Source organism: Grampus griseus (genome assembly GCF_964374135.1).
Source record: "Grampus griseus genome assembly, chromosome: 11".
Lineage (NCBI taxonomy): Eukaryota > Metazoa > Chordata > Mammalia > Artiodactyla > Delphinidae > Grampus > Grampus griseus.
Window position 1 is genome coordinate 38594847 of NC_139005.1, and position 69226 is coordinate 38664072.

Sequence of the window (69226 nt, forward strand, 5' to 3'; positions counted from 1 at the left end):
AATGGCTCAGCTCATTAGAGAGATGCTACTGAGGTGCCGTTGAGGAGAGAAAGGAAGATATGGGGACGGCAGAGAGAGATGGAGCCTGCCCCAGGCAGGGAAGGGGCTTCCCTCGGGGGAGCCCACTGGGGGGGCCAGGAGGCTCTGAGACCCCTGCCCTGGCTGGGCCTGGCCTGTGCACTGGGCATGCAGGACCCTGGGCACCAGCTCTGCCAGCCTGAGCAAAGATTCCCAGGCCCCAAGAAAGCAGTACCATCGCCCAGATCAGAGGTCCATGGGGTGTTGAACGAGGAGAGAGCGCGACACGGTGGGCTGAGTGCGAGAGGCCCTTCCACCCCCGCTTCCTGGGTTCCTGAGACATCCTGGGGAAGGGAAGGCAGCCTCAGGGACCAAGACCAAATCCCCTGCCAGCCAGTCAGGATGGGGCTCTGAGCTGGATTTAGGTTGGTTTCCATTATTTTTCTACTAGGACATCTTTTGTCCACCTGGGTTTGTGGAAGAAGGTTCATGCCTTCCATGCAGCCAGCACTCAGAACACTTTATTGCCTCTTCCAGCGTGCACCCCTGAGCCGGGTGAGCATGAGCCCCACAATCACCCTCCTCTACGCCCCTTGGGAAAGGAGCTGAGGAAGACCTTGGCCCGGAGGACCACCATGGTTCATTGCAGCTTCGGTAAAAGGCTAAGACCTTCAGTGGCTGGAGGTGGATTGTCAGTTCCTTGCACACACAAGCCCCTGCATCCCAAGGGGTCTCTCTATCAAGGTGACCTCTCTGGGCAGAGCTCCTGCCTTCAGCTGCTATGAGCCCAGGACACAGCTATGGGCCCAGGACACAGTGCAAACCCCCAACCTAGACCGCTACTGTGTATAAGCACCCTCTGTGCCACTTCTCTTCCTAGAACAGGCCTGTAAACGTTCTTTCTTAGCCAATCTTCCTAGGAAATAGCACAGTAAAGTAAAAAGAGACAGCACTTGGGAGCAGAAAATCCGTGATCCAGTTCTGACCTTACCACTATAGCTGGGGCAATCAGCTTCCCCGATTGTGTCTCAGTATAAAATGGAAATAACAGCTGCTTCACACAGATGGAAGCACAAGTGGCAAAATGCTCCATTGCTGGAAGAGGTTCTTAAACGCAAGGGACCATCTTCTTCCCCTTCTCCCTCTAGACCTTCCTTTAGAGAACTGGACCTGGAACTTTGGAGGGTGGGATCGATTTCTCTCTTTATCTGAGCAACACATGCACCAGAGCTTTGAACGGTGAGATCTCTGATGTGAGTTCGGATAAACACAGAATCCCTTAAATAAAAAGGGTCGTGTGCCCCTGAAATCTGCCCATGGCCACGGTGGCTGCAGCAATGGGCTACGACCTGGCTCTGCCCCTCACTGCCCACACTCTAACTGGTCCCCTGATCTCTTTGGAAAGTATACTGAACAAGGAAATAGAGGATTTGGTTCTGGTCTGGATTTTTTCACTAACTGGGTGTCATTTAACCTCAAGCAAGTTTTCTCCACTGTGGACTTAGTAAAGGGGGCAGAATGAAGACCATGCAGAACACCTCCAACTCTAAGCCCTCGGTTTTCCCACGTGCAGGGCCTTTCAGGACCACAGGCCTCTCAATACCTTGACTGCCCTCAGCCTGTGGGGCCGGGAGTACATAACACACCTGGAGAAATCGAGGAGGCTGGGAGGGCAGGGATCCCCAGTTTGTCCCACTCCACCCTGCCCCCCCCCACAGAGAGCCCCCCGTGAGCTCACGTCTGCAGTAACCTCACTGCTCATAACTGGGGTGCTGAGACAGCCTTGGAAGCCAGGCACAAGAGAGAAGGGATGTGTGTCTCCTTGGAATGTGCTGCCCAATTAAGACGGCCTCCTGGACGGCCGTGGGGGATGCTGGGACTACTCCCCCAGGCGGTGCGGGCCAGCTTCCAGGTGGAGTCGATCTGCAAGTGTTTACTGAGGGCCTGCTATGCCTCAGGCTTCAAGCTGGGTGCTGGGGGAACAGGGAAGAGCCACACTGGAGGGTACAGTCTATTTGTCCCAGACAGTGGACAGAAAGCCTCAAGGGTTCTGCTGGTTACGCCCCCAGACCCCCTTTACAGTCCCCAGCAACATGGGCCCCGCTTTTCCTCACCACAGGCCCAAGCCCTTAGCCTGTTTCTCTTCCTTTATGAAGCATCCACAGCCCTCAATCTTCCCCTGGCCTTCTCTTCCTCTTAAGCTGGTATGAATCAGGCTGCTGCCTCCTCACCTTCCCTGTGCCTGGGACAGCCTGGACCACCCTCTGCAGTGTCCATCCACAGTGTGGACATTAGGCTCACTGCCTCTTGCCCTTGGCAGGGTTCCAGCAGAGGCCACAAAGTGAGGCAATCCCCATGTGACTAAAGGATGGGCTCATTCCCCAGATTCCCCAGGTGAATTCCCTGTGAGAAGTGGGTCTTCAGACAAGAAAGCTGAACTTGGAAGACAGGCCTCAGACAGGCAAGAGGCCTCCCTCTCTCTAAAGGCATGTGCCCTAAAGGCGGATGTTAGAAGAGGATAGAAACCTAAGTGTGGCCTACATGGTGTTTGGGTAAAGCAGTCAGACTGCCTGTGTTAAAATCCAGGCTTCCCCCTTAACTAGCTCTGCGTCTGTATCTTTTAGGATTGCATCCCACTATGAGAAAGGCACACACACACACACACACACAACACAATTTGTCGGGGTGGGGTTGGTTATTTTTCTCATGTGATGAGAAGTCAGAAGAAAGGTAGTCCAGAGCCTGAGTGTGGCTCCAAAGGTCATCAGGCACCCAGGCTCTTTTAATCCCTCTACCCAGCCTTCCTTAACATGCACTTCTTGCCTCATGGGCACAAGATAGCTGCCCCATCTCCAACATCAAGTCTAAATTCCAAACAGGAAGAGGAAGATCAAATCACAGGTTGAGTCTCCATCACGTTTAAGAGCTTTCCTGGAAGTCCCACACACCTCATTGGCTCAAACTGTGTCATATGGTAAGTAGGCAGGGAAATGTATTTTTCATTGAGCAAATCGTTGCCTCCAACAAAATCAGATTTGTGTAAACGAGGAATATAAACTGGTATAGAGCTTGCAAGGAGAGAGGTGAAGGTCGATTTCAGGAAGGGGAAGGTACGGGCCGTAGATGGAAAAAGAGGAGCAGTGGTTTCTTGTTGCTTCTGCCAAATATTCTTTTCTTGACCAAACTTTAGTCAGGTTCCTGAACCTTCTCCTAGGCCCATCTGTGCACTTATTGTATAATCCAGTTTTTGCACAAACCCTGCTAAGTCAGCTTAGCAAGAACCCCTCTCAAAATCTGATCACCTTCCATATCTGATTGGATTCCTCATCCTCCATCATCCCCCAGGTAATGTCTGACCACCATGGTGTGTCTTCAGCAATAATCCCGTTAGGTCAGTTTAGCCAGAATTCCCCTCACCGCTGATGTTTTCTCTTAGTAATTTTCCACCCACTGACCGGCACCCTGTTCCTTGACTCTAAATTCCCAGTTACCCTGCTGATTCAGACTTGAACCCAATCTCTCTCCCCCACTGGAAGACCCCATTGGTGCAGCTGTCCCTCCACACCTATCACCATTGCCCACCTTGAACAAAGTCTGCCTTACCGTCTCCAACCAGTGTCATTCAATAATTTTTTCTTTACCATTTCTTACTCTAAAGACTCAGTGGGCTGACTGGGACCAGCAGTTGCACAGGTGCCTAGACAGCAGCAGTGGCATCAGCCTTCTTCACAGGAGAAGGAGGAGAGAGAAGTGGAGATGGCAGAGACCTCGAAGGTCGCCAGCCTCCCACCACGTTGCAGGGCATGCCCCCCATTCACCCAGTTCAGAATCTCTCCTCTCCCCAGCATCGTCTTTATAACTTCACCTGCTTAAAGTCTGCCCTCGCTTGCTTCCTTCTGCTGCAGGCGAAGCGCAACCAGGCAGTCCCTACAAAGAAACCCGCCCTTTAAAAAGTGTCCTCTAACTCCTTATGTGCATGCCTTGTGTGTGTGTGTGTGTCTAGGGCTGGGGAAGGGGACGCCCTAAAGCAGGATGAGGGCAGGTTCTGTGTCTGATGCACTTTTCACCCTCGGCGTCTCCACACAACCCCTATGCTCAGAGAATAGCTGAGAATGGCTTTGGCTGCCGGCTCTTTCCGCCTTCCTCTTCCTCTGGAAACTTGAGCCTTTCCCAGCATTTCTGGGGGACTCAATCATCTCCACTGCACCAGCCTCAAGCCCCGAGAAGCGCTCCTCCAACCCGAACCCCACCCCCCAGCTCTCTGCCGCCCTCTCCCGGCGCCGTCAGCAGGGCCGCGAAGAGCGCACGCGCGCGCTCTCGCCGGCGTCCCCGGGCCAGCTTGCCATTCTGCGCGTGCGCATCGAGTGCGGGCAGTTCCGAAGACCCAAGAGGAAGGTAAACCTGCTGAAGCGGTCAGGTGGCTGGCGGTCCGGCTCGTGAAGGAGCTGCCGGGAGCTCGTGCCCTGCAGGTCTGGAGCCTTCGGCATTTGCTCCCTCCTGGGCGACTCCGGTGGGCTCGGAGCGCGCTTTTTGCCAAGGGGCGTGACCTGAGCCCGCCTCCTGGGTTTGGGAGTGGAGGGGGGTGGGGAATCTTTGAGGCCTGTTATTAATTTGGTGCCTGTTGATTGCTGGGGAGGTTTTCTCGAGGAGGGCACAGAGTTTGCAAATAGCGGACAGGAAGGGGTGAAGCTGGACCACGTGGGAGCTGGGGTGACCTGAGCCGTGGGGCTGTGAGGAGCTGGCGCCCCGTTTCTCCGGCTGTGTGTGTCAGGAGTCGGAGGGAGGTTAGGGAGCACTGCTACAAAAAGAGCCTGCTAGAAATTGTGCAGGTGTTTGGGATCACATTCAGGACGGCAATTCGGTCATTTTTGTGTTCTCACTTTTCTCACAGAAAGATGCACGGCCACCAACACGCGCTCACTTGCCTCTTTGCATCCTAGGACATGACACAAGTGGCACATCCTGGCCATGGGGTCCCAGCAGTCCGCTTATGCTCACCCCCCTTCTTGCAAGCGGAAGAAGGCAGATGACAGGGAGGATTTGCTGGCTGAACGGGAGCAGGAAGAAGCCATTGCTCAGTTCCCATATGTGGAGTTCACAGGGCGAGATAGCATCACCTGTCTCACGTGCCAGGGGACAGGCTACATTCCAACAGGTGAGAGTCTTTGGTGATCATGGGAAGGATGATTCCCCAAGGAGAATTCCAGGATGCCCAGAGGGCTTCTCCGGTCTCCCAGCCAGAACTTTTCTCCTGGGCGGCAGTACCACGGTCATAGGCCATGCCCTGTGGAGCCAGCTGAGCTGCCTTGATAAACTTGCGCAGGTTCCACAACTTCTCTAGGTTTCCCAGTATTTGAAAGCCTTGCTTTTCTTCACTTGCACTCTTTTGTTCGTTGTTTCCTTGGTTTGGAACGTTTGGCTTGCTCTAGACTGTGGGGTTTGTTGACAGGCGCACTTCTTTATTGCTGTCGCTCATAAGGCCTGGCGTGGCTTTGTGGGGGAGGAGCAGACACCATCTTGGAAGCTTCTGTTCAAGGAAGCAGGTAGTGAATCATTAACGACCTAAGATCTGAAAAATAAGTCAAGGGGAGGGAGAAAAACACGCACAGGCGTGGAGCCTGGATTGGGTACAGAATCATCTATCACTGAGTTGGCTCTCAAGAAGTCTTAACAGGGTAGATGGAGGGTCACAGAGGTTTAGAGCTGGTAAGAACCTTAGAAACCATTTACTCCAAAGCTTTCATATTACAGATGAGGACACAGTGGCCTAGAGAGGTAATGACTTCCCCAAGGCTATGCCATAGCTGAAAGCCATGCAGCAGCTCAAGGCCATGCAGTAAAGCCAGAACGAGATCCTAGATTTCTCAATTTCCACGTCACTGCCGTGGGAGCACCGATAGATATTTTGTAATTTGTAGCACTCTCTACATACTGTTTCTTGTTCATTAGACCCCAAATATAAAACTGGTATCTTAGAAACGTCTAATTCCAGACAATATATTTGTGACAGGCTACTGTGTATGTGATAGAAAGTACTACAACACGTGGGGTTTATTTTACCGAAAGTGTTGTTTGTTTCTTTTCTAGAGCAAGTAAATGAATTGGTGGCTTTGATCCCACACAGTGATCAGAGATTGCGTCCTCAGAGAACGTGAGTCACCTGCGTCTCTCCTGTTAATGCCTACGGTGGTCCCTAGTCCCTTTTTCTGTGTATGAATGCCAGTTAACTTCTTGAAAACGTTATCTGTTCCTGTAAATTCCCCACTTGCTTTAATACTGTTGCTCAAGCAAGATGTCTCTGCCCCCATCACAGTCTGGGGAAGGGAACTTGAAGCTAGAAATGTTTTGAGAACAGAGGGCCAAATGAAGGAACTTGAATCAGTAGGAATTGGAGAAGAGGGTGTCCTGGCAGGTGAAGAGATGTTTCTGTCCACACAGTTCCTCTCTTCAGCTTCTCTTCCCAGACGGCAGACAGCATTCAGATGGGTTTGTGAACCCACTCCACGTACTCTTTCCTGGTTTGTGATTCCTTGCTCTTTTCACTTTCTTGTCCCTCCCCGCCTCATTCCTGCTTTTGCATTTAATCTTGACTGATTGGACCTTGATCTCTGACTGCCTGGGTTGGTCATGTGCTTTGTCGTTTGCAGGAAGCAGTATGTCCTCCTGTCTGTTCTGCTCTGTCTCCTGGCATCTGGTTTGGTGGTTTTCTTCCTGTTTCCACATTCGGTCCTCGTGGATGATGACGGCATCAAAGTGGTGAAAGTCACGTTTAATGAGCAGGACTCCCTTGTAATCCTCGCCATCACGGTAAGATTAGGGCCTCCCTTCCTGGGTGTGCACCTGTGAGTCTTGTAGCCAGGACACTTACACGTGTTTCCTCTCTTGCTCTGATGCAGGCCACCCTGAAAATCAGGAACTCCAACTTCTACTCTGTGGCGGTGACCAGCCTGTCCAGCCAGGTTCAGTACATGAACACCGTGGTTGGGTCATATGTGACAACTAACATCTCCCTCATTCCACCTCGGAGCGAGCATCTGGTATGCCATCCTTTTAGGATCCTGGCCCCGTGGGCCTGAGAAAAGAGTAGGCACTGTGGAATGCTATCACCTCATTACTTTCCTCTTCCTCTCCTCATTTCCACTTGTAGCAACTGGTTGATGAGGAAGACGTGATGAGCTCTGTAATTATGAAAAATTAAGGGAAAAAATCAGCTAGCATTTAAGTGTTACAGGAACAAAAGAATTTGTCGGAGAAAGCGATTTGCCAGCAATCGAGGAGAGGCCGTGTGGTCCATTGGCCTCTCAACAGAGAAGAGGTTGGAAGATCTGTTAGAGGCTCATCGTCTGGATCAGGGACAGTCTTGGGGAAATATTTTGTATGTGATAGAAGAATGCTCTCAGGTCCTTGTGTTGCAGATTGTAGTACTGTTCTTTGTCAAGCCTCCTTAGCCACAGACTGACTCTGGTGTCTTATTTTCAGGTGAATTTTACCGTGAAGGCTGAGATGGGAGGACCATTTTCCTATGTGTAGTAAGGACAGTGTTCTCTACATGTGTGCTTTTTACTGGATGAAAGGGATTCAGAGTTGAGCTCAATTGTTGGGGGCCGGTCCTGCCTTAAGTTCCAGCCTTGGACCTGTGGGTTCCCTAGTTTTGGGCATCTTGAAATTTATTTGGAGGATGTGGTATTTTTTTTTTTTTTTTTTTTTTTTTTTTTGTGGTACGCGGGCCTCTCACTGCTGTGGCCTCTCCTGTTGCGGAGCACAAGCTCCGGACGTGCAGGCTCAGTGGCCATGGCTCACGGGCCAAGCCGCTCCGCGGCATGTGGGATCTTCCCAGACCGGGGCACGAACCCGTGTCCCCTGCATCGGCAGGCAGACTCTCAACCACTGTGCCACCAGTGAAGCCCAGGATGTGGTATTTGATATGTGACTGAAGTGCTCAAATTTCTTAAAGAGAACATTAGGCCACTAGAAACATTTCCAAGCTGCAGCATTTTGTGATGGGTATGAACAAACAAAAAGATGGTGATGTGGGAGGATGGAAGGACACTTGTGGGGACTCGGAACTAGTGAGCCAGGACAGCACTTAAGCCAGAAGGGCGGGTGTGGGGCAGGGGAGGTGCCCAAACGGGGCTGACTGCTCCTCAGTTTGACAGTGTAACTCAGCACTCCTGCTGATTCGCCTTTTTTTAAAAAAGCAAAAACAAAAACAACCATTTCTCCGTTTGCTGTTTTGCAGCTTCTTCTGCAGGTTACCCGATATCCTGGTGCACAGCACAGTGGTCTTCATGCGGTACGTTGCTCATTTCCCTGTGTCCAGGGCCTTTGTGTTTGAGCCTGGACCGTCAGGCCACGTGAGCTGGCCACCTTTGCTCAGGAGAGCCCGTGGGACCCACAGACCAAAGAGGGGATGCCCAGTACCTTACAGGCACAGACACGGCAGAGCCTTGCTGTCGTTTAGATACAGTGTCCAAATCCCTGTCACAAATCACCAGGGTCACAGTGAACGGTTAGTTGTAGAATTTTCTCCATGAAATGGGGTCGAGTTTTGTGATCCCTTTAGAATCCTGATGGAACTAGTAAAGGAAAGAAAAGCTTTCTCAAGGCATAAGCCCTGGGCATCTGGCCAGACTTACTCTGTAGCCACACAAATTACCACATTGTCATGGACCGGTAGCGTAATCTCTAGAACCGTGACTGTTAAATTCGCAAGTGACAAGGTTCTGCTGCAGACATTTGAAATAGCAGGGTTTCTTAGCCTTGGCACTATTGACATTTTGGGCCAGACAGTTGTTTGTTGCGAGGGGCTGTTCTGTGCCTTGTAGGACGTTTTACAGCCTGGCCTCTACCCACTAGATGCCAGTAACACCACCTCCTCCCCCACTCAGTTGTAACAACCCCAAATGTTCAGACGTTGCCAGAAGTCCCCTGTGGGTTAAAATCGTCCTCGGTTCAGAACCACATATTTAGAGGGTCAGCTCAGGGCACAGTGTCTCTGGGGATGTGGAAAGATCCTCTGACCTCCTGGTTGTGTAACCATGAAGATACATATCTAGGACCTGTGGATATTACTGCCTGAGCTTGCAAGAAATTACTCGGGCGATGTTTCTTACTTATTTCGTCTCAGAAACAATTAATTCTCGTTGGTTTTCCTTTCCCTAGGACTTCAGTGAAGATTTCCTACATTGGCCACATGACCCAGAGCTCCCTGGAGACACACCACTATGTGGATTGTGGAGCAAATTCCACAGCTGTTTAGAAACTGCTCGTGGTCCTTCCATGGCAGCACCTGTCAGAAGAGACACAGCATCTGTTTCCGGGGCCTGAGCCCTGTACCTACCCCAGGGGGTAGAACCAGAGGAGAAATTGGTTCTCTCAGTCCCCAGCAGACGTTCCTCCTGCCACTAGGGAGGAAAACTCCTCTCTGTAGCGCCATTTACTTTTCTCAGAACCAGCAGGATCACCGCCTAGTGCCTAGCCTATGCCCAGCAAATAGTAGGCACTCAAAGAAGGTTTGAAGAGTTTAACTGAGATCTTTTCAACTGTTCTTGGGCCATTATCAGTTAAAATCATACCATGGTTCTAGGGTATCAGACGATAGAGTGATCCAGAAATAAGACGGTCGGTGCAGTTGCAGAACTGTTTTCGGGGCCTCATCACAGAAGAGGCAGCAGGGAGGGAGCATTTGGATACATTAAAGAAGAAAGCACAGACCATTCAATATGTGAAATTTATTCATCTGCTTCCAAATGCCTAGGAACTTTATTAAAGAAAAAAAAATAACTTTTTTTTTCCTGTAGAAAGTTAAAACTGTTCTTACCAAGAGTCTGTGGGGTCTGATTTACCCTTCATCCATTGGCTGGAACATGGATTGGAGAATTTGGTAGAAAAGTAAACCCTGCTTTTGATTCATCTGTGTCTCCTCTGATTGTCTGGATGTCTCAGTAGGCACCTCTGGGGGACCGTAGAATAGTTGCTTGTGAAGTGTTATCAGCACACGATGGGAAGGGAAGAGAAGAAGCCCTGCTTGTACTGTCCCCGTGAGCTCCTATCGCAGTCCGTCTACCTCTGATGGTGACAGGTTGGCCTATCGCTGTTGTAGAACAGAACACTTAATGCCCCCTGGAGGTTGGACGAGGTAGAGCAGTGATGCCTGAGGATTGAGAAGCTGCTTCCCTGAGGAGGAATAACTTGCTAATTAAGAGGACCTGGTTTGAAGTTGAAAGTTTCTTGAACTGTCTCCACCCTCTCCACCACCCAAAGCGCAGGCTCCAGCCCCACGGTGGCAGGGCATCTAGGGGGAAGCTTGAGTAGTCAGTTTCAGAACTCGGCTGAGGTGGGCTCCAGCTCCTTCTCCAGCACTCGTGCCTCGGGAAACCCTAACAGCAACAGGTGGTGGCACAGGGTCTATTTTCTTTTTTGTCCTCATTCACGTAGCTTGATTTTCAACATCAATGATCTTTGCACTCTGAATCTTCAGGCTAAGGCTAAATTTCATGGTGTTTGGTCGATGCTGACCATGCTTGAGTAACCCAAGAGCTGAGGGTTGAAAGCCGAGTTTCCCTGTTAACCTGGATCCTTTAACGGCCTGTAGTACACGATGGTGATGACTGTTCTGTGTGTAAATGATGGAACACGACTTGTATGGAAGCAGATGTGCACCATTTTTGAGGACATGCCCTGAACACATGAAGATGTACACATTGCTACATTTTTTTGTTTTCCAGTTTTCCAAACATCCTCTAGCGTATTTTTCATGTGATTTTGACAAGGTTACTCCTATTGGTACTTCAGTTTTGAATAATTTTTTGTGACCATGTGCCTCAGTAGCATTTCTTGCTTCTCAACGTTATCTTTATTTTTTTATTTTAGAACTTTCAAGTTGATTACTCATTTTTTTTTTAATTGGGGTATCGTTGTTTTACAGTGTTGTATTAGTTTCTGCTGTACAGCGAAGTGGAGTTCCCTGTGCTATACAGCAGGTTCTTATTATCTATTTTATACATATTAGTGTATGTATGTCAATCCCAATCTCCCAGTTCATCCCCCCACCCCACCCCCCTGCTTTTCCCCCCTGGTATCCATACATTTGTTCTCTACATCTGTGTTTCTGTTTCTGCCTTGCAAACTGGTTCATCTGTACCATTTTTCTAGATTCCACATATATGCGTTAGTATATGGTATTTGTTTTTCTCTTTCTGACTTACTTCAGTCTCTATGACAGTCTCTAGGTCCATCCACATCTCTTCAAATGACCCAATTTCGTTCCTTTTTATGGCTGAGTAATATTCCATTGTATATATGTACCACATCTTTATCCATTCATCTGCCGATGGTAATTTAGGTTGCTTCCATGACTTGACTATTCTAAATAGTGCTGCAGTGAACTTAGGGTGCATGTGGCATGTGTCCTTTTGAATTATGGTTTTCTCTGGGTATATGCCCAGTACTGGGATTGCTGAGTTGTATGGTAGTTATATTTTTAGTTTTCTAAGGAACCTTCATACTGTTCTCCATAGTGGCTGTATCAATTTACCTTCCCACCAACAGTGCAAGAGGGTTCCCTTTTCTCCACACCCTCTCCAGCATTTATTGTTTGTAGATTTTCTGATGATGCCCATTCTAACCGGTGTGAGGTGACACCTCGTTGTAGTTTTGATGTGCGTTTCTCTAATAATTAGTGATGTTGAGCAGCTTTTCATGTGCCTTTTCTTTGGAGAAACGTCTATTTAGGTCTTCTGCCCATTTTTTGATTGGGTGGTTTTTTTGATATTGAGCTGCATGAGCTGTTTATATATTTTGGAGATTAATCCTTTGTTGATTTGTTTGAAAATATTTTCTCCCATTCTGAGGGTTGTCTTTTTGTTTATAGTTTCCTTTGCTGTGCAAAAGCTTTTAAGTTTCATTAGGTCCCATTAGTTTATTTTTGTTTTTATTTCCATTACTCTAGGAGGTGTGTCAAAAAAGATCTTGCTGTGATTTATGTCAAAGAGTGTTCTTCCTATGTTTTCCTCTAAGAGTTTTATAGTGTCTGGTCTTACATTTAGGTCTTTAATCCATTTTGAGTTTATTTTTGTGTATGCTGTTAGGGGGTGTTCTAATTTCATTCTTTTACATGTAGCTGTCCAGTTTTTCCAGTACCACTTATTGAAGAGGCTGTCTTTTCTCCATTGTATATCCTTGCCTCCTTTGTCATACATTAGTTGACCATAGGTGTGTGGGTTTATCTCTGGGCTTTCTATTCTGTTCCATTGATCTATATTTCAGTTTTTGTGCCCATACCATACTGTCTTGATTACTGTAGCTTTGTAGTATAGTCTGAAGTCAGGGAGTCTGATTCCTCCAGCTCCGTTTTTTTTCCTCAAGATTGCTTTGGCTATTCGGGGTCTTTTGTGTCTCCAGACATATTTTAAGATTTTTTTTGTTCTAGTTCTGTAAAAGAAAAATGCCATTGGTAATTTGATAGGGATTGCATTGAATCTGTAGATTGCTTTGGGTACTATAGTCATTTTCACAATATTGATTCTTCCAATCCAAGAACATGGTATCTCTCTCCATCTATTTGTATCATCTTTAATTTCTTTCATCAGTGTCTTATAGTTTTCTGTATACAGGTCTTTTGTCTCCCTAGGTAGGTTTATTCCTAGGTATTTTATTCTTTTTGTTGCAGTGGTAAATGGGAGTGTTTCCTTAATTTCTCTCTCAGATTTTTCATCATTAGTATATAGGAATGCAAGAGATTTCTGTGCATTTTGTATCCTGCAACTTTAACCAATTCATTGATTAGCTCTAGTAGTTTTCTGGTGGCATCTTTAGGATTCTCTATGTATACTATCATGTCATCTGCAAACAGTGGCAGTTTTACTTCTTTTCCAATTTGTATTCCTTTTATTTCTTTTTCTTCTCTGATTGCTGTGGCTAGGGCTAGGACTTTGAAAACTACGTTGAATAATAGTTGCAAGAGTGGACATCCTTGTCTTGTTCCTGATCTTAGAAGAAATGCTTTCAGTTTTTCACCATTGAGAATGATGTTTGCTGTGGTTTGTCATATATGGCCTTTATTATGTTGAGGTAGGTTCCCTCTATGCCCACTTTCTGGAGAGTTCTTATCATAAGTGGTGTTGAATTTAGTCAAAAGCTTTTTCTGCATCTATTGAGATGATCATATGGTTTTTATTCTTCAATTTGTTAATGTGGTGTATCACATTGATTTGTGTATATTGAAGAATCGTTGCATCCCTGGGATAAATCCCACTTGATCGTGGTGTATGATACTGTTAAAGTGTTGTTGGATTCTGTTTGCTAGTATTTTGTTGAGGATTTTTGCATCCATATTCATCAGTGATAGTGGTCTGTAATTTTCTTTTTTTTTGTAGTATCTTTGTCTGGTTTTGGTCAGGGTGATGGTGCCGCCATAGAAGGAGTTTGGGAGTGTTCCTTCCTCTGCAATTTTTTGGAAGAGTTTGAGAAGGATGGGTATTAGCTCTTCTCTAAATGTTTGATAGAATTCACCTATGAAGCCATCTGGTCCTGGACTTTTGTTTGTTGGGAGATTTTTTATCACACTTTCAATTTCATTACTTGTGATTGGTATGTTCATATTTTCTGTTTCTTCCTGGTTCAGTCTTGGAAGGTTATACCTTTCGAAGGATTTGTCCATTTCTTCTAGGTTGCCCATTTTATTGGCATAGAGTTGCTTGTAGTAGTTCCCTTATGATTCTTTGTGTTACTGCAGTTTCCGTTGTAACTTCCCCTTTTTCATTTCTAATTTTACTGATTTGAGTCCTCTCCCTCTTTTTCTTGATGAGTCTGGCTAATGGTTTCTCAATTTTTAAATTTAATTTTATTTACTTATTTTTTTGAATTTTATTTTATTTTTTATACAGCAGGTTCTTTTTAAATAAATTTATTTATTTATTTTTGTCTGCGTTGGGTCTTCGTTGTTGCACATGGGCTTTCTCTAGTTGCAGTGAATGGGGGCTGCTCTTCATTGCGGTGTGCGGGCGTCTCACTGCGGTGGCTTCTCTTGTTGCGGAACATGGGCTCTAGGCACGTGGGCTTCAGTAGTTGTGGCACACAGGCTCAGTAGTTGTGGTGCACGGGCTTAGTTGCTCCGTGGCATGTGGGATCTTCCCAGACCAGGGCTCGAACCCGTGTCCCCTGCATTGGCAGGCGGATTCTTAACCACTGCGCCATCAGGGAAGTCCTATACATCAGGTTCTTATTAGTTATCTATTTTATACATATTAGTGTAGATATGTCGATCCCAGTCTACTCAAAGAACCAGCTTTTAGTTTTATTGATCTTTGCTAATGTTTTCTATGTTTCTGTTTCATTTATTTCTCCTCTGATCTTTATGATTTCTTTCTTTCTGCTAATTTTGGGTTATGTTTTTTGTTCTTCCTCTAATTCCTTTAGGTGTAAGGTTAGATTGTTTATTTGAGATTTTTCTTGTTTCTTGAGGTAGGATTGTGTTGCTATAAATTTCCCTCTTAGAACTGCTTTTGCTGCATCCCATAGGTTTTGGATCATTGTGTTTTCATTGTCATTTGTCTCTAGGTATCTTTTGATTTCCTCTTTGATTTCTTCAGTGATCTCTTGGTTATTTAGTAATGTATTGTGTAGCCTTTGTGTGTTTGTGTTTTTTACAAATTGATTGTAATTGATTTCTAATCTTAAAGCATTGTGGTCGGAAAAGACGCTTGATATGATTTCAATTTTCTTAAATTTACCAAGACTTGATTTGTGACCCAAGATGTGATCTATCCTGGAGAACGTTCCGTGCGCACTTGAGAAGAAAGTGTAATCTACTGTTTTTGGATAGAATGTCCTATAAATATCAATTAAATCTATCTGGTCTATTGTGTTGTTTAAAGCTTATGTTTCCTTATTAATTTTCTGTCCAGATGATCTGTCCATTGGTATAAGTGAGGTGTTAAAGTCCCCCACTATTATCGTGTTACTGTTGATTTCCTCTTTTATAGCTGTTAGCATTTGCCTTACATATTGAGGTGCTTCTATGTTGGGTGCATATATATTTATAATTGTTATATCTTCTTGGATTGATCCCTTGATCATTATGTAGTGTCCTTCCTTGTCTCTTGTAACATTCTTTATTTTAAAGTCTACTTTATCTGATATGAGTATAGTTATTCCAGCTTTCTTTTGATTTCCATTTGCATGGAATATTTCTTTCCATCCCCTCACTTTCAGTCTGAATGTGTCCCTAGGTCTGAAGTGGGTCTCTTGTAGACAGCATATATGCGGGTCTTGTTTTTGTATCCATTCAGTGAGTCTGTCTTTTGGTTAGAGTGTTTAATCCATTCACATTTAAGGTAATTATCGATATGTATGTTCCTATTACCATTTTCTTAATTGTTTTGGGTTTGTTTTTGTAGGTGCTTTGCTTCTCTTGTGTTTCCCACTTAGAGAATTTCCTTTAGCATTTGTCGTAGAGCTGGTTTGGTGGTGTTGTCTCTTAGCTTTTGCTTGTCTGTAAAGCTTTTGATTTCTCCATCGAATCTGAATGTGATCCTTGCTGGGTAGAGTATTCTTGGTTGTAGGTTCTTCCCTTTCATCACTTTAAATATATTGTGCCACTCCCTTCTGCCTTGCAGAGTTTCTGCTGAGAAATCAGCTTTTAACCTTATGGGAGTTCCCTTATATGTTATTTGTCGTTTTTCCGTTGTTGCTTTTAATAATTTTTCTTTGTCTTTAATTTTTGTCCATTTGATTACTATGTGTCTCGGCAAGTTTCTCCTTGGGTTTATCCTGTATGGGACTCTGTGCTTCCTGGACTTGGGTGGCTATTTCCTTTCCCATGTTAGGGAAATTTTCAACTATAATCTCTTCAAATATTTTCTCAGGTCCTTTCTTTCTCTCTCTCCTTCTGGGACCCCTATAATGTGAATGTTAGTGTGTTTAATGTTGTCCCTGAGATCTCTTAGGCTGTCTTCATTTCTTTTCATTCTTTTTTCTTTATTCTGTTCCGTGACAGTGATTTCCACCATTCTGTCTTCCAGGTCCCTTATCCGTTCTTCTGCCTCAATGATTCTGCTATTGATTTCTTCTAGTGTATTTTTCATTTCAGTTATTGTATTGTTCATCTCTGTTTGTTTGTTCTTTAATTCTTCTAGGTCTTTGTTAAACATTTCTTGCATCTTCTTGATCTTTGCCTCCATTCTTTTTCCGAGGTCCTGGATCATCTTCACTATCATTATTCTGAATTCTTTTTCTGGAAGGTTACCTATCTCCACTTCATTTAGTCATTTTTCTGGGGTTTTATCTTGTTCCTTCATCTGGGATATAGTCCTCTGCCTTTTCATTTTGCTATCTTTCTGTGATTGTGGTTTTTGTTCTGCAGGCTGCAGGTTTGTAGTTCTTCTTGCTTCTGCTGTCTGCCGTCTGGTGGATGATGCTATCTAAGAGATTTGTGCAAGGTTTCTGATGGGAGCGACTGGTGGTGGGTAGAGCTGGGTGTCGCTCTGGTGGGCAGAGCTCAGTAAAACTTTAATCCACTTGTCTGCTGATGTGTGGGGCTGAGTTCTCTCCCTGTTGGTTGTTTGGCCTGAGGCGACCCAGCACTGGAGCCTACAGGCTCTTCGATGGAGCTAATGGTGGACTCCAGGAGGGCTCACACCAGTGAGTACTTCCCAGAACTTCTGCCAGTGTCCTTGTCTCCGTGGTGAGCTACAGCCATCCCCCGCCTCGGCAGGAGACCCTCCAACACTAGCAGGTAGGTCTGGTTCAATCTCCTCTGGGGTCACTGCTCCTTCCCCCCTGGGTCCTGGTGTGCACACTACTTTGTGTGTGCCCTCCTGGAGTGGAGTCTCTTTCCCCCAGTCCTGTCGAAGTCCTGCAGTCAAATCCTGCTGGCCTTCAAGGTCTGAGTCTCTGGGGGTTCCTCCTCCTGTTGCCGGACCCCCAGGTTGGGAAGGCTGACATTGGGCTCAGAACCTTCACTCCATTGGGTGGACTTCTGTGGTATAATTGTTCTCCAGTTTGTGAGTCGCCCACCCAGCAGTTATGGGATTTGGTTTTATCATGATTGCATCCCTCCTGCCATTTCACTGAGACTTCTCCTTTGTCTTTGGATATGGGGTATCTTTTTTGGTGAGTTCCAGTGTCTTCCTGTTGATGATTGTTCAGCAGTTAGTTGTGATTCTGGTGTTCTCACAGGAGGGAGTCAATGTTATCTTTAAATGCAGCTATGGTATTCAAATGAGAGCAGTTAACTTTTGTAAACATACAGCAGTAAGTCTTATCTAATAATGCTACGAACTCTCATACCTGTTTATATTCTCAGCATCCCATACTGCACTGCGGGATGCTCTGCGTAGTTGTATCATGCTCTCTGTTAATTCTTGGACAAATACATAGAATTTGCTCTCGGCAACACCAAAATAGAAAGGGGAAGTGGTTGGCTCTGGTGTCATTGCTATCACCATTGTATCTGTACTGGATTGAGGTTTGGAAGGAGTGTGTTTCTTTTTTAAATTTTATTAAAGTATAGTTGATTTACAATTTGTATTAATTCCTGCTGTGCAGCAGAGTGATTCAGTTATACATATATTGCGTGGGCCAAAAGGTTCATTTGGTTTTTTTCTGTAAGATGGCTCTAGTGGCACTTAGTTGTCTTTAACTTCATCTGAAACAATTTTGTTAGATTGTATGTGACAGCTGTCATGTCAGCATGCATTTAAAAAAAGACATCAAAATTGGTGAATTTTTGTGTAGCCATCTTAACACTGAAGATGGGGGGGAAACCCCAACATTTTAGGCATATTATGCTTTGTTATTTCAAGAAAGGTAAAAACGAAACTAAAACCCCAAAAAAAGATTTGTGCAGTGTATGGAGAAGGTGCTGTGACTGATTGAACATGTCTGAAGTGGTTTGTGAAGTTTCTTCTCGCTGGATGATGCTCCACGGTTGGGTAGATCAGTTGAAGTTGATACGGATCAAATTGAAACAATAATTGAGAACAATCAACTTTATACCATACGGGAGATAGCTGACATACTCAAAATATCCAAATCAAGCATTGAAAATCATTTGCAGCAGCTTGGTTATGCCAGTCGCTTTGATGTTTGGGTTCCACATAAGTTAAGCAAAAGAAAAAAAACCTTGTTGACCATACTTCTGCGTGTGATTCTCTATTGAAACCTAATGAAAATGTTCCATTTTTAAAACAAATTGTGGCAGGCGATGAAGAGTGGATACTGTACAGCAATGTGGAACGGAAGAGATCGTGGGCAAGCGAAATGAACCACCACCAACCACACCAAAGGCCGGTCTTCATCCAAAGAAGGTGATGTTGTGTATATGGTGGGATTGGAAGGGAGTCCTCTATTATGAGCTCCTTCCAGAAAACCAAACAATTAATTCCAACAAGTACTGCTCCCAACCGGACCAACTGAAAATGGCATTCGACTAAAAGCATCCAGAATTAGTCAACAGAAAATGCATAATCTTCCATCAGGATAATTCAAGGCTGCATGTTTCTTTGATGCCCAGGCAAAAACTGTTACAGCTTCGCTGGGAAGTTCTGACTCATCCGCCGTATTTACTAGACATGGCACCTTCAGATTTCCATTTATTTCAGTCTTTACAAAATTCTCTTAATGGAAAAAATTTCAATTCCCTGGAAGACTGTAAAAGGCACCTGGAACAGTTCTTTGCTCAAAAAGATAAAACGTTTTGGGAAGATGGAATTACGAAGTTGCCTGAAAAATGGCAGAAGATAGTGGAACAAAAGGGTGAATACGTTGTTCAATAAAGTTCTTGGTGGAAATGAAAAATGTGTCTTTTATTTTTACTTAAAACACCAAAGGCACTTTTTAGCCCACCCAATATATATTCTTTTTCATATTCTTTTCCATTATGGTTTATTACAGGATGTTGAATATAGTTCCCTGTGCTATACAGTAGGACCTTGTTGTTTATCCATCCTGTATATAACAGTTTGCATCTGCTAACCCCAAACTCCTGATCCTTCCCTCCCCCACCTCCCCTCCCCCTTGGCAACCACAAGTCCGTTCTCTATTTCTGTGAGTCTTTTTTTCTGTTTTGTAGATATGTTCATTTGCATCATATTTTAGACTCCACATATAAATGATATCATATGGTATTTTTCTTTGTCTGACTTACTTAAACTCTAGGTCCATCCATGTTGCTGCAAATAGCATTAGTTTTTCTTTTTTATGGGTGAGTAATATTCCCATATATTCCATGTGAGATATACACACACACACACACACACACACATATCACATCTTCTTTATCCATTCATCTGTTGATGGACATTTAGGTTGTTTCCACACCTTGGCTATTGTAAATAGTGCTGCTTTGAACATAGGGGTGCATGTATCTTTTGGAATTATAGTTTTGTCTGGGTGTATGCCCAGGAGTGGGATTGCTGGATCATATGGCAACTCTATTTCTAGGTTTTTGAGAAACCTCCATACTGTTCTCCATAGTGGCTGCACCAATTTACATTCCCACCAACAGTGTAAGAGGGTTCCTTATTCTCCACACCCTCTCCGGGTTTATTATTTGCAGACTTTTTAAAGATGGCCATTCTGACCAGTGTGAGGTGGTACTTCATTGTAGTTCTGATTTGCGTTTCTCTAATAATTAGTGGTGATGATGAATATATTTTCATGTGTCTACTGGCCATCTGTATGTCTTTTTTGGAGAAATGTATATTTAGGTCTTCTGCCTAATTTTCGATTGGGTTGTTTGTTTTTTTGTTGTTATTTAATTGTATGAGCTGTTTGTATATTTTGGAAATTAAGCCCTTGTCAGGTACATCATTTGCAAATATTTTCTCACAGTCCATAGGCTGTCTTTTCATTTTGTTTCTGGTTTCCTTTGCTGTGCAAAAGCTTATAGGTTTAATTAGGTCCCATTTGTTTATTTTTGCTTTTATTTCTAGTGCCTTGGGAGACTGATCTAAAAACATTGGTACAGTTTATGTCAGAGAATGTTTTGCCTGTGTTCTCTTCCGGAAGTTTTATGGTGTCATGTCTTATGTTTAAGTCTTTAAGTCATTTTGAGTTTATTTTTGTATGTGGTGTGAGGGTGTGTTCTAACTTCATTGATTTGCATATGGCTGTCCAACTTTCCCAACACCACTTGCTGAAGAGACTATCTTTTCACCATTGTATATTCTTGCCTTGTATATTCTTTGTTGAAGATTTACTGACCATAGGTATGTGGTTTATCTCTGGGCTCTCTATTCTGTTCCATTGATCCATATGTCTGTTTTTGTGCTAATACCACAGTTTTGATTACTGCAGCTTTGCAGTATTGTCTTAAATCCGGGAGGGTTAAGCCTCCTGCTTTGTTCTTTTTCCTCAGGATTGCTTTGGCGATTCTGGACCTTTTATGGTTCCCTATAAAATTTAGGATTATTTGTTCTTGTTTTGTGAAAAATGTCATGGGTCATTTGATAAGGGATCACATTAAATCTATAGATTGCTTTGGGTAGTGTGGCCATTTTAACAATATTAGTTTTTCCAGTCCAAGAGCATGGGATATCTTTCCATTTCTTTGAATCATCTTCAGTTTCCTTTATTAATGTTTTATAGTTTTCAGCATATAAGTCTTTCACCTCCTTGGTGAGGTTTATTCCTAAGTATTTTAATTTTTTTGATGTGATTTTAAGAGAGATTGTTTACATTCCCTTTCTGATATTTCACTGTTAGTGTAAAGAAATGCAACCAATTTCTGTATCTTAATCTTGTAGGCTGCTACCTTGCTGAATTCATTTATCAGTTCTAGTAGTTTTGGTGTGGAGTCTTTAGGGTTTTCTATATATAGTATCATGCCATCTGCATATAATGGCAGTTTTACCTCTTCCCGGCCAATCTGAGTACCTTTTATTTCTTGTCTGATTGCTGTGGCTACGACTTCCAATACTATGTTGAATGAAAGTGGTGAGAGTAGGCATTCTTGTCTTGTGCCAGATTTTAGCAGGAAGGCTTTCGGCTTTTCACCATTGAGTATTATATTGGCTGTGGGTTTGTCATAAATAACTTTTATTATGTTGAGATATGTTCCATCTATACCCACTTTCGTAAGGGTTGTTATCATGAATGGATGTTGAATTTTATTGGATGCTTTTTCTGCATCTTTTGAGATCATCATATGGTTTTTGTCTTTTCTTTTGTTGATGTGGTGTATCATATTCATTTGTGTATTTTGACCCTGTGATGATCCTTGTGACCCTGGGATGAATCTAACTTGGTCATGGTGTATGACCTTTTTTATGTGTTGTTGGATTTGGTTTGCTAATATTTTGCTGAGAATTTTTGCATCTATATTCATCAAAGATATTGGCCTGTAATTTTCATTTTTGGTAGTGTCTTTGGTATCAGGGTGATGGTGGCTTCATAGAATGTCTTTGGGAGTGTTCCTTTTTCTTCAATCTTTTGGAATAGTTTGAGAAGGATCAGTATAAACTCTTCTTTGTATATTTGGTAGAATTCACCTGTGAGCCATATGGTCCTGGACTTTAGTTTGTAGGGAGTTTTTTAAATTACACATTCTAGGGGGCTTCCCTGGTGGCGCAGTGGTTGGGAGTCCGCCTGCCGATGCAGGGGACATGGGTTCGTGTCCCGGTCCAGGAAGATCCCACATGCCACGGAGCGGCTGGGCCCGTGAGCCATGGCCACTGAGCCTGCGCGTCCGGAGCCGGTGCTCTGCAACGGGAGAGGCCACAACAGTGAGAGGCCCGCGTACTGAAAAAAAAAAAAAAATTACACATTCTATTTCACTTCTAGTGATCATTCTGTTCAAGTTATCTGTTTCTTCTTTTTTTTAATTTATTAATGTATTTATTTTTGACTGCGTTGGGTCTTCGTTGCTGCGCACAAGCTTTCTCTAGTTTCAGTGAGCAGGGGCTACTCTTCATTGTGGTGCATGGGCTTCTCATTGTGGTGGATTCTCTTGTTGCAAAGCACAGGCTCTAGGCATGTGGTCTTCAGTAGCTGTGGCACATGGGCTCAGTGGTTGTGGCTCACGGGCTTAGTTGCTCCACGGTATGTGGGGTCTTCCCAGACCAGGGATTGAACCCGTGTCCCCTGCTTTGGCAGGCGGATTCTTAACCGCTGAGCCACCAGGGAAGTCCCTCTATTTCTTCTTGCTCCAGTTTTGGTGGGCTGTATGTTTGTAGAAACTTGTCCATTTCTTCCAGGTTATCAAATTTGTTGGCATATAATTGTGCAAAGTATTCTCGTGGTTTGTGGTATTTCTCTGGTATCAGCTGTGATTTCTCCTCTTTCATTTCTTATTTTTTTATTTGTGTCTTCTCTCTTTTCTTCTTGGTGAGCCTGGCCAGAGGTTTGTCAATTTTGTTTACCCTTTCAAAGAACTGGCTCTTGGTTTTATTGATTTTTTTAATTGTTTTTTTTAAATCTCTATTTTATTTATTTCCTCTCTGATCTTTATTATCTCCTTCCTCCTGCTAATTTTAGGGTTTTTTGTTCTTCTTTTTCTAATTCTTTTAGGTGGTGGGTTCGGTTGTTTATTTGAGATTTTTTTGTTTCCTAAAGAAGACCTGTATCACTATGAACTTCTCTCTAAGAACTGCTTTTGCTGCATTCCATAGATTTCATATGGTTGTGCTTTCATTGTCATTTACCTCAAGGTTTTTGTTTTGTTTTGTTTTTCTTGCGGTACGCGGGCCTCTCACTGTTGTGGCCTCTCCCGTTGCGGAGCAACAGGCACCGGACACGCAGGCTCAGCGGCCATGGCTCACGGGCCGCAGCCGCTCCGCGGCATGTGGGATCTTCCCGGACCAGGGCACGAACCCGTGTCCCCTGCATCGGCAGGTGGACTTTCAACCACTGCGCCACCAGGGAAGCCCCCTCAAGGTACTTTTAAATTTCTTCTTTGATTTCATCATTGACCTATTGGTTTTTTAGTAGCATGTTGTTTAGTCCATGTATTGTTTTTTTTTTCTCGTTTCTTTTTCTTTGGTTGATTTCTAGTTTCATGCCATCATTGTCAGAAAAGATGCTTGAAATAATTTCTATCCTCTTAAATTTGTTGAGGCTTGTTGAGACTTGTGCCCTAGTACGTGGCCAATCCTAGAGAGTGTTCCATGTGCACTTGAAAAGAAGAAAGAAGGTGTATTCTGCTTTTTTGGCTGTAATATCTTGAAAATATCAATTAAGTATAACAGTTCTATTGTATCATTTAGGATCTCTGTTGCCTTATTGATCTTCTGTCTCGAAGATCTGTCCATTGATGTGAGTGGGGTGTTAAAATCTCCTACTATTATTGTATTCCATCAATTTCTCCCTTTATGTCTGTTAGTATTTCTTTTATGTATTTGGGTGCTCCTATATTGGGTGCATATATATGGACAAGTGTAATATCCTTTTCTTGTGTTGATCCTTTTATCATTATATAGTATCCTTCTTTATCTTTCTTTATAGCCTTTGTTTTAAAGTCTATTTTGTCTGATGTGAGTATTGCCACCCCCGCTTTCTTGTCATTTCCGTTTGCATGAAATGTCTTTTTCCATCCTCTCACTTTCTTTTTTTTTTAAATAAAGTGGGTTTTTAAAATTTTTTATTTATTTTATTTTTGGCTGTGTTGGGTCTTCGTTGCTGCACGCAGGCTTTTCTCTGGTTGTGGCGAGCAGGGCCTACTCTTCTTTGCGGTGCACGGGCTTCTCATTGCAGTGGCTTCTCTTATTGTAGAACACGGGCTCTAGGCACACAGGCTTCAGTAGTTGTGGCACACAGGCTTAGTAGCTGTGGCTCGTGGGTTCTAGAGCACAGGCTCAGTAGTTGTGGTACATGGGCTTAATTGCTCCACGGCATATGGGATCTTCCCGGACCAGGGCTCGAACCTGTGTCCCCTGCATTGGCAGGTGGATTCTTAACCACTGTGCCACCAGGGAAGCCCCATACCCTCACTTTCAATCTACGTGTGTCCTTTGCCCTAAAGTGGGTCTCTTGTAGGCAGCGTATTGTAGGCTCTTGTCCTTTTTATCCAGTCTGCCACTCTGTGTCTTTTGATTGGAGCATTTAGTCCATTGACATTTAAGGTAATTACTGATAGATATGTTATTTATTGCCATTTTAAACCTTGTTTTCCCGTTGACTTTATATTTCTTCTTTGTCCCTTTCTTTTTTTGTTTTTCCTTTTGTGGTTTGATGATTTTTTTTTGTAGTATGCGTGTGTTCTCTTCTTTTTGGTTTTTGTGAATCTATTGTATGTTTTTGATTTTTGGATACCCTGTTTTTGAAGTATGTTAACCCCTTCCTATATCTACTTGCTTTAGACTGGTAGTCATACAGGCTTAAGCACACTCTAGGAAAAAAAATCTACATTTTCTTACTGTCCTCCCCCACATTTTACGATTTTGATGTCCTCTTTTACATCTTCACGTTCATCCTTTTGCTGTTCATTGTCGTTACCATCACTTTCACAGAAATTTTTTGTTTTGTCTTTCTTTAAATCTGTGTACTGGCTTATTTACGTGATTTACTTTCCAATTGTGATTTTCTCTTCCCTGTAGATTCTTCTTTTCTATTTAGAGAAGGCCTTTCAATATTTCCTTTAGGATAGGTTTAGTATTGCTGTATTCTTTTAGTTTTTGCCTGTGTGAGAAGTTCTTTATCTCTTCTTCTATTCTAAATGATAATCTTGCTGGGTAGAGTATCCTAGGTTGCAGACTTTTCCCTTTCAGGACTTTGAATATATCTTGCCACTCCTTTCTGGCCTGCAACGTTTCAGTACAGAAATCAGCTGATAGGCTTATGGGGGTTACCTTGTAGTTAACTCTTTGTTTTTCTCTTGCTGCCTTTAGAATCCTCTCTTTAACTTTTGCCATTTTAATTATAGTATGTCTTGGTGTAGGTCTGTTTGGGTTCATCTCGTTTGGGATCCTCTGTGCTTCCCGTAACTGGATATCTGTTTCCTTCTCTAGGTTTGGGAAGTTTTCAGCCATAGTTTCTTCAAATACGTTTTCAATTCCCTTTTCTCTTTCTTCTCCTTCTGGGATCCCTATTCTGCATAGATTGGCATGCTTTATATTATCCCATAAGTCTCTTATATTGCTTTCATTTTTTAAAATTTGGCTTTCTGTCTGCCGCTCTGATTGGGTGCTTTCCATTATTCTGTCTTCCAGGTCACTTATTTGCTCCTCTGCATTATTCATTCTGCTCTTCATTGCCTTCAGCTCAGCTTTCCTCTTGGCGAATGAGTTCTCTAATTTTTCTTGGTTCCTTTTTTATAGTTTCTAGTTCCTTTTTACAGTAATCTGCATTTCTGTCAATAGCCCTTCTTAATTCCGTCAGTATTTTTATTATCTCCTTTTTGAACTCTGTGTCTGTTAGACTGACGAGATCTGTTTCACTTGTTCTTTCAGGGGAATTCTCCTCTGATTTTTTAACTGGGAGCAGTTCCTCTGCTTCTTCATTTTACTTATATTTCTGTTGCTTTATGAGTTTAGGAGAAACAATTATCTACCGTGGTCTTGGAGGGCTATTTATATGGGGGAGCATCCCTGTGTAGCCTGCTTGGGTTTAATATTTTTGGTGCGAGGGCTGTTTTTAGCATGGATGCCTGTCACGTCTGTCCTTAGTGTATGCTGGCCGTTATCCCCTTGATAGGAGGTGTGACTGGCGTTGTGGTGATCAGAGCCTGCACTAGATGTTGAGCGAGGCAGCCGCGCAGGGAGAGATTTCAGCCCTGCTTCCTAAGTTGTGTGGCCCCTGGGCTCAGCTGTGATTTCAGCCCCTCCTCTGCACGTGGGCAACCCGCTGGTGGCTGGGGCGTGGGAGCCCACCCAGGCGGCGGCCCACTGAGGTGGTGGCTTGGGTGCGTGCTCCCAGAGCCTGTAGAGGCTGCTATGGTGGCTCCACCCCTCCCTTTGTACACCACTTAATGGTGCTTCACTTCTATGGCGGGCTCGAGCTTCTGCAAACACCCCCAGTTGCGGCTGTACCGCACTCCAGCCCCTTCCGGCTGTCTCCGTGCAGCCAACAGCAGTCCTCTCCCCAGGTCTGTTCTCTAAACCCCGCGTTCCAGCACCCAGCCCCCACCCATACCAGCAGCTGCGCATAGACCGCCTGTGTACGTCTCTCTCTGTTCTGCCCGCCACAAACTAGGTGTGCTCTCCTCCGAGCCTCTGGAGCTCCCTTTCTGTCCTGGCTGATCTCCCCACCAGTGAGGCGGCTTCCCAGGGTGCAGGAACCTCGCCACTCCTTCAGTTCCTTCCCAGGGGAGCAGGTCCTATCCCACTTGCTCTTTTTTTTTTTTTTCTTTCTTTCATCCTGCCCAGTTACGTGGAGATCCTTCTTGTCCTTTCAGGTGTTTGAGGTCTCCTGCCAGTGATGGGTAGGTATTCTGTGAGCATTTTTCCATTTGTGTTTTTTTATGTATTTGTGGGAGGAGGTGAGTTCCACATCCTTCTACTCCACCATCTTGACTGGAGTGCAGGAATGTGTTTCTTGGAGATGAAGCTTCACCAGAGATCTTTCTCTGTAGCTTCTGGGTTGGCCTCTGCCGTGACCTCTTTCTTAACTCTCAAAGTACTTACACCATGTCCCCTGGTTGAAATCTCCATTTATTCATTTACTCGTTCCAAAAAAGTATTTATTGAGCACCTGCTATATGCTAAGGATTGCATTTTCTATACGTTTTTGTCCAGAGTCATAGGTAGATGTTTCATATGCCATGATAAGCCTCTGATACTCACTGGATCCCATATACGCCACAATGTACTTCCACCGTCTGTTCTGCAACACTAGTTACCCCAAAGCAGGATCCCTGAGACCTCTGGGTCACCTGTCCTTCTAGGGATTCTAGCCCCAGATGTGAAACTATTAAAAGAATCAGGCTGGGGACTTCCCTGGTGGTCCAGTGGTTGAGACTTCGCCTTCCAATGCAAGGGGTACGGGTTCGATCCCTGGTCAGGGAGCTAAGATCCCACATGCCTCAGGGCCAAAAAACCAAAACGAAACAGAAGCAATTTTGTAACAAATTCAATAAAGACTTTAAAAATGGTCCACATTAAAAAAAAAAAAAAAGAATCAGCCTGTTTGTAAAAGTTCTACGTGAGTCTAAGGGGTCCTAAGTATTTCTCTGGGCAAAATAATCCTTATTCTTTGCCTCTATAAGTAAGCTTCTTCATCACCTCGAGATTCATTCTGTGCATTCTGTGTTTCTTCTCTTGTTTAGAAGGGGAAACTATTTCGGAAGTTGGTCTGTGATTTACCCAGGATCCAGGGTCCTGAGCAAGTCTTCACTGGAGTCAGACTCCTGGGTTCCACTCAGTCAAAAAGCAAAAGCCCTTGGAGGCAGGACACTTTCGTAGAGACGAGGAAGCTCAAGAAAGGAACAGTAGCCTGACGGAGGCCTACAGCTAGTAAGCCAGGTCTGTCCACTCAGTCCCGCCGGGGTCAGAATGTTATCTGAGAGGTTATTGTGCCTCGAGAGAGACCTTCTGCCTTTGCTGGGGCATCAGGGATCATGGGAATTAGTGGTGAGCCTCTGGCCCAGGTCGGGACAAAGGGGCTACTGTAGTGCAGTACTGTCACCCAGGGTGGTGCGTTTTGATCTGACCACAGATGCAGGGCTTTCTGTCCCGCTGCTTCTCTTCCCTTCTGGTTCATTCATCAGTTACCAGTGCAGCAGTTGCTATTATTTCTAGGTTTGACTGGGTACCCGGGAAATGGGTGGGCTACGAGGGATCAGCTTTATATGCTGATGCAGATGGGACTCCTCTTACCAGGGACTGAGCTGATGCTCACGATCTGTTGAGCTGCTTTGGAATAAGTCGCTCTGACACCACTGTGGGCAGTGAAGTGAGCTAGGGAGCAGGATAGGCGCTGAGTGTGGCTGACAGGTTGGAACGAGACTCCACTATTCAGCTCCGTATGTGGTCTGAGAGGCTTCCATAAGCGTCCGCAGACCTCTCCCCCTTGCCCCCACTAGCTCTCTTGGTATATGGAAGGGTTGTTTATTTAAAATTATGAGATAGCTCTTCTAATTGTGTGTTCTTATGTTTGCGATTCACTCTTTTAGTTTGTCGGGAACTAGCCCCCTCTAGTGGAAAAGGTGAGCACCTCCTCATTTTTGCCCCACATAACACGAGTCTTTGGAAGGCAAGAAGGGACCGGCTGTCCCTCCGTGTGTTGAGAAGACACCCATGGAAGCTTTAGGTGCCAGCCCAGCAAGTGAGGAACGGGGGCCGGGAAAAAGGAATAAGGGGTGGGGCGAGCGTTCAGCACTAACACTTCTGCTTGAACTGAAGTCTGAGGGAAAGATACAGATAAATAGATTGACTGGTGCACTGGGCCTCTGTGGATTCCCTCCCCTGCCCTCCCCCCCGGCACCGTGCACCCCCCCCCCTCCTCGGGGCGTCTCTGGTCTCTCCCGAGTGGCACGACACAGGCCCCACCTCCCCGTCGGAGTTCAGAGAGCATCTTTTCTCTTGCACTAATCCGCCTGGAGGTGTGTCTGGGCTTATGCTCAGGAACAAGGCCGCCCCCTCTCGTGTGCCTCCCTTCCCAAACCTCGGTCTCTGTTCCTAGTTCACCCCTGGGTTCCACTTGGTGCCAAAGTTTACGAAAGAGGATTCTGTCCTGCCCACAGACTCCAGGACTAATGACAAATAAAGCACAAAGCACAAGCCAATATGTACTTTCCAATAATTTTTTTGTTTTTAATATCAATTGACATTTTAAAAAATACAGAGGTGTTTGACACAGAATAGCACCATTGTGTGGGACACACACAGTTCCTGCGCCCGGCACCCGAAGGGGGGGTTCTCTTGCCTGGGCTGGGGGGCAGTCACCCGGGGGCGTTTAACTCACACCAGTTAGTTTCCTGCCTCTGCCTTGACCCAAAGGTCTTACAGGAAGACAATAAATAAATAGAACACCGAGATTTTATTTTGCAGTCTGCCCAGTTCAGGTCTCTTAGAGAAGGGAGAAAAGTCCAAACTGTGAGAGGGTGGGATGAATGGACGTCAGGTCAGGTCAGCCATTCAGTGCAGAGTCCTAGAGTGACTGGGATTGGAAAGTACTTGGGTCCTTTGGGTTTGCAATGGATTGTGTTGTTTCTGGGTTCGGGTTTTTACAAGAAGCAGACAGGCCCTATGTCCACACCGAATTCCTGCTCGGGCCCGCCTATGTCCATGGGTGCAATGTCAATGATGGGGAGACGTGAGGTCTTCTGCGACCGGTACTCAATCATAGTCTTGCCCCACTTACCGGTGTGTTTCTAGGGGAGAAAGAGAGGAGAGTCGGCGGATGCCTTACGATCCGGTGCCAGCTGCCCTGGACCCCAAAACCGAACACACGCGGGGGGCCTAGACCTCTCTTGGACTGGCCTCCGCCTCGACGCCAGTCCTCAGCAGCAGGGCCTCCTCCCCCTGCCCTTCTCCTCCCCACTGTCCACAGTGACCCAGCCTGCGAGGGCAGAGGCCCACACACGTCGCATGAGTGTTCCTCCAAGTCACCGGACACGCTGAGCCAAGGGAGGGGAGGGGACAGAACAACACGCCCCTCTCCCTCACCTGTCGCTCTGCGTGGCATCCCCACGTAGCCCGTCGGCGCTCGTGCCCCTTTAGGGCCACGATGCCTGCTGTGGACCAGCCCTCTGCCTGCTGTCGCCCGGGGCCCCAGGCGGCTCATCTCTCTGGCGGCCCAGCCGGCCTGACTCACCGTGCAGCCGTCCTTCAGAACCGTATACGTGAACCTGCTGTTGCCCTCGGCCCGGATCTCCACGTCGTTGGAGCCCTGGATGAGCAGGGCCTTCTTGAGGTTGCCAGCGGCCTCGTCCAGGTAGGCAATGCTGTTCTTGCAGTGGTAGGTGATGTTCTGGGAGCCCTCGGTGGACAGCAGGCGCAGGAAGGTCATCTGGACGTTGGCGGTGTTGGCAGCCAGGTTGTCATCTCCATAGCTGAACTGGGAGGGGCAGACAGCAGTGGCGTGAGGCCCGGGCGGGACAGGGCCCTCCGAGCGGGGTTTGCAGGAGCTGAAGGGGGCTGGGGAGGGGTCACTGGGAAGACACGTTTGCTTCCGGGGAGTGGAGCAAGCCTCCGAGGACTCTTCCTCCACCTCGAAGGGGGAAAACAACCCCCTCCTCCTCTTTCCTTCTTCCCCTGAACTCTCCCCCAGCCCCCATCCAGTGAGAATGTGAGCAAGGCGCTAAATACTGCCGGGGAGAAAGCAGAGGGGTTCTGATGCGCCGTCCCTGGCCTGGAGCACGCGGGGACTCACGTGGAAGCCACCGTTGATGGTTTCTCCAAACCAGATGTGTTTCTTGTCCTTGCTCTTGCTGTTCCACCAGTTCTTCTTGGGAACGCTGGCCGGGCTGGGGTAGACGCAGGTCTCGCCAGTGTCCATGTTGCAGAAAACCTTCATGGCGTCCAGGGTGCAGCCCTGGTTCGGGTCGATCCAGTAATCTCCTGCAGCGGAGAGGCAACACCCCATCGGGGCTCAGACAGGCACAGACACACGCTCCCGAGAGGGCCAGGCCTGCCTGGGGTGACAGAAAGGCCTATGGGGACACCAGGGGCAGAGGAGCAGGGTGTGAGGGCCACGTGCGGCCAAAGGGAGGGGAGAGGGAGGGATCCGGGCGAGGAGACCCGGATGGGAAGGTCCAGGGCTAAACAGGGGGGCAGGCAAAGGCACAGGAGCAGGGCCTGCCCGGTGGATGGAACTCTACCCTGAAGTCACTTCCACCATGTGGCCATGACCGGACGGGACCAGGGCTGCAGTTTCTCTGCTGTGAAATGGGGGAGCCACCACCAGTGCCAGAACCTTCCAGGCCCGACTCTGCCCCTCCTTCTGAAGGGGGCCGTGCCCAGCGGGGGCGGGGATCCTGCCCTCCGGGCTCACCGCTCTTCCACTCGGGGTGGCAGAGTTTCAGGTCCCGGCAGGTGCGGGCGGGGTTCTTGCGGGATCCCTCGGGGCTGCGGATGCTCTCGATCTGGTTGTTGAGGGACTTGAGCGTGGCATCCACCTCGGCGTCGTGCTGTCTCAGGTTGCCGGCTGCCTCATCGGCCCGCATGTACTGCATGGGGTCGGGGCCCTTCTCTCTCTGGCCTAGGCCAGCAAAGGCGGACATGTCAATGCCAGGGCCAGGGGGACCTGGAGGGCCAGGGGGTCCAGGATTTCCAGGAGGACCCTGCAGCAGGAAACAGAGAAATCAGCCAGGAATTACAGGGAGACGCCCCTCCTGTGTCCATCCCCGCCTGCTAGAATGTACTAGGATGTCTTCTTCCCAGTCCCATGAGGGGTGTGTGTGTGCGTGTGTGCGTGCGTGCGTGCGTGCGTGCGCGCGCGCGGAGCAGGCCAAGACCAAGAAAACCATAGAATGCTCCCTGTTTTTTCATTGGCCCCTCTCTTCTATGTCTCCTGGACTCTGAACTTCCAGGGAGCTCCCAGGATAAAGGATGCTGTCACATTAGCTGCAGGCTGATGCCCCGAAAGAAGCCCTTCGCATCCGAGAGCTCAAGCCTCCCGGTGCCGGGAGCACCCCAGACGGCAGGAAGGACACTCACAGCAGGGCCAGTTTCGCCTGAACGTCCACGGGGTCCAGGAGGTCCAATGGGGCCGGGGATTCCATTAGCGCCATCTTTGCCAGAGGGACCGACGGGGCCAGGAGGACCCTGCAGGCCGGGAGGGAGAAAGACAGTGAGAAGAGAGCCATCGACAAAGGGAAGGTCCGGGAGAAGCCGGGGCTGGTGAGGCTCATAGCTGCTCTCTTCCCAAGTCTTCCCATTTCTCAGTCATGGAACCCCACGCTGCTCTCCGTGTGGCCAAGAACCGGCAGGACGGCTTCACGGCTCTCTCACTCCCTACAATCCCCTTTGTAAAATCCTATTCCCAGGGAGTCTGTCTGACAGCCGAGAGCTGCGCTCGTGGTCGTCCTATGGCCTCAGGTACTTCTCTGGCCACAGTGTCACCAAGCCAGTCCCACCTCTGCTGCTGAGTGAGGCGCCTGAGCCCGAGGCTTCCCCAGAAGCAGCCACATCTCCCTCCTCACCAGACACCTGACCAGCACCCTGGTCCCACCCCGGAGGAAGGGTTCACTCCGTCTCACTTACTCTGGGGCCAGAAGGGCCGGCAGGACCAGAAGTCCCTTGGTCTCCAGCGGGACCCTGTGCAGCAGGAAGAGGCAAAGGTCAGAGGTCAGCACGGACAGGGCCCCATCTTCCACGTCAGGAGGCCTTCTTGAATACGTATATATACTGGGAGTTGGGGGAGCGCATACACGTCCCGCCCCTGCGCCCCTTCCATGTGCTTCTCCCTGCAACCCTGAGGAGGCCCTGCACATTTCTCAGGACGATCCCCAGCCGCCTTAGCAGCATGGGAAACGCCAGTGGGCTCCGTGAAGGGGGACGCCTTGGGGAACCGAGCACAGCCTGCGGCACTCACAGGGGGGCCGGGCAGACCCTGCAGACCAGTGAAGCCACGGTGTCCTTTCAGTCCCCTCTCGCCAGCCTCTCCCGTTTCTCCTTTGTCACCTCGGGGGCCTTGAGGGCCCTGGGAACAAGACACAAAGACACAGGTTTGGTCAGCTCAGGCCAGCCTCACCCGCGCCAAGGGGCCCCAGGTCCCTGCTGCCCCCTGAACCTGCCTGTCGGGGACCCAGCACAGGACGCTCAGATACTCACTGGCATTCCCCGGGCTCCAGCTGGTCCTGAGGGTCCCATGGGGCCTTGTGCACCCTGTGGGGAGAGTGGGGGCAGCGTCAGAGCACAGTCAGGACAGGGACGCGCCCAGGGCCTGGGGTGGGGGAGGGCGGTGGTGGAACGCTCCCTACCCACGCAGCCACCCTCCTCCACCGTGGCTTTTACTGACTCGAAGATACTCACAGCTTCTCCTCGGTCTCCCTGCTTGCCAACTGGGCCGGCGGGGCCAGGAGAGCCAGGGGGCCCTGGGGCTCCGGGGGCACCCAAGGGACCGGTCTCACCACGATCACCCTGTCAGGAGAGAGGTCTCCGGCTCAGAGAGGAACGTTCCAGAAGAGGCAAGGAGAGACGTGATTCTGACCCCAGCCCTGCCAGGCCAATGGAATGTCCTCCCCGCCCCACCGTACTCACCTTGAGTGAGACCCCGATACCCACCTTGACTCCAGCTGCACCGTCTCTGCCAGGGGGGCCGTCAGCACCAGGGCTTCCCTGCGCAAAGGGAAACACGCCATCAGAGCTGCCCACCATCCCCGCCTCTGCTTCCCGTCCTCCCTCAGGAGCCCAGGTTTGTGCCCTCCCTCCAGCCAAAGCTTCCTCAGCCAGCTTCCTCCTGCCTCCCCGCCGTGGGCCCAGCTCTTAGTCTCCGTGCCCTCTCTCTCCCATCACCACCCTCCCATCACATCTGGGCGCTTGGGCTCGGCCCATCTGTCACCCCCTTCTCCAGGGCTCCCCTCTCCCTAGAACGGGCTACCCCACAGTGGATCCCACTGCACACCTCGCGTCCAGGTTCACCCGCAGGACCAGTCAGGCCAGGAGGACCCACGGGGCCAGGGGGACCTCGGTCTCCAGATGCTCCAGGAGCTCCCTGCTTGCCAGGCTCACCCTGGGGGACAGCGACAAGGAGGATGAGTGCGCGCTCCGAGGTCCCTCGGAGCCCTTCTGGGGAGGGCGCTGACTGCGGGTCAGTTCAGACGGTGCGGAGCGGTGGCAGCCTCGGGGTGGCCAGGCCACCGAGAGCACCAGGTGAAGAGCGTCCACCTGAGCCAGGCGGGGCCCAGCTCGCCCGGAGGAAGGGGCGTCCCCACTCACCGATGGGCCGGGCAGGCCGGGGAATCCTCGCTCACCACGCTGCCCCGGCAGACCGACGATGCCCCTCTGACCGGCCAGACCCTGGGGACCTGGAGGACCGTCGGGACCCTGAGGGAGGAGAGGAGGGAGGTGAGAACTTGAGAAGTGACACGGAGCCGCCCCCCGCCCCTCCGTGAGGTGGCAGCTGCCCACTGCAGGGGTCAGGACACTTCTCTCTGCAGCGCCCGCCCCCCCCCGGCAGTCCCACAGTCGTGCTCCCCCCACTCTGGGCTCTGTGAGCCCACGTGCCCTTCACACTTCTGCTCCAGGGACCTTGGCCCTGGGCTCCCCAGCCTGGGGTGGGACTTACAGAAGGACCGTCATCTCCAGGCTCTCCCTTCTCGCCAGGGGGTCCGGAAGGACCTTGGAGGCCAGGGTCACCAGCTCGGCCAGGGGGGCCGCTGTCTCCTCGAGCACCTTTGGGACCATCTTTTCCAGAAGGACCAGGGGGGCCAGGGGGTCCAGGGTTGCCCTAGAAGGAGCAAATGCGGGACGTGAGAACTCATCTCACCCTTCACCATCCTTCCAGGCTGCCAAAGCCATGGTGACCCTCTGGGGGCTTCCTCCACCGTAAGGGCAGCTTGACCCCCACCCCGGGCTACCTCTTCCATCTTCTCTCCCCCGTGAGCTCTGGCTTCAAGCCAGCCTGGCTTCTCCAGCCTCTGCACACTTTCCTTTTTCTGATCGACCTGGACTCCCTCCTGCCTCCTTCCCTGTGGCCTCAGTCCCACCACCGGTCCTCAAGGAACAGCTCCAGCCTCACCCCTGGCCGCTAAGCCTCTGCGCCCGCTCCCTCTGCGCTTGGCAGTGTTGGTGAGCTGGGGGACTTTCCCCAGGAGCAAGATGCAGACATCCTTACAAAGCACAGTGTGCTCAAGAAGTGTGCGTCCACGACGAAAGCAACAGTACCAGCCCTGTCCTGCCCACGGAGCCAGAAGCCCGTGGCCAGCAAGAGGGCCCCCCGCCCTGCTCCCAGCTGTCTGCAAGGAGAGCATGTCCCTGTGGTCAGTTAACTACTGTTCCCAGGAGTGGGGATGGGCACAAAGACGTGTGGGGGACTGGGCCAGACTCTTCGACCCCTGCCTGTGCCTCCCATGCCTGGAGTTAGGGAGGAAACAGCCGGGGGCAGCACTTACATTGGAACCTGGGGGTCCGACGCGGCCTGCAGCTCCGGGGAATCCGGTGGCTCCCTATGTGAGGAGAGGAGGACCCTGAGGACCTCAGACCCTCAGGAGGCCCAAGAATCAAATTTGGGGGCGGGGGTCTCATAGGCTGGTTTGGAAAGGAGCAAGGGCTCACGGCAGCCAGGGGAGAGCTAGAGAGGGAGAAAGGGCCCCAGGTCTGGCCACTGCCTCGGGCAGCTGCAGCTTCTCAGCCTCCAGCCCCTGCAGGGGGAGGATGCAGTGGGGCAGTCAGCGCTGTAGGGGCGCCCTCTCTCCCACCGGCTGTGGGATGGGCTCTGTGTGGGAGGGGCTCGGGCTGAGAGGGAAGGAGGTGGGGTGGGGTCTCTGGGGCCAGACCTCCTTCCTGAGGCCCGGGGGGGTGGGTGCGAGAGAAGCCACTGCCCCTGCAGTGCCCTCCACTCGGCCCAGTGACGGTGGGACGGGGGCCTCACTCACCGGGGGGCCTTGAGCGCCTCGGGCTCCTTTAGGACCAGTCACACCAGTAGGACCCTGGGGAGGAAGGAGGGAGACGGTGAGGCCCGGTCGCCCCGGGGGAGGGCTGTGGGCTTCTGGGCGCGGGTCCCTTCTGAGCCCCGTGGACTCCTGAGAGCTCGGTTCTCAGAGATGCAGCTTTGTCAGCACTAAAATCCCAGCCTGGAGAGGCTGTCACAGGTGGGCCTGCCACCCCGACCCACAGGAGACTCGTGCTCTAGGAGATCTCGGGGAGGGCAGGCCCATCAGGTGTCCTCAGAGCCAGTCCAAGGTCTCCCAGGAGACTGGCCGCTCTGCCCCAGGCCATCTGTTGCTCAGGGAGACCCAGCGGCTGGTACCCTGTGTCGGCCCCCAGCCACACACCCACACCCACACCCACACCCGCGGCTCTGAAGGCCAGCTTAGCTCCTTGAACCTTTACCCCTGAGCACAAATTCCTCCTCCCTGCAGCCTCCCCTCCTGTGGCTGCAGCAGCAGGCTCCAGGGTCTGCTGGGTGGAGGGCCCTAAACACAGGCGGGCAGCCCCAGGCCTCCTAGCCACCTCTGCCTGCCCAGGCCCCTCTCCCGGGACCCAGCACCGCCTACCGTGTGGGAGCGGTTTCGGGGGGGAGCTCAGCATTACCCACCTGAGGCCCGGGAGCTCCAGAGGGGCCCTGAGGACCCGGGGCACCGGCGTCACCTTTCTGGCCAGCCTCTCCTTGCTCGCCTTTGGCACCGGGCTGGCCGTCAGCACCCTGTTCCGGGAAGGAGGAGGCCAGTGAGTGCGGGCAAAGGGGCCAGAGACTGTGTGAGTGTGTGCGTCCACCCTGGGCCTGGACACCGAGTCTCGGGTAGGACTGTCACATCGCTGTGGAGATGCGGACGCGGAGGAGCCACTTCCCTCTTCTTTAAATCCTGTCCTTCCCTCCCCCACAGGCGGGAAGGTGTCCTTTGGGAATGACTCGAGCTGGCCAGAGTGGAGGGCATGGGAGGGAGGGAGGGAGGGTGGACAGAGATACTCACAGGAGGACCAGCAAATCCAGCGGGCCCGGGGGGTCCAGTCTCTCCACGTTCACCCTGTGAGAGAAGAGGGCCGGGAGGGGTGAGGCTCAGCTGCCGGCCTGCTCTGTTCCCTCCTGTGAGCCCAGAGCCCGCTCTGGCCCAGCCTAGCCTACTGCACAGTAACCCTCAGAGAGAAGGGGGTCGGGAGGCTCTCCGTCCTAAATAAAGGGACCCAGGTCAGGAAGCCTCTCACGGTCGGAGGATCTGGGGACCCGAAGGCCCTCCACCCTGATCACATCATGGGGGGGGACGTGCCTTCCCCCTTCCTTTCTCATCTCTCCTCCCACCCCCAGGCCCAGAGGGCAGGGTGGGAGCCGTGCCCGGGGTGGGGGGGGGGGCCTGCAGGGCCAGGCTCAGGGGCAGATACTCACCGGGGCGCCGCGAGCACCAGCAGTTCCTGAAGGACCAGGAGGTCCAACTTCTCCCTAAAGTGAGTCAGCGGGTGGGGGGGGGGGGTGGACAAAAGCCAAGGATGAGGGATGTAGGGTGAGAGGGGGCCCTTCCAGAGCAAAGTGCATCCAGAGAGCCCTGACGGGGGGACGGGGGCTCTGGTCTCCCCTCTGACCCGTGGCGTGTTCTCCCCTTGTTGCTTTGGCCATACCTGCACCTACTCGGGGCCTTTGCTGAAGACACCCATACCCCCATCCAACTGCTTCCCTCGGTGGTGCACACAGCCATGACTTTGCCTCTAAGAACGAGCCCCCACCCTCCACTCCTTGCAGCCGCTGCAAGGCAGGAGGCCGACAGGTATCGAGCGAGGGGAAGAGAGAGCAGTCTTTGGCAGGAGATGAGAAGGAGATTCGTTGGGGGAGGTGAGGCAGAGCGAGGAAAGGGATCCACGACTCACCTTCTCACCGTTGGCACCAGCCGGGCCAGGGGGGCCAATGGGGCCAGTCAGACCCTGGGGGAGAGAAGGCGGAGTGAGGGGCAGGGAGAGGCAGCCAGGGACGCGGAGTCCAACAGGGAGCCTGGAGACGCCGCACCCAACAGACCTTGGTGTACCCTCGCGTGACCCCCAGAGCTCCCTCTCACCCTGGGGCCCCCACTTTTGACAGGGAAGTCCTTGTAGTTGCCCAGCCCACAAAACTGAGATAGGAGCAGAGACTACGCTCACACACTGCCCCTCTGTCCCCTGAGTGCATGAGGTCCCCTGCATCTGTCCCCATCCCAACCCCAGGGAGCCTGCAGCCAGCATCCACTTACCCGTCCACCATCCTTCCCGGGGGCTCCCTCGGGGCCTTTCTCACCAACATCACCCTGTGGGATAGAGAAAAACGGGCCACCTTAGGGAGCTACTCCAAGATCCCCTTTGCCGGCTCAGTGCCCCCCCTGAATGGGGCTCCAGGCAGAGCTCAGAGCCTGGCCAAGAAGGATTTGCTGCAGTCTCAGGGTGGGTAACGGGGAGTAACAGAAGTGAGACAGAGGGAAGTGTCAGGGCAGGATGTCACTCAAGGTCAAACGGAGAGCCTGGGAGCAGTCTCCAAGTTCCTCAAGAGGGTAACGGGGACCCTCACCGCCTGGTGCCGTGGGGAGCGGGAGGGAGTGTGGGGAAGCCCAGCTGTGGCGGAAGCGCGCTCAGCCTGGTACTCACCCTGTCTCCCTTGGGCCCAGCGATGCCAGCTGCTCCTCTCTCACCGGGCATCCCCTGCAGACCTGGAGGGCCCTGAGCCCCAGGGGGGCCACCTGGGCCAGCTGCACCCTGCGGTGGGAGAGGAGTCTGTGGAAGGCAGCACTTCCCCTGGGCCCCCCAGGCCCCAAGCCCCCTTTCCTTCCCTTCCTCCTCTGCCCAGACCCCTTTCTGTCTCATCCTCCATCCCTCCCTCCTTCCATCTTCATCCCCCCTGAGCCCCCTCCCCTTCCAGTCCAGAGGACCCCCGCCAGCAGAACCCGCCTCACTCACTTTGGGACCATCAGTGCCAGGAGTGCCAGGCAGGCCGCGGGGCCCCTGGAGGCCCTGGGACCCTGGAGAGCCACGTTCCCCTGGGAAACCTCGTTCACCCTGTGACAGAGACACCAAGGAGGAGTCAGGCAAGAGAGATGGGGCGGAGGCCCAGAGAGAGAGGAGACCCAGGACGGCTGTGCTGGGATGCACGGCAGAACCACACGGGAGGGAGCAGGCCCAAGGAGGCCGCGCGGGAACAGTGGACGGGACACTCACCCTGGGACCCACGAGGCCGGGAGCTCCAGCTTCACCAGGAACGCCCTGAAGAACGAAGAAGGATGTGTGAGAGAGCCGAGGCTTTTCTGTCCCAGATCCTCGGCGGAGCTGCCCTCCCGCTGGGGGCTGAGCTCAGACCTGGGCAGCAGGTCCTGGACATTCCCTGGCCTCCTGGGGCTCCTTGTGCCCACTCCTGCCCTTGCCTCCTGGGCATGAGAATAGATCTTCCCACCTAAACAGGCTACAGGTTCAAAGAGCCCCAAACTCACCTGGTCACCTGGTTTTCCACCTTCACCTGGGGGACCAGGCGGGCCAGGAAGTCCCTAGAAGCCAAAGTGACTTGGTTAGGAAAGGAGTGTGTTTGCTGCCACGCCCTGCAGGGAGGCCAGCACAGTGCGAGAGCAGGTGTAGGGGAGGGGGTTCAGGGAAGACTCATCCCTGGGTCCCCCTCAAGGGGGCACTGCTGCTGCCCCAGAGCCCTGCGTGTGGACGGGATCCAGCCGCCTACCTGGAACCCAGATGGCCCAGGAGCACCCTGCTCGCCTCGTTCACCGGCAGGTCCCTGCAGAGGAAGACAAAGGCGAGCTGAGCCAGCCCCCAGAGAATCTGGGAGCCTCATCTAGGCCTACAGGGGCCTGGGGCTGGCCCGCGGGAGGGCAGGCGACACCTTGCCTCACTGCCCAAGCAGGGTGTGCATGCCTCGCTGTCCTCCCACCAGTGACCCGCACCCCTGACAACCCCGAAGGGGTCCAGGCTGCCTCCTGGGACGCCCTGCCTCAGCTTAGGCTGGGTCAGGTGTCCTGGATCAGCCCAGATCCACACCTGTCAGCTCCCTTACTCCCCACCTCTACCCACAAAGCTCCTGCCCACGGGCCACCTGGAGAGGCTGGGCAGGTACTTACAGCAGGTCCAGGGGGGCCTGCAGCTCCTGTCTCACCATCTTTGCCAGGGAGACCCTAGAGGGGAGAGAAAGGGGTGATGTAATGATACACTCTTCTTCAGTTCTACAGACCCCAGGACCAGGCAGGTGTACTATGTGGCCCAGAGTTTCTAGATGATCCCCTGCCTGAACTCCATTTCCACACCTTCCCTTCCTGTCCTTTCCCGGCCCCCTTCGTTCCCTCGGTCCTTCTCAGCATGGGAGCCTCCTCCATCTCTCTGGGCTGCTGTCAGCGATCAGAAGTCTCCCCGTGTGGACTCCCAGAGCAGCATGGGCTCAGCCGCGGGAATCCACGCGGCCAGCTAGGGGCCCCAGAAGCGTGCCATAGGGCTGCTCTCTCCTTGCAGGGGTCCAGCAAACGCTAACATGGGCAGTGGGGAGGGTACTTACTCTCAGACCAGGAGCACCAGGCAGTCCTTTCTCACCAGCTTTGCCAGGCTCACCCTGGAAGAAAGAGTGCAGGGCCATAAGGTGGAGGGCTGTGGTGGGAGCGGGGGTATGGCCAGCTTGGGAGATTGGGGCTTGAGGTCACTGCCTCGCGGGCAGCAAAGGCCAGAGCCAAGTGTCAGCACCTCTCTTATGCTCAGAGGTGTGAACTGATAGCGCTGCCCCGTGGATCAGCATCATGGCTGAGATGTCCCAAGGGCTCTAAAGAGCCCTGGGTTTCCCCCGATCACGTTCACTGCTACGGGGCGTGGAGGTCCAAGCTGCCCGGGGTACCATGGATTCGCTCATCGTGGCCCTTGGGATAACTCTGTTCAGGGCCAGCCCTTTCCCCAGGGGCAGGGAGGTAGGAGCACCATATGGAAGGAAATGGAAGGGCAGGTGATTACTTACATTGGCACCTTTGGGGCCAGGGAAACCCATGACACCAGGCTGCCCGCGAGTCCCCTGAGGACCTGGAGGTCCAGGGCGACCATCTTCACCAGCGGCTCCCTGAAAGAGAGGACACCATTCTCAGAACACGGACGCTCGACCACATTTGTCCATCCGGTATCTACTAAGCGCTACTACGTAGCAGGCTCAGGGCTGGGCACTGGCCGGACAGACAGCACGTGGGATTGACCGAGTTCACGAACAGCAGCCCACACAGGCCCCATCGGCAACAAGGCGCTCCTTCGCTTGTAAGTTTTGTCCCTGAAAGTGCACATCGTGCTTTGTCTTCCTCCAACAGAAGGCCCAAATGCACAAGGGGGTGGCATCTTCAGAACTCACAGCCACCGCACAGGCCACACCTGGCCCTAGTACCTACCATCTGTCCCCCACCCCAACTCTCAAAATTCACGGGCTGCCCCTACCCAACTCCTGTCTCTTTTCCCATCTGCCTCCCCAAGGATTTCCCCAACCCTTCCCAACGACCCCAGATGATGGACTTACAGAAGGACCAACTTTGCCTTGAGGACCAGCATCACCAGGGCGACCAGTGAGACCCTTTGTGTAGGGGAGAGAAGAGGATGGGTGTCAGGGCAGCCTCAGGACCGCCCAAACCTGGCAGCACAGGGGCGGAGGGACCAGGTGGGGCAGGGCATGAGGGGTCTGTTCAAAATCAGAAGCCGAGGACAAAAGCAGCTCTACTACTTACCCGGGCTCCAGGGAGGCCAGGCTCTCCAGGACGGCCAGGGTCACCATTGGCTCCCTTGGGACCAGCAAGACCACTGGGCCCTCGCTCTCCAGGGGCTCCCTATACAAGAGGAGGCAGGGGGTCAGCAGAAAGCCATGTGCCCAGTGATGTGGGGACCCCAGCCCCTGTGCCCCGACTCACCTTGGGACCTGCCAGACCATCCTGACCTGGGAACCCACGGTTGCCAGGAGCACCCTAGGGAGAAGTGGAGAGGAGAGACTGAGTCAGGGTGGCCCCTGACCCAGCCGCGGCTGCAGAGCCTCGCCAGACCCCAGGGGGTCCATCTACGAACCCGCCAACCATAATTTCTGTGGCCCAGTAGCTACGGCCTGCAAGATTCTGAGCGATTAACTTCTTGGGCCTGTCCCCACCTTTCTGGGAAGGAGCTGCAACTATTTCATGCCATCCCGGAGAGGGGGCGTGGAGAGACACAAAGAAGGAGAAGGCTTCCTATCCCCATGGTGGTGGGTGGAGAAAAGAGAAGTAGGACGTCTAGGAGGCCACAGACTTGGCAAAGACCCAGAGCCACAGGGACCGGACTTGCATCTCCAGGTCACACCCCAATGAGCGTGGGGACTCCTGGCCCACTTACTCTTTCTCCAGGGGGACCAGCGGGCCCAGCACCACCAGGCTCTCCACGGGCCCCTCTTTTGCCTTCTTCACCAGCAGGACCGGGGGCTCCTTGGGGACCAGTAGGGCCCTGAGAAGCAGCACAAAAGAGAAACAGGGTGAGTCTTCGCCGGGCCCTGGGGCGAGCACCAGCCTGGTGTGTGGAGGAAGTGGCTGTGACTATTGTTTCAGGGCTGGGGGACCTGGGGAAGTGAGGCCACAAAGGATCAGCGTTGGTGGGGGGAGAGCAGAAGTGCCCCAGGGGGAAGAGAGAGTATAAAGTTCAAACTGGTCAAGCTGGTCAGGCCAACGATGGGAGCTGAAGCTGCAGCAGCTTCTCAACCTTGTCATATCTCGTCTCCGACATGGCCTGAGACGACCCGGATTAGGGGACAGAGCTCCTGCAGAGGTGGGCAGTGGGCCAGGCGTGGTGGCCAGATACTCACCGGTTCTCCCTTGGGGCCTTGTTCGCCTTTGAAGCCAGCAATACCAGGCTCACCCTTAACAAAGGAGAAAGGCAGGTTCTCACACTCGGTTCTCTCCACGGCCCTGTCCCTACCTCCCGAAACCCTTAAAGGCGCCCCACCAAAGGACATGGTGTGAGCGCAGGAAGGAGGGATGGCGGTTTTGACGCTGGGGCGCTTGGCCTCATCCTGGATCTTACCGTTTGACCTTTCGGGCCCAGAGGACCAGTTGCACCTTGAGGGCCGGGTGGACCACGGGGCCCAGGGAAGCCGGGAGCACCAGCAATGCCAGGGGCACCCTATCAGCATGAGCAGAGAGAGAGGCATCAGGAGAGGAGGCAAGGAGGGACTGACCCCACCGGGAGGAGCTAAGTCCAAGGGCAGCACTCACAGCAGATCCTTTAGCTCCAGGAATTCCATCAGATCCAGGGTTACCCTGAAAAAGGAGACTGTCATTATAAAATAAGCAGCGAAGAGTAAACCCCAGCCATCTCCTAGCCCTCCAGGCCCCAGGTCCAGGGGCTGCAGCAGCAGCTGTCCATTCCAGGCATGGCCCTGTTGGACATTTCAGGAGGAGGATGGGCGATGGAGGGAGACATGTCTCTCGAGATGGGCGGGGGGTGGCAGGCATTCAGCCAGAATGAAGGTTTCATGATTGAGACGCCACTTCCCTCACAGCTAAGCACAGAGTCAAGTGTGCCAAGGCCTCAGACCCCAGACCCTTCAGGCGAAAGAGAAACTACACTTACAGAGGCACCAGCCGGCCCGGGGGACCCAGGAGTACCAGCTTCACCCCGAGGACCCTGGGCACCTTCAGGACCTCGAGCACCGGTGGGGCCAGCTTCACCCTGGGAAGAGATAGGGAGGGGTGGAGTGAGGGCAAGTCAGGGGGACAGAGACCTCGTGGGCCAGCAACAGCTCAGGGCAAGCCGTACACATGCACCAAAAAGCTGAGCCCTGCTCCGGAGCACCTGGGTTCCCACGTGGGCCGCCTGGCTGAGCTTGCCGCCCTGATGACTTCCGACCCCACCCACTCTACTCTCCGTCTGCCCCCTATCCGGTGACCACCAATGGCAAGCACACAGTGTCGTGCCTGGGCGTCGTGCTCGTCCCGTCAGCACTGTTCAGAAAAGCCCAAGCTGGGGGACCCTGCAGCCCAGTGTCGTGGGGATGATGGACAGGTGGCTGAGGTGGGCAGGCACCTCCACCTCCCCTTCCCTTCCTATTTTCTCTTTTACGAGGCTCTCAAACAGCTCAGCTCGGGGCATCACTGGGCTTGCATCTGGCTGATGTGTGACCCAGGCTCCGGGCCAAGCCTGTCTGAAGGGAGCCAGAAGCGAGCGGGGTCCAGCACCCCAACACTACTTTTCCCAAAACGGCCTCCGCTTTTACTTTCATTTTTTCCTGAAAGTTACAACTGGCTGCGATCTAGGCTCTCTGGACAGCAGAGCCCCTGGGGAGGACGGATGACCTGGAGGGAGGGCAGAGCCTCCTCAGGTTTCTTCTCAGAACATTCTTGCTTTACTGCTGTAATTATTATTTTCTGAAGGTCAGGCCCCCTCACCTTCCGCTGTCCCTCTTCACAATGGGTCTCCTTCACCCGGCTCCTGGGGCCTCAGACACTGTCTGGTTGCCATGGAAACCCCAGGAGGGAAAAAGCAACCCGATGCCAGTGACCGCATGGAGGTTCCTTATTCATCTCCTGGCGGGCACCAGGAGAGAACTCCCAGGGACACACGCGCATTGGAATCCCTCCTGGGCCACAGGGGCCTTTCCCTGAACTGGCTGGCCTCCTACTGGCCTCTGTTAATCCTTGGAAGAACTCTATGAACACGGCTTGGGAGAGCCGAGGCCCCCAAATGAGGCAGCGGCGAGAGGGAAGCTTGGAACCGTCTCTGAGCCCATTTCCCTCCGACTCTCTTCCGGGTCTAAGTCGGCGGAGCTCTGCCTTCTTCCCTTTGGTTCCTGGTCTTCTGCTCCCTCCCAGGTCTCAGGTGTCTCCCCACCTTTTGCTGCCTGGCCCCACTCTGAAGCTGTAACTGTATCTCTAGCTTTTTATCATCCCATCTTACTCTCCCTTCCAGCTGGTGACTCTGCCAAGTGCCTGGCTTTTTCCTCGTTTTCCGTGGAGAGTGGAGGTGGGGAGGGGGTGGGGGACACGCCTCCGCAGGGAAGGGGGTCATCCAGGGGGCAGTCAGCAAGGGCTACGGGGAAAGCGGGCTTCCTGACACAACGGGCAGGACACGCACCTTGGCACCAGGAGCACCAGGGAAGCCAGGACCGCCAGCAGGACCCACGGGACCCTGGAGGAAGCAAGTGGATGGAGAGGTGAATGCTGATTCCGGGCAGACTCTCTCCAGCCTCCAGAGTGAGACCCCCCCCCCGCCACGCCTCACGTGCCGTCCCACCTTTGTACCAATATTACCCTACATCCCTGTGGCCGAAAGTCCCTGGGTGAAAACTGTCCCCACTGCTAGTGTCCCCAAGCCTGGCTTCACAAGGCAAAGCAGGTTTCTGACTAAATACATGGTGAGAAGCAGGCGATTTTCACCTCCCTCTCTATCCCTCCTCAAGAAAACTACCGAAAGGGTGGCTGAGGAAAATGACCCGCTGCTTCAAAACTTGTTCAACGTGCTCTTGCAGTAATGAAAACTTATTTCTCCTCCTTTCCAGTAGAAGCCAGAGCATGGCCTGCGTACCGAGTAAACACTGCAACTTCACTGGGCTGCTGACTGGGACGCAGGCAGACCTGCCTGGGCTGAAGCGAACTTACCGGAGGCCCTGCGGGGCCAGGTTGGCCATCGTTGCCCCGAGCACCCTGCGAGCGAGAAGGAAGCAGCCACCGTCAGAGGCGCGCGCACGTCCAGTCCCTCCCTGCCTCAGCCCAACCCCCATGGTACCCCAGGGCTGAGCACGAGGCTGGCAGGTCCTCCAGGGTGGCTGGGAGAACCGGGAGGGCAGCGGGCTTGTTCTCAGCTTAACAAAACCTGGGTGATTTTCCAGCTATTTCATCATTTCTTTTTTTTTTTTTTTTTTTTTTTTTTTTGCGGTACGCGGGCCTCTCACTGCTGTGGCCTCTCCCGTTGCGGAGCACAGGCTCCGGACGCGCAGGCTCAGCGGCCATGGCTCGCGGGCCCAGCCGCTCCGCGGCATGTGGGATCTTCCCAGACCGGGGCACGAACCCGTGTCCCCTGCGTCGGCAGGCGGACTCTCAACCACTGCGCCACCAGGGAAGCCCTGTTTCATCATTTCTTAAACTTCCGTTTAGACCCCAAGTATCCCTAACTTCAAGGCTGAGTTATCGTTTAAAGATTCGGTGAACTGGGCCAAAGGAGAGCGAAACAGCCAGGCATAGACCCTGACTGAGCGCCTCCTGCCTGTCACAGCAAGAAGCACTCTCCGGACTCGGGTAACCTCCCTGGTTACGGCTCGGTTAACCCCAGGATCTGCGCCCCACCATCCTCCAACCCATAAAACCACCTGCTTCTATGGAAAACAGAGACGCTGCAGGACATCTGCCAGCAGCCCAGGAAGAAGCTCTGTGATGGGGACAGGACACCGGGCAGAGCCCGAGGACCACATCTGCCCCAGGACTTCCTTCACAGGAAGGCAAGGCTGCCGGCATTTCCTCCACAGGACTTGCCCTTTGAGGGTTTTCTCCTGGGTTTGTGGTGAGCACCCCTCGTGCCTCTCTCAAGGCCCCTCAAGGCCCAGGGGACCGTCAGGCTAGGTGGAGCTGGGCCTGGCACCTGGTCCTTGGAGGACCTCGGCCGAGCCCCGTCTGCCTGCCTCTGCCTCTCCTTGGAAGCTGAAGAAGGATGCTTTAGGGGGAGCTCCTGTTTTAAAGAAGACTCAACTCTTCCTCCTGGCTATGGTCCATTTCTCCTGAGACTCTCCCCGTTGACATTAAACAGGGAAGAGACGACTTAACCGAAGAAAGTGTCACGGGGAACATAAAGCCTCAGCACTGGCCAGAGCCCCTTCTGGACTAGCCTGGCCGCTTCAAGAAGCACCCACCCTCCAGGGGTCAGCCAGAGGAGAGGCCTGGGCTGGCCGTGAGTGAGGGGGAGCTGCAGTGCCGCCCGGGAGGCCAGAGCTGGGCGGGCATCCAGGGCTCCTCCTGCAGCAAGGCTGGGGAGTGGGCACCGTCTGGCCCAAGGTGGGGGGCACGTGACCACAGCAGGCAGAGGCCAACCCAGCCCAGTCTCTGGCCAGGCCTTGAACCCTGACCTGCGCTTGGAACTACGTGACATTGTCAATCTTCTATGCCTAATCCTGTGCACACCCTGCCAGCCTGACTACCGTGGGGACAGGAATCAGTGAGAAGGAGCGAGAAGCAGGGTCTACGGTGCCTGGGAAGGAGGGAAAACAGGGATGCAGCTCATCTGTGCCCCTCACGGAGTGTGGCCACCGTGGCCCCCACAAGCCACGTCTTGACAACCTGCCGAAATCGCAGTGTTTCTCGGCAGGTCCAGCGCTCTCTAATCCCCTCACACAAAGCGACCCGGGGACAAGCCACTTCAACAGCTCTGGCTGACAAATGGGGGTCGAGGCTGCTTGGTATTTCACTGACCTGCTTTTGAGGGAAATTTCTGCCAAAACAGATACTTTATCTGGAAAGCAGTAAAACCCAGTGAAGCTGATTTACTTTGGCCGGTCCTGCAAGGACCCGTGAGGAGGGGCCTCAGGGCTCGGGTGGCTGGGTGTGAAATCAACAAGAGAGCATAATCTTTCTTAAACACAGCTTTCATCGCATCACTCGCCTGACCAGGCGCCCACAAGGGCTCTCGATTGCTAAGGGATCAGAGCAAAACACCTGCACCCTCCACCATGGCAAATCCCCGTGCTCTTAACTTCCCCCATTAACAAGAGGCCACCAGAGTCTGAGGCTGCAAAGTATAGTTTGTCTTAACCTATTGAACCGTTCGGTGCCTCGGTTTCTTCTCCTCTAAAATGGGGAGGACAATAGAATCTACCTCACAGGATATGAGGGAAGATTGGATGAGACTAAGCATCTCAGGTATTAAACAGAGGGAGTGTCCGTGAAGTGGTGGCCACTGGTATGTCATAGTGTCACCAGCAGTGCACCAATGTCAAGGATGTGAGCTGACCCTGGACTGTTAAGACTTTTCTAGGGCAGCATCTGAGCAACCAGAAAGAACAAAAAGGAGCACAGTACTCTAGCCAACTAAAGTCTGTCCATAAATTGGAGCGGGGTTGACAGGGAGCAGGTGGGGCTGTTGAGGGGATTACCTGAATAATCGAGGCTGGTTAAGGATACTCCTGCCCTTACCACCCAGCCCTCCCATGGCCCACGCCCAGTCCCCCGACTGCAGACCCAGCCTGGGAATTTGTGACGGGCATACTAGAGTGAATCCTCACGGGAGGATGATACCCTCTACACCCCGCAGGCTTGTTTTGAGGGTCAGGCAGAATAACCCTAAATGCAAATGCCTCGTAAACTTGAAAGTGCTGGACAAATGGTGGCTCTTGGTCTTGTCAATTGCTCACCGCAGCGCCAGCAGGGCCAGTCCGTCCTCTCTCACCAGGCAGGCCACGGGGACCCTGGAACACACACCAGGACAGCACAAGCATGAGTTGACTCAAGGACACTCTGCACCATCACTTAACCTGCAGGCCCTTCCTGGACACCTGAGGGGAGGGAGCGTGCAGTGCCCAGGAGGCAAAGGTGTGGATGCCCCTGACCTCACCTTCCTGATTCAGGACGCTCCTATCACACCAAAGGTTCTTCTGCCACAGCAGAGCACACAGGTGCGCCTGTGGTTACCTACTGGGAGCCCTGTTCGAGGCACATCTTGCTTCTTGCAATAGATGAGCTCCCCAAAATGTTGAAAATAAACGAAATTTGTAAAAATTGAAGCACGCCTCAAGTGTGCCAACAGGGCTATTTCAAGGAAATGTTGGTGAAACCTCGACCAAATCATCTACTTGATACATTTTGCCTTTTGCTCATAATCAGATCAATCTAAAAAACTGAGTATCTACTTTGCATAAAGGGAGCCATGGCATTTACGGTGAAGCCACCTGCCAGGCTTTAGAAGGTATCTGAAGAGTGTCTAGAGAGGCCCTCCCGGGGGGAATGCTCATATACTCACCATTGGGCCTGGAGAACCGTTCTCTCCCGGGGAACCACTCTCACCCTGGAAAAAAGAGGCAGAGGGTCAGTGACTGGGACCCCAGTGCTAGCCCCCAGACAACTCCCATGGAAGAAGCTGAAAGCTCTGGTCATCTCAGCTAGCACTGACACCCCCAAACTTTAGTTCTGTGAGGGACAATTCCCAGAGCTTTCCAGAACTGCCGTTCGTACATTAGGACGTAGGACTGGCTGTCCTAACCCAAGCTGTTCAGGTGCCCTAACTCCACTGAGCTCAGTAGCATCTCCCCATTGTCCGTCCCCCATCCCCGTGTGCTTCTTGGTCCTTACCTTCACACCTGGAGCACCAGCTTCTCCCTTAGCACCATCTAGACCTGGGTAACCCTACGGGACAAGAGAAGACATTCAATCGCACTTCTGGGGAAGCCAAATAGGAAGATTCATGTCCTCAAAAGCCTTTTTCTCCCTTGGTCAATCCCTTCCTTCCAACACCCTCAACCCATGATACTTACTCTGTGACCTTTGACACCAGGAAGGCCTGGGGTTCCTGGGAAGCCGCGAGCACCCTGCAATCCAAAGAAGAGATTCTCAGGGCACCGAGCAGAACCAGGTCAAGACTGCCCTGGGCTGCTACAGAGCCCTCAGAGCCAGGGAGCAGTGGAAGCCCAGTACTGGGACCATCTTTCAGTCAATCCCAGAATCCCCTTCACTGTGCCTCACCCCTTCTTATGCAAAGTGGGTCTGAACAACTCCCATGTAGGATCAGAGGCATGGTCATCAGCATGAAGGTGTGATGTACGTGGAGACTGCTGGACCTTTAGGAGTGAGCTAACGGAACCGGGTGAGCTGGGCGGGAGGCCCAGCTAACGGAACCGGATGGGCTGGGCGGGAGGCCACTGCCTCGGCTGCAAGGAGGGAGGCTCTGGGAATGATGCTGGAGGCTGGGGAAGGTGGGGCTTTACCTGAGGACCAGGAAGGCCTCTCTCACCAGGTTTTCCAGCCTTTCCAGCTTCACCCTGAAGGGAGAGAGATGAACCTCAGCTTCCTCAGAAGACACGTTAGCACAGCTGGCACACTCCGGAGCCCCGTCTCTCCTCCCAGCCCGCCATGCCTTTGCCCACCTGCTTCCTCATCTCCACCCCGCTCCTTCAGGTCCCAGACTTCCCCGAATGCCTTCCCTGGCTCACCGTGTCTTCTCTCACACAGCTGCCTGTGCCCTGGGCAAGCTCCTCCGTCCCCAACCCCACGGCCTCCAGCCTCCCCTGGTGGGCTCCCTGTCTCCTCTCATAGGCACTGCTGACTGGCCTAGGGCCCCCTAACCTCAGAGACTTTCACTGTCTAATGGGATTCACGAGTGCCAACTCTTGTCTCTTCCCTTCGTTTGCATCCCTTGCAGACATCCTGACTCAGGCTGAGCTTTTCCTAACTCATTTACAATTAAGATAATGTTGGGCTGTTGAGTGTTTCTTTCTTTGTTTTTCCTTCTCTACATCTTTCCCCTTGTGTTTTCCCTCTCCCTTCTCTCACTTCTCAATTTCCCTTCCAGGAGTTAATGATGTTTTAATTAGTTCCCTTCCCAGTGGGTCCAAAGCAGTCCCCAAGGCAATTGCAAGCTAAGTTGCCAGTGGAAATGTGGACAGTAGGCGGAGTCCGAGTCTCCAACAGACCCACTCTGCCCCTCAGGTTGCCTCTCCCTTGGGTCAAGCCGAGGGTGCCTCCGTATCGCTGCCCAGCACCCCCTCTCTGGGCCCTTTCAAGTGAGGCGGCCACTCGTTTGACTCCTCAGGTGTACTCACATCGTCACCAGGTTTTCCAGGGGGGCCAGAAGGGCCGCGGGGACCCATGGGACCCTACGAACGAAATAGGAGAGTTTAAGAGATGGTTGGAGGGGGAAGACACCCAATCAGTGGACAAAATTTGGGGATTGTAGCTTTTGGAAGCTAGTTCCTCTATAAGGAAAAACTGATGGAAGAACCCTGGGACTTCCCTGGCAGTCCAGTGGTTCAGACTCCATGCTTCCAATGCAGGGGTTGCAGCTTTGCTCCCTGGTAAGGGAACTAAGATCCTGCATGTGGGCAGGCCGCGCAGCTTGGCCAAAATATTCAACCACACTCCAATTAAAAAAAAGATGGAAGAACCCACTTTGTGCTGAGAGAGAGCAGATCATAGTGGGAGGCAGTGGACAGCACAGGCCAGGGGTGACCCAGAAAAAGGACTGAGATGACAGAGTCCTGGGTGGTTCTTGCCACATCTGGCTCTCTGTTCCCCCAGAGCTAAGAGGGGACATCTGGGTTTCCTTTGAGCCCTCCACCGCGGAAAGTGCTGGGCAGAGCCCGGGAGGCGACAGGATCGGGGTCGGAGCGGTACATCATTGGAAGCTCCCCCCAAGGAGGGCAGGGCCCACGGAGGTACTCACAGCAACGCCGGGTTCCCCAGGTTCACCAGGGTTGCCTTGAAATCCTTGAGGTCCCTAAAAAGTAAGGTGAGGACACCAGGTTGGCCCCCCGCAAACTGACATCAGAGAGCTTGAAAGCATCTGTGTCTCCACCTTCCAAAAGGAAAGGCCCAGTACTTACGGGAGCACCAGCAGGGCCTGGAGGTCCCCGAGGTCCCATGGGGCCCTGCATTGGAACAGAAAATGAGGAGCTTTACTGGAAATGCTTCACCCACAGCCTCCAGGGTGCCACCTCCTCCCAGCCAACAGCCCAGACAAAGGACAAGGAGTTACTCTGTGAGCAGGGGGCCTGCAGTGGCCGCCCCCTCTCATTTCCCACTCCCCTCGCAACAATCTATTTTTATTTATAGGTACCATTTGGACAGAGAAGCTGGCCTTGCTTTCCCCTGGACGGCAGCCATGTTTACTAAAGTCTGAGTTTCATTTAGCCTGTGCCAAGTGGGAGCTGCAGGGCTGAGAGTTCCTGCTGGAAGTCTTGTGGATGCCGGAGAACAGTGGCTGCTGTCTGCATTCTTCAGTTCTCATTCCAAGAGCAATAGCAACTGGCCTTCTGACAGATCAGCCTATATGCCTCTCTCCATCCTCATTCTTCTTAGTCACTCCAGCGCATCATTAAAACTGGCATCCATCGCCGTTAAAACCCAAATGCTTTGGGCTAGCTAAATGGGAGGTTACGTAACTGTTGGGGAAGAGCTGCTCTAAGCAATTACCTGTAAAGTGAGGTTGTCAGAGTCCCTGGCTCTAATAAGGGCCACCTCTTGCCATTTTGGCTGCAAAGAACTGGTGTTTTTTTCTTACCATTGGTCCCTGCATTACTCCCAACTGGGCGCCACCAGCCTTCTCATCAAATCCTCCAGCCATCTGAGCAGCAAAGTTCTGCAAATAAACCCAACAACATGAAAAACTTGGGAGGCCCTGTGCTTTTCCTACTTGGCTAGGTTAGCTATATCTGGATAGAAAATACTCTATTTAGAGAAATTCTAATTGTTGGAGACTAACCTAGCCTTGATCTGAATTACTAATGATTCCTGAAAAATTGTTTTGGAAATGGGTTATTAGATGACAGTGGCATAGTCATTTCCCTGGGAGATGAAGTGTTATTTGGAAGAGTATCCATTACTTGCATTTCATTTTATAAGTTTTTAAAAAAAATTCTAAAATATTAAATACGTTATTTAACATAAATTGAGAAATATAACTAAAAATATCACTTTTAAAGTTTCTTTTTTTCTTTTCCAAGACTTTAATGCCCAGCAAAAGACTAAAATGAACAGTCTTGAAATATTTTAACAGGGGATGTAGTAGGCATCTATGAGCCATTCAAGTTTAAAAATTTAAATCATAGCAAACATCAAAATGGCAAACCTGCAAAAACTGGGCAATAATATAATTTGTTGATTGGTTTGATTCCAAAAATGACTTTAGCCACACACCTTCGCTCAGTGGGGCTCTTTCATGAGAATAAATAATTGCTTGGAATGTACTTGGCAAAGATGAAGATTCAATGTCTTCCAAGGACAGCGGTCACTCTTCTTCCAGGGAACTACAAGTGCCCAGTCATCCTCTCCCCCAAGCCCCACACCCACTCCCAAGAATCAGCCACACAGTACAGACACCAGGAAGCCAGGTAACTGAAGACTTGCTTTGCAGAAACCCAGTGAGTGAAAAAAGTCATCCATTAGCGCCACAGTCTCATGCCTACTATGTGATTCCACTAAATTATAGGCCTGGGGGAGAAGCCCATGGACAGACTGTGTACACACTGCTGGCAGCCCTGGGAGCCAGCCAGGTGAGTGTGACTAGCAATTTAGAAGCCACGCTTCTGGAGGGACAGACTGAAGGAAGGGGACATAAGGATACTTACTCCACCAAGACCAGGGGGGCCAGGGGGGCCAGGAGGGCCAGGGGGGCCAGGGTTTCCAGGGGTCCCAGGCTCTCCATCTCTGCCACGAGGTCCAGGAGCACCCTTGGCAGAAAGAGAAAAAGGCCCCAATGAGAAGCAGTGTTTATGCAAGAACCATCTGTCTACAGGCTGCCCTTGAGGAGGTAGGTAGTCAGTCATTTGGGGAGGGGGGGAGCTTAGAGAACCTTGGCAGTCCACAAGGGTCAGACAGCATTGTTTCTCTACTCACTTTTTCACCTTTGTCACCACGATCACCTCTGGGTCCTTGTTCACCTGCAGGTCCCTGAAAATGAAGAAAATATTGAGATGACAGCCAGACGAGGGGCCTGCAGTTCAGTAACTCAAGGAAGACACGGAGGAAGGGGTTTCTCCCTTTCTTACCTGAGGCCCAGGAGGTCCTTTGGGTCCTACAATCTGTGATAGAGAGACCCACAGGACGGCAAGTTAGAGGGAACCTCAAGGACATGACCCAGTTAGAGCAGCAGATGCAACGTGGGAGTATAATGCGTACTTACATCCTTGATGTCTCCAGGTTCTCCTTTCTGTCCCTGAAACACGAAACACTGTCAGGATTGAGCCAAGCAAGCCCACCAAGCCCCAAGCACACAACCTTGCCCAGGAGCCCTTGCATCGAGATGCCCTCTGAAACAGATCCCTGTTGATGTCTAAAGACCACAGGCTGAATGAGCATAGCACTGCTCCTAGAGAAGGAACTATAAAGGCAAAAGAAAGCTCAAAACACAACAAAAATCCTCACCTTTGGTCCTGGTTGCCCTGCAAATGGAAAAAATAGAGAAGGAAAATGTAAGATTCATGAGATGGTTACGTACAACTTCTTGTCACTTAGACACTCTTGAACGGATCAGACAAAGAAAGGGACACAACCAGGGAAGGAGGCAGCTTCCTGTTACTCCACTGAACCCCTCTGTTGGGGTGTTAGGGTCACTGGGGTCCTGGAGTTGCTGAGGTCCCATGAGGAATGGAGATGACGCAGACTTTGTTATTCGAAAGGCAGTCAGCATGCACAAGAACGGAGCAGGGGTGGTACAAAGAGAAAAGGAAGAATTTAAGATCTAATCAGCCGTCTAGAAAGAAAGCACCCGAAACTGGGAGGTTCAGTCTCTTCTCTTCCTCACAGGGTAAGAAGCCCCTCCGTAGCCCAAGCGCCACCCCACCCCCCACCAACCTCCTCCACCCCAGAAGAAGAGTTAGGCAGTTGGAAAGGTCTTACATTCAAGCCGGATCTCTGTGAAGCAAGCACAAAAAACAGCAGAGCACAGGAGTTACAGAGGGCCTTAGAGCCAGTGCCACCCCGAGTCAATAACCCCTTCCCCCTCTGCAGCAGCGAAGTCGTAAAGGTGATCAACGCTTCACTCACACAGGTCCCCTCAGAAATGATCTGGGAATCTGGACCATCAAAGCAGCTTCCCCAAGCAGCTTTCCAGGGTGGGTGAAGTGTTAAGGAAAGGCAACTGCTCGCTTCCCTCTCAATTGTCTTCTCTACTTGAGCAGGAAGGGAAAAGTGAGGGCCACCCAAGAGGCCTAGATGTGTGTCCCCAGCCACCCTACAGGGAGATAGGGCATGTGTTCCAGAGCTGAGGAGGCGTCACCTGCACACCCACCAGCCCTGGCTCCAGCTGGGAGTTAACAACACACCAGGGTGCAGGCACGCGGGGCTCTGTCCCAGCCCCATCTCCGCCCTTCTCCTAGGAACTTGCTTCTTAACTGGCAGTCAACGCCAACAGAGGCAAAACCAAAAGGAAACCGCCACGCGTGGTCCATATTTCAAGAAGGGGGCCTGCCCTCCCTGTCTGCCCGCTGGCCAGCAGAGCTCGCTCCACACTGAAGACCTTACGTCTGAGGCCTTCTACGGAGAGGCCGAGGTGTGGGTACCGGAGGAGGAGTTAGTCTGCGGTTTGGCCAGAAGGAGCACTGCATCTCCACGGTGGCTCTAGGGATCTGCAGAGGTGATTCCAGTGAGGATACCTGCGTGGAATCACCTCTGTCCTCCATGTCTCGGAAGCGTAGTGTTTGGGTGAGGAAGGACCCCTCTAGTGTGTCGGGCTCACTCAGTGTCAACCTGCAAGCGAGAAATGGCCTTTCCTTTCAGCCTCAGCTGCTGGGGTCCCATGGATAACCAGCCCCTCTGCTTCGCAGAGATGACCGGCATCTATGGCAGGGCATTTGCTGCCCTCGCAAGTAATTTATTTATGTGGAACAGGAAGTAAATAAATTACGACCACTGGCAGTGGTGAGGTCAGTTGAGCAGATGGGGCAGCACTCTCCGAAGGGGGTCTCGGGGCTGAGGCAGTCTTTCATGTCTTCACAGATTATGTCGTCGCAGAGGACAGTCCCAGTGTCACAGACACAGATCCGGCAGGGCTCGGGCTTCCACACATCCTTATCGTTATACCTCTGCCCGTCCTGCACACAGCTGCCAGCCTTCTCTGCACCGGGGGTGGGGCAGGGGAAGCAGACAGCCAAGGGAAGGAGGGGGTGAGGAGTCAGAAGGGAAAAAGAGACAGAGGTTGCAAGTCAACTCGACATAATTCAAATGCTGAAGGGGGTGGGCTCGGGCCACTTGAACACAGAGAACTTGAAAATGATTTTTCTAAGACATCATTCATTCTTCCGTGGAGTCAACAAACATTTGTTGTGTGCCTTGCACTCTGCTGTCTATTCACCAGTGGAAATCCTGACCCAGCAGGGAAGGCGAGGGGGACTGACTATGCCTACTGTCTTCGTGCATCTAGCTAAATACAACTGACAGCTAAAATGTAGAAGGCGTGCAGCAAATTCTACCCACAAAAATTAGACTCTGCAAAGAGCCAGGCTCCCAAAGTGATGTATGGGGGTGGGGTGTGTGTGAGAGGAGGAGCTGTGACAATTAGGATCTTCTTCCATTCTTTAAATCATATCAGGATTAGGACCAATTTGGGGCGGGGCATAGGCCCAGTTAAACAATACACCTGGGACCCAAGGGTATAACAAAATGCCCTGGGGGGCAAGCAGGGCCAAAGAACCCCGCCCGCTGCCGCTGCCGGTGCTGACCTCCAGCTGTAGTCCTCTCTGGAGAGACCTTGCTTCCATCTGAAGACAACAGCCCAGCTTGGAGGAAGGGGGTGTGTGGAGGGGGCTTTGAATGCCTGGTCCGGGCTAAGATTAGCCAATCCAGGCCTTGCCTCCTCCAGGAACGCAGCCCAAGAACGGCATGCACTAGTCCCTCTCCACAAGCGGCCTGCCTTCCGGAATTCGCCCTGCAAACGAAGCCTGCGCTGACAAGAGCGCTCCGGAGAGCGCCAAGCGCGGCCGAGCCCGCGCCACGTGCCGGGGAGCGCCCAGTGCTGTTTTTCTCATCAAAATCCCCAAAGCCCTGGCGACTGCGGGGGTTGAATAATAGGAAAGGGCCACAAACCAGGTGGGCGGAGAGAGAAACGGCCCGCCCCGTGCTCTTTAAGGAGACTGAAAGATAAATCTTTCTTTCTGTCTTTTTTTTTTTTTCCACTAGAAACGCTCCACCCAGCCTTTAGGCGAGATAATCACGGGGAGGGGAGGGGGGGAGAGGGAGCCTAGGGTATATACAGTTGTTGCCGGGTCGCACGCACCGCTATATATAGGTGGAGCTGTAGAAAGCGAGCTGCGGGAGAGCGACTGGAAGAACCCCCCCCAAACCCAAGAGGGGCCGTGAGGGAAGAGAGTAAAGTGCTGGGAGAGCGGGGTGCACCCTGAAGGCGTATCAGATTTCCCTCGGAAGAGTGGCCGGGGATGAGCGGGCGCAGGGGCGGGGCCGCAGCGCTGGGCGTGAGAGCCGTCGGGTGACTCTTTGTGGCTGCGGCTCTGGACACGGCTCGCCCACAGACACTGGGAGGGTGAAAAATGGGATAAAATGACTGCCCCAGAAAGGAGCCAGCGCCGTAACCGGATCCCCTAGGTGTGGACGGAGGAGCCCAGCGCCACCATAATTGCTGTTCGAAACGGCTGCCGATAGCATCCCGGCGCGCCTGATCGGGTTCCCCTCATTACCGCAGCGCCACATAAGTGATTCTTTGTAGCAGGCCAATTAAAAAGTTACCTCTTTCGGGGAACTGTTTTGCTTCGCAGCCGCTTTGCGCAGGGCTGGAGCCCGGGAGGTGTCCGCGGGCGGGCACAGGGGAGCATTGTGGGAGAGGGGGTCGGGGAGTCCTGGGGAACCCACCGGACCTCGCCTCTCATGAATGCGGCTTTTCTCGAGTGCACACAGAGCCCGATTCACAGGTCTCCGCAAGGAACCAGTTTAAATAAATACGGGCAGCGTTTCAGCCCCATCTGGAAGCCATCGCTGCCAATCTCCCAACGCAAACAAGCCTCACAATGGAGGATTGAGGTCTCTCCCCTGAGCCGAGGGGCACATTCAGAGGCGAGGGCTGTGAAATGCAGATGTGGGTCAAAGACGCCGCAGCCAATAAGTTTCTCAAACTTGTGGAAAGATGGGGAGGAGGGTCGTGCCAGAGTTCTAGGTTTCTGACATTCCTGATGTCCACGCAGACTGCGTCTTTCCCCACGTCACGTCTTTGGGTCCGCTGACCCGGGGTAGGGGGGTACGGAGCCGGGATGCGCCAGGGTGCAAAGTCAGCGGCTCCAAAGCACTCCCCCTGGGGAGGAGGAGGATCGACTGGAAGATTTGGGCCCAAGAAACTGTGGAATTCACTACCTCCTAGGAAGGCTGCGGCGCTGAGACGCTCTGCCACTTAAGTGAGAGCCTCTAATACCAGATGGAGAATTGGGGAGTTATTTTAGAGTCACCTAGCTAATTCCACTGCGAACTGAGGCAGAGGTCAGTCAAGAAGACAGTTTTGTGAGTGTGTACATGCAAATTTAGGACAAATATATAGTCAGTCCGAGCTGGGGCCACTTATAGACGCACCGTATTCCAACAAGTACCCGGGAGCGGGCCTCCAGCTTAGTGCACCATCCGACAGCCTGACCAAAATCTCCTGCCCGGGGCTCCCTGCAGCTGCACCGCGGGCCCCAGTCCCGGTCAACCACCCTAATGCATGGAAAGTCCTTCTGGGTCCGCAGCCTTCTAAACTGTGTCTGCAGATAGCCTAGTGGCAGATGAGATTGCAGACAGCCTCGTCGGCAGACGGACTTTGACTTCCATTACTCCCCCCCCCCCCGCCAAAAAATTTCCCCTGCGATTGATTTACAATTTGTAACATACAAAGACAGGGCTGGAATCCCAGCCGTCGGAAACGTGCCCAAACACGTGGGAAAAAAAATAACTTCTCTACCTAATACACTTTCCAGGCTTCATTTGTCCTAAATATAATCCCAGACAGTGAGACTTCACCAAAGGAGGCGATGGAAAGGTGCGGTTCGAACCGCCTTTGGACCAGACTGTAAAACTGCCGTCTCTAACTCTATTCGGTTGAAATTGTTATAGCAATCGACCAACCGTGTCTCCTTCCTCTGCTACACACACACACACACACACACACACACACACACACACACACACGCACGCACGCACACGCACGCACGCGCACACACACACCTGGCAGAGCCTCGGTTATTTCCAGAAACTTTTAGAAAAGTAACTCATTGTAGTACCTGGGCGGGGGTGGGGATGTTAGGGGGGAAGACGGCGGGGAGAGGGCGCTATTTTCCTGGGCGTTTGAAAAGCACGGTCTGGTTGGAATGTTATCGCCTTTCAGATGGCCTCTCCTACGGGAAGTTTCTGTATCCTTCAGAGGCAAGGGGAAAGCCGAGATGCGAAGAGGGCTGCACTTTGCTCCTGGGCCAGCCGTGAGGGGGAGGAAACCCGCGAGAGGCGATGAGGTCGCAGAGTGTCTCTCCGAAGCCCTTCTTTGTGGCCTCGGATTTCAGCCCACCAGTTTCCGAGCATCTCCTTTGTCTAACTTCCCTTTGAAACCCCCGGCACCAACCCCTGGACACTACTGGGCCGTCAACCCCTTGGCGCTCGCTCGCTCCTTTGCTCGCGCTCTTTCTCTCCTACTTCTCCTAAGCTCGATGGGCCGCAACCTGTTTTGCTGAACTCTGAGTGCTTCGGAAAGCCAAGTCGTGTGCGTGTGCGCCTAATTATCAAAGCTGGTGGGAAAGAGCGCGCTTAAAATCTGTGCGCAAACCTCGGACCCGACGCTTTGCTTGTTTAGTATTCCTTTGCAACGCAGGGACCTGCAAATGCCTCCAACCACGACCGGCACGGAGGACGCTCGGACAGAGCCCCTGACTTGCAGAGCTCCACTCGATGAGCTTCTGCGCATCCGCAGGCTCCAGAGCGCGAGAGGGCCAGGCAAGAGGATGCGGCGGGACGGCACAGAAGGGTGGCAGGCAGGGGCTGTGGGCAACTTACGGACATCCTGGCCGTGACACCGAAGGACAGCGGCGACGAGCAGCGTCAGCAGCACCAGCGTCTGGGGAGCCCCGAGGCGGATCATGGCTCACCGCGGGGCCTGGCGGAGCCGGGCCCGGGCGGAGCGCAGCGAGGCGGCAGGAGCACGGCGTAGGTCCGGGTCTCTACCGCGCCCTCATGCAGGAGGCCCCTCGGAGCAGGAGGAGGAGGCAGGAGACCCGGCAGCCCAGCAGCGCTCTGCGTCTTCTCTGCGCCGCGGCGCCCGTTATATGCGCCCGGCTCTACTCGAGGCTGGAGAACTCGCCCAAACCGCGGGCCGCCCCCGGCCCCCCGCGGGGTTGTAACCTGAGACCCCGCCCCCGGAGCCCGCCCGGGCCCAGCCAGAGCCCGCACCTGCCCGGGCCGGACCCCCCTCTCCGCTAGCCCTGCTTCCCGCCTCCCACCCCTAGTGTGCCAAGTGGCCTGATCGGGCGGGGCGCAGAGACGGCCCCTGTACTCCCCTCCACCCGGGGCTGCGGCGCTGCCCTCTCCGACCACAGGCGGGAAGGGGGGCCTCCGGCCCCTCCCCTCGGAGTTCTGCCCGGATTGGAGGGGCGGGGGGTGTTTGCAGAGGCGCAGGCTGCGAGCCCTAGACCGTGGACGGAAAAGACTTGGGAGGGAGGAGGGGAAGCGTAGAAAGGAGCAGCGGGGGAGGGAGAGAGGGGGCATCGCGTTGGGACCTTGGGCGGGAGGCGAGGGGAAGGGCGCAGGGGGAGCCCACGAAGTAACTGGAGCCCTAAATCTTGGAGACTGGCAAGCAGGGCCAAGTTTGGGGGCGTCGTCCCGACCTATCTTCTAGCAGCTTCTCGGGGCACCTGGCCCCTGGGCTCCCACCTGGAGGTTCAGAAGGACAGCCCCCCAACCCCTCCCCCATCCAACTATGCGATGAATGAGCCTCGTCTGGAACCTCAGCAGGCGTTGACCCGAGCCGAGCGCCAGGAAAGGGGCCGGTGTGTTACAGCACAGAGGGGGACCTGTGTGAAGGTGTGGAGGGCGGCGTCCGATCCTGGGGAGGGGGCTCGAGGAGACACAGAGCACCGAGGGAGGCGAGACTAAACCGTGCGCGCGGCCGAGGTGGGGGACTGTGTAGTTCCAGGCTCAAACTCGGTGTCTGCTCTTCCTGGCCGGGGTCCGGGAGTCCCGGGGGGCGGGGCGGGGGGAGTGGGCCCTGCCGGCCGGGATTGAGCAGCTCTGGCCAGGGAGGGAGGAGGCTGCTCCAGCTGGACCGAGTTCTGTGAGCCAGAGGAGAAGCCAGAATTCCCTAGGTGGCCCCCTGGCCCTCACTTCCCACCTCATCTCACCTTCCCCGGTGAGCGCCCTTCTGGCACCTTGGTCCAAATGCCGCCTTGGAGAAGGGCTCAGCTGTGCTGTCTCTTGGCTCCAGGTGTCTCCATTAATACCAGGGAGGAAAAGCCCCCAAGCAGGCCTTCTTCCTCTGGACGGTTTTCTATCCCTGAGGATTGTAAGCCCGCCCCCCCCCCCCACCAAAGAACTTTAGGCAAAAAGGCAAACTTTAATGCAACTCAGAATTTGGAGTGTGACTTAACCAGAAATCCCCTCCCCAGTGGTGGGGTTTCTGCAGCGCTTTCCTCCTTGAAGCTGAAAGAGCTTAGAAGCTGCTTCTCCACCCAGGCCTCAGTCTTCACAGGAGGCTCTGGGGTTTTCCTCCCTCTCTCCACCCCTCCTTGGGCTTTGAAGCTTCTCAGAGTAGAGCCCTGAATTCTGAGTGTGCAGAGTTTAACTTCAGTGCAAGTGTGCTGGCTCGAGAGTGAAGGAACTTGCATTGTTTAAAGAAATAACCTCCACGCTTTGTCTAGTCTGGATGGAGGTGGGTGAAGGATGAAAGCAGTGGTTCCAACTTCTCCTCTACCTGCCATGGGCCTTCCTTGGCTATTTTCCCATCCTCCTGTTCAAGACCTTGCCTTAAGCTCTGAGCCTTTCCCCAGCCCCAGCTGGGAGAAGGCCAGTCTCACCCCCTGAGGTGTCTGTCCCATGCCCTGCTTGGAGCCCTGGGTCCTATCTTCTCCACCTGGAAGGTAGAATGACCAAATCTCACACATTATTCAAGACCCCCTACGTTTACGCCCCTCTGAGAGCCTTCTCTGATATCTCTAGAATGCAATGTCTCCCTGCCTTTCTGAATCCCTCTGGCACTTATAGCCTGTATCCACGACTATATTCTAAGCTACATACTTTTCTGTGTGGTTTTCATTCCCTCCTCCCCCCGTATTCATTGGTCTTATCTTACTAATGAGCCTAGAAGCTCCTTGGGGACAAGCACAGTCGCCTGGCACAATTTTAGGGCATAGGAGGATTTAAGAAAACCCGTGTGGACTACTGCATTTAGATGCAAAATATGATTTATTTTCTGATACAAGCAATACAATACAAGCAAATCTAGGCATTTATACAACGGACCTCAAATACAAGTGGCCCTAAAAGTTCAACCAAAAAAAAAAGAGTTTGGGTGAAAACCCTAAAATAGATGAAAAAATTGAAGCCTATTTCAAAGTGATCTGGATCAGTGGACAAAAATTATACCTGTTTCTGTTGGTAAGTTGCTCTTGATTTCATCCTCTAACTCTGTGATTCATCTTTGCAGTGAACTGTGTCTACATGTAAGAGCTCTGGAGTCTTCCCAGTAATAATGGTTCATTTGTGAATACAAAATTTAGTTCTCTACTCCCCATGGTGGGGGGGGGGAAGTTTTTTCATCAGAGATGAGAATTGACAAACGCAAAATAAAATTTAAGTTGACAAAGCCACAATAAACTATGGAAATTATTTAAATTCTAAAGTCAACTAAATACCAGTATTAATATTTTACCCATCCATGAATCCAAACATCTACAATTTAAAAACCCCTAATTTGTGACTCAGACTGGGACTGAACCTATATGTGGGAGGCAAAAAATTCACTGATTTGGAGATTACTTACCCAGCAATCTCACTATCCAGAACATAGCCAACAAACTGTAAAGAAGGAGAGATAAACCTGTGATCTGGGGGGAGAAGGAGCGCTCAGAATTCTGGGCAGCCAGAATTTGTGTTACGTGCTAAACCTTATGCATTTTATGCGTAGCAGAGTCCCTCTTATCCCGTGGCTATTAATTCATAGTTTAGATACTGCATTAACAGATAGTCATCTGACCTCACCAATTAGATGCAGAAAAATCGAGGTAAGACGGGAGAGCAGTTGATGAAACACAGGAAGAACAGCAAGAAGGGACAATAAGACAGGAGATAGAAAAGGAACCAATAAAAAACACGGTTGCCTAGGGCCCGTAGGGTAGGGGTCAATAGTCCTAAAGCCCTCAGTAGTTCCAGGGAGTATCCTGGTTTATAGCGTTTGCTGCTGTCCCTGTGGTTCATATGATGAACTTAAATGTCCAAAAAAATGTTAACTCAAGTTGAATATAGTCTCTTCGGGGAGACAGGGAAATTTGTATTCCATTTTAGAAAGGTTTCCATTAAACAGAATGAAAGTAAATGTTTGTTCACTTAATGTGGAAAGCCTTATATTCTAGCAGTGTTAAATAGATGTGAAGCACTGCAATGTCTAGAACTGTAGAAGTGGAATCAAAGAGCTGCTATTTCCCCCCACTTAGTGGAAGAAAGGCATCAATGGCTAAGGATGAAGGTCCCACGTGGCCTTCATTGTTCACTTACATCTCTAAGTACGGCAGGCTTGGTAGAACAGTTAGCAATTAAACAGACACAATCAGTGTATCTACCCCAAATCAGACCAACTCAGTGAGACAGGTGGATTAAACCATTTTGTGTTGCATAAACAAAATAACTATTTCACTAGTTTTCTCTCTTTTTTACAGGGATATTAAATTTAGACTTATAGTGGACACAGCCTTATTGAGAAAGATATTTGTAGGTAAACTGCAAAGAAAAGATCGCTTTCTCTCCCTCTACACAAATGCCATTTAAAAATAGTGATGAAGTGAGGAAGGATTCACATTCCAAAGAGGTAAGCCCCAAATATGGCAGGTGGTGAATGCACGCACTTCACACAGCCAGCCACGGTGGAGGGAGAGCCGGGCCAACTCGCTCAGCGACATTCAGCTTCTGTTGGTTGGGCTCAGTTCAGACACCTTTTCAAGATGTGTTTATGTTTTCCTTTGGCATTTTTGGGGCAGAATAACAGGATCAGGACTGTCCAGGGTAGGGTTTCTAGATTCATGGCGTACATTCCATTTCATGGGCGCATAAATGTGTTACTATGTAGGCTCAGCGCAAACAGCATTAAGAATCCAACTCTGTCTCTTCGGTCCTATCCCAGCGCCATACGCGTTCAGTTTAGCACTCATACAGGACACCCACTTCTGTATGAAATGGAGATACGGTGAGGATTAAGAGACTGTCTTTGAATCTGCAGGGGAAATGAGAAAAAAAGACTGTGAAAAATGCCGCAAGCAAGGTACCCTCCTTCCTCCTAAAAAGCAAACCAAACAAAAACAGAAAGAACAGCATTCTGGAAGCCATACGGCAATCTGGGGAAGGTTTCCTAGGAGAAGTGAGTCTCCAAGGGTGGGTGGGGTTTTGAAATGTGGAGGTATAGTGAGAGGACAGGAGGCACCCATAAGAAAGCAAAGGAGGGTAGATGACCCAGAAGACATGGTAGGGGGCCCAGAGCAGTGTGGAGTCAGCCATGCGGGCCAGTGGGAATAAGACGTAGCAGCAGGGATGAGATAAAGGCCAGACACAGAGGACTCCATGAGTGCCACTAGTTGTCACTGGGTCTGGCTCAGACCTGTCTTTTTTACTTCTCATTTTTTCCTTTTCTACTTATCTCCTACTAGGTGGGCCTTTGGGGCAAAAGAAAAAGATATCTGGGTTTTCTAAAGGCTTACTTTTTGAAGAAATAGCTGTACTTTTACACGGAAATACCTTCCCATTTCACTTTTTAAAAAAAAAAAAAATCCCTTTCACGCAACATCTTGCATTCTCTTGAAGTACGTGGCTTTCTGGCTTAATGGGACACGTGTGTCTCTCATCAGCTCTTGCCGGTTATGGGGTGAAGGGAAAAATACCATTGCCTCGATGCAGAGATGCTGGAGCACTCTCAGCAGAGGTTACATGTGAAGCAGTCATGGTCGTCCAGCCACATCTGTCTGCGAGAGCCAGGGAGGATTTGCTCTGGGCACTCGTCAGGCAATGGCACAGCATGGTGGCTCCAGGGGACACCCTTCGAGGGACCGACAACCTGCCAGACATGTGAAAGTGGGTGGCTTCTATCTCCTATCTCTCTCCTTCCCTCGAACTCTTTGCATGAATATATAGCCCATACCATACCGTTGTGCCCTCATTCATTCGTTCATTCATTCGTCTATCCCTCAACCATGTAGAAAAATCCTACTTGAGTCTATTCACACATCTTGAGAGCGGGGGCCGTAATTTTTCCATTTACGGTTTTCCCCACAAAGTCTATCTAGCACGGTGCTGTCACGTAGTAAGCGTTCTAAGTTCTTGCTACTGGAAGAGTGGTCCACAGAATCCACTCAATCAGGTTTGGCATCTTGCAAATGGAAATCTGGCATCCAGATAACTCCTGCGCCCATTAAGGCTGGAGAAACGCTGGTCTAAATGTTGGTTGGAGGATAGTCATTTGCGGCCCTGACTAGTAGAGCGGGCGTTGTCTTCAGTTGCAGACAGCTGCGATCGTGCGTGCACTGCGTCTGCCGGCGTGGCAAGGAGGGGGCCTGAGTTAAGGGGTGGCAGAAAGGAGAAGTGAGTTGAGGGAGAGGGATGGACAGAGGGTTTGCCGAGGAGGAGACAGATGCAGGACTTTGGAAAGCGTGCTGCTGGGGGTGTGAGCATGTGAACATCTCCTTCTGTGGTAGGTGGGAGGTCACTCTTCTTTCATTTCCCTGATAGGAAGTGGGGTCGGTGCCAGGAAGAGATGGACCCATTCTAGAACTTGAGCCCGGAACTCCATGGAGAGAGTGTCGGGGCCGAGCTGGAGTGGAGGCTGATGTCTTACCTCTTTCCCACCAGCCCTGCCACTCAGGGTCGTGACCCGTGAACTCTTCCTGGGTGGGAATTTATCATGGAAAGCTAGGAGCTAGACTGGAGCCCCTGGGTCTAGCAGGGCACATACCCCTGCCTCTCCCCCTCTCACCCCTCAAGAAAACCAGGCACCTGGAAACCAAGTTTATTCTACCCCCGTGGGTGGGGTGGACCTGCCTTCCAGAAAGTCCTTGAAAAGCTCAAGGGAATGTGTGGTAAGCTTCTGGTGGGTTCCTCTACCAAAAACAACCTCAGGAGGGAGCAGAGGACATATGTGTGCCCTTCCCCAGCCGCAAACGCAGTGAAGGCGCCTCGTCTGTCTTCCTGAGAGAGGCACATGTCTAGGGCCCGACAGGACACCCCCCTGCTCTGCACGCCTGCACCCCACTCCAGCCTGCAGGCCAGGCCCTCTGCTGACACCCACCCACTACCCCTGACACCGCCCTCCAGACTCCTGGGCTCAAAGCCAGGGACTTCTCTTTGACTGTCTCCCCTCACTCTGTCCCCCTTCCTGCCCGTTTCCCTCTCCCATGCCTCAGCTGGCATTCCTTCCACTGCATTGTGTTGAGCACCAACCCAGAAAGATCTGTTTGACATGGATCCTGTCCTTAGGGAGACCACCGCCTCAGGGGAGATAGTCACATAAAGAGGCAACCTACGAGGTCAACAGGTTGCAACATAGTGTATCGCGATGTGAGGCAGCTCGGTGCAACGCCGTACGTGGAAGCACTCTGGCCTGGCGTTTAACTGAGAATAGCTCTTCTTCGCACAGCTTTGGGTAGCGAAGGCAGCTTCGTCGTATCTGTGCCAACGTGTTACTTCCTAATCGTTAGAATCGCCAGAGATCTGCCATCAACCCCACCTCCACATCCCCAACTGTAAGTTTCTTCCTCGGGCAGCTTAATTAAGACACCACCAGCAAGGCCCCGACGGCGGCTTTGTTCATTGTCACTTGGGGACCCTGCCCGGGAATCCTCAGCCAGTGGTACAGGAGCTCCGTTCTCATGGAAACAAGAGTAACGAATCCCACTTACACCCTAGTTCCCTCCTATGCCAGCCCGTCAAGATGCCTGTCTGGTTTTCTCCTAAAAGTTCTTAGAAAGGCACATGCCCTAACTGTCGCCCTTTCACTGCCCAGGCTAGACAAGGCAACTGCACTTCCCAGCTCTGTCCCCTTGGGCGAGTTACTGGGTTTCTCTGAACTTCATCCATAAAACAGGGATAATAGCCATTTTCTCCTGGGCTCATTGTGAGGATAAATGAAACACAGATGTGCAGCCTCGGCAGCGCACTCCACAGAGGAGGTTCAGAGCCACATGCATTATCTTCATCCCAGCTTTCCGTGGTCCCCACCCTATGTATTTACCCTTGCCCCACTTGCCTACCATACCATAGAGAAACAATCTCACTTCTCTGTTTTTAATTTAGTCCTGTTAACATTTTTGTCTTACCCGTTATGTTTCCATGAGTTTGGATGACAACTGATAGTATCTAGGTTGATTGTGGAAGATCCTGGGATTTGAGGTGTAGAATTGAAAGTGTTTTCACTGTTTTGAAGTCAGTAACACAAACTTGGGATTCACAAACATTGAGTATTACCTGAAAAGGAAACTTGGCACTAGGGATACATGGACCCAATACTTGGGCACAACTTCTCCCTGAGAAGGTAGGAGAGTGGTTAACCTTCTCAATACCTATCAGTTTAAACAAAAACATAACTGTGGAAAGGCCAAGATTTGGGGGGAAATTGCCCTGTAAGTCTTTTTGATCCAGTTTGATGAGAAGCTCCAGAGGATCTAACTCAAAGATGGGAGAGCGTGGAGCTGGTTCTTCTCAGGTCACAGTAGCACCCATGCTCTACGGTTGACGGGGAGAGGCATTAGGGGCGCCGACTCTCTGGCGGTCGAAAATCGGCCTGTAATTTACCCTGACCCTCTGTATCTACGGTTCCTCCACACACACAGTTCTGCCTCTGAGGATTCAACAACTGCACATTGTGTAGTCCTGTAATATTTACTATTGAAAAAGTAATGGGTGGGGGGGAGGTTTCGTTATCCCAGAAGCAGTGTGTGCAAGTGAATCCAGCAGTAGGATGTGGTGGCTGGGAGTGAGAAGATGAGAAAACAGCAATTTCATTATCATCCTTACTAGCAAACATTGAACGAACACCTACCTCCATATGTATTGTACTAGAGATAAAAATTGATGTAATATTTTATTTCTTCTCTTGAATGGCTTCTGCATCCTTGCAAATCTCTTGGGCATGGAGCAATGGAAAGAACGCTGGCCTTGGAGTCAGGAAACCTAATTTTTACGCCTACCCATGCGTCTAACTTGCCTCGTGATCTTGATCCAATTGCTTTACTCGGTGAGCCTCAGAGGCTGCATCTGTGAAACGAGGTAGCTGCGTGTGTTTTTACCATGAGAGGCACCAGCTCCGGTTCCTTTTCCTCTATCACTTCACCCTGATTCTAGTTTCACTATCAATGACCCATCAGTTGAATCTGAAAATCAACCACTGTGAAGGTAAGGGATCAACTGGCTGGAGGGTTTAATTTTCCCATCCAGCGTGACTAAGTCAGAGGGTACTTCCTCTGCCTTTGGGCTCAGCACCCCTCTCCCAGCTCCACCTGGGTCCATGCTGGTCACCCAAGGAGAAGCAGAGCGGTTACTCAGGCACAGGAGGCAGGCCGCCTCCAGTACTTCCTTTTCCCCAAGACCCAGAAAAAAATACCTTGAGAAGAGAGAATATGTCTAGATTTGTCACCTCCAAGTTGGGCTTGCGAGATGAAGCGCCCATCAGCTGCACCAGTGTATCCTGGTCCATCTTCCAGGCTATAAGGACTGACAACAGCAGAAGCTCTGAGAGGCCATCACCTCTGAGAGGCCATCACCATCGCCCTGCATTTTCTTGCCTGAATTAGCGGCTGGCCAGAGGTAGGGGAGGCGTTCCCAGTGCCACCTGGTCATCAACCTCTGACAAGCCCATTGAGCTGTCCTGGATAAAACTCCATGAGAATGCTAATTGATGCCCAAGTAGACATCAGTCAGTCAGCTTATGTGATGCTTGCCTGTGGACAAAAGCCTGAGTGCGCTAACCTGAGCAAGCATTAACTAAGCATCTTCCACAAGCCCAGTGCACAGCTGCGATGTGAGGAGTGCAAAAGAAGTGTTTTGTAGTCCTCGCACCAAGAAAGCTTCGACCCACATTTCAAGAGATGACCCACATTTCAAGCTGCTCCAATACAGCTTCAGAGACAAAGAGATGCTCTGAGACAGAACTGCCTAACAGTTCTGTGATGATGGAAACATTCTACCTCTGTGCTGTCCAGGATGGTAGTCACTAACCACATGTGATGACTGAGCACTTGAAAAGTGGCTAATGCAATTGAGAAACTGACTTTTTAAGTTTTAATTGGGTTTAATTTAATTAATTAGCTACATGAGGCTAGTAGCTACCATCTTGGACCACATGTCACAACCTTGCTACTCAAAGTGTGGCCTGCAAACAAACCAGCAGCATCATATCGCTTGGGAGACCGTTAGAAATGCAGAATGTCAGGCTCCACCCCAGACCTACTGAGTCAGAATCTGTATTTTAACAATAGCCCAGGGTCATGTGCTTGCACACGAAGTTGGAGAAGTACTAGTCCAGGGGCGGTGCTTCCCAAACTTGACTGTGTATTCAAATTCCTAATAAGGGGAGCTTTTAATACTCCCAAAGCTCTGGTTGCACCCCAGACAAGTTAAATCCAAATTTCAGGCACCAGTGCTTTTTTTTTTTTTTTTTGCAGTACGCGGCCCTCTCACTGTTGTGGCCTCTCCCGTTGCGGAGCACATGCTCCAGACACGCAGGCTCAGTGGCCGTGGCTCACGGGCCCAGCCGCTCCGTGGCATGTGGGATCTTCCCGGACCAGGGCACGAACCCGTGTCCCCTGCTTCGGCAGGCGGACTCTCAACCACTGCGCCACCAGGGAAACCCTACCAGTGCTTTTTAAGCTCCCTTCTCATGTGACTCCAATGTGCTCCCAAGGTTGAGAATGG

At 51.6% G+C, this 69226-nt stretch overlaps 2 protein-coding genes across 3 annotated transcripts; one reads left to right on the top strand and one right to left on the bottom strand.

Moving 5' to 3' along the window:
• Window positions 1-4376: 4376 nt before the first annotated feature.
• On the top strand, window positions 4377-9930 carry TMEM106C (transmembrane protein 106C). 2 transcript variants are annotated; one of them, XM_082665780.1, is made up of 8 exons: window positions 4377-4487; window positions 4959-5173; window positions 6106-6169; window positions 6666-6825; window positions 6915-7055; window positions 7498-7547; window positions 8258-8311; window positions 9181-9930. In XM_082665780.1, the coding sequence occupies exons 2-8, from the start codon at window positions 4987-4989 to the stop codon at window positions 9275-9277; spliced, it is 753 nt and encodes a 250-aa protein (XP_082521906.1). In that variant the 5' UTR covers window positions 4377-4487; window positions 4959-4986; the 3' UTR covers window positions 9278-9930. The 2 variants fall into 2 exon arrangements, with proteins under 2 accessions (XP_082521906.1, XP_082521907.1); XM_082665781.1 differs by having other exon boundaries at window positions 4397-4413; window positions 4910-5173.
• An 18771-nt stretch (window positions 9931-28701) lies between these two features.
• On the bottom strand, window positions 28702-59269 carry COL2A1 (collagen type II alpha 1 chain). The gene is made up of 53 exons (XM_082665094.1): window positions 59126-59269; window positions 53531-53547; window positions 53289-53321; window positions 53155-53187; window positions 53003-53056; window positions 52735-52836; window positions 51669-51746; window positions 50992-51036; window positions 50832-50885; window positions 50212-50265; window positions 49378-49431; window positions 48928-48981; window positions 48746-48799; window positions 48417-48461; window positions 47812-47865; window positions 45074-45118; window positions 44550-44603; window positions 43050-43148; window positions 42692-42736; window positions 42501-42599; window positions 42283-42336; window positions 41820-41927; window positions 41369-41422; window positions 41189-41287; window positions 40984-41037; window positions 40444-40542; window positions 39997-40050; window positions 39569-39622; window positions 39175-39228; window positions 38936-38989; window positions 38667-38711; window positions 38409-38507; window positions 38100-38207; window positions 37712-37765; window positions 37356-37409; window positions 36880-36933; window positions 36470-36523; window positions 36094-36201; window positions 35432-35485; window positions 34949-35002; window positions 34123-34284; window positions 33774-33881; window positions 33460-33567; window positions 33120-33173; window positions 32868-32975; window positions 32667-32720; window positions 32428-32535; window positions 32097-32150; window positions 31551-31658; window positions 30886-31174; window positions 30265-30452; window positions 29707-29949; window positions 28702-29263 (listed from the first exon to the last, which is right to left on the bottom strand). The coding sequence occupies exons 1-53, from the start codon at window positions 59208-59210 to the stop codon at window positions 29117-29119; spliced, it is 4257 nt and encodes a 1418-aa protein (XP_082521220.1). The 5' UTR covers window positions 59211-59269; the 3' UTR covers window positions 28702-29116.
• Window positions 59270-69226: the final 9957 nt, after the last annotated feature.

Excerpts from the sequence above, each read along its gene's own strand:
- TMEM106C (XM_082665780.1), top strand. The coding sequence starts at position 4,987 with ATGGGGTCCCAGCAGTCCGCTTATGCTCACCCCCCTTCTTGCAAGCGG. Across the intron at positions 6,826-6,914 it reads TTGTAATCCTCGCCATCACG|GCCACCCTGAAAATCAGGAA; the intron begins GTAAGATTAGGG and ends GCTCTGATGCAG. Across the intron at positions 7,548-8,257 it reads GGACCATTTTCCTATGTGTA|CTTCTTCTGCAGGTTACCCG; the intron begins GTAAGGACAGTG and ends GCTGTTTTGCAG.
- COL2A1 (XM_082665094.1), bottom strand. The coding sequence starts at position 59,210 with ATGATCCGCCTCGGGGCTCCCCAGACGCTGGTGCTGCTGACGCTGCTC. Across the intron at positions 37,410-37,711 it reads CCGGGAAGGATGGTGGACGG|GGTCTGACTGGCCCCATTGG; the intron begins GTAAGTGGATGC and ends TCTCTCCCCCAG. Across the intron at positions 34,285-34,948 it reads TCGGACCCCCAGGTTCCAAT|GGCAACCCTGGACCCCCTGG; the intron begins GTAAGTGCTGCC and ends TGCTCCTTCTAG.